General features: G+C 44.9%; 5 protein-coding genes across 7 annotated transcripts; 3 read left to right on the top strand and 2 right to left on the bottom strand.

The window, feature by feature from the left end:
• Window positions 1-2,486: 2,486 nt before the first annotated feature.
• tmed10 (transmembrane p24 trafficking protein 10) lies at window positions 2,487-6,302 on the top strand. The gene is made up of 5 exons (XM_076148718.1): window positions 2,487-2,719; window positions 3,506-3,626; window positions 4,216-4,289; window positions 4,666-4,792; window positions 4,889-6,302. The coding sequence occupies exons 1-5, from the start codon at window positions 2,543-2,545 to the stop codon at window positions 5,008-5,010; spliced, it is 621 nt and encodes a 206-aa protein (XP_076004833.1). The 5' UTR covers window positions 2,487-2,542; the 3' UTR covers window positions 5,011-6,302.
• A 2,697-nt stretch (window positions 6,303-8,999) lies between these two features.
• eif2b2 (eukaryotic translation initiation factor 2B, subunit 2 beta) lies at window positions 9,000-11,454 on the top strand. The gene is made up of 8 exons (XM_076148674.1): window positions 9,000-9,248; window positions 9,708-9,828; window positions 9,938-10,089; window positions 10,220-10,386; window positions 10,537-10,632; window positions 10,821-10,958; window positions 11,043-11,109; window positions 11,242-11,454. Exons 1-8 carry the CDS (start codon window positions 9,077-9,079, stop codon window positions 11,397-11,399), a joined length of 1,071 nt encoding a protein of 356 aa, XP_076004789.1. The 5' UTR covers window positions 9,000-9,076; the 3' UTR covers window positions 11,400-11,454.
• Window positions 11,455-12,978: 1,524 nt separating this feature from the next.
• LOC142999258 (serine/threonine-protein kinase pim-1-like) lies at window positions 12,979-15,967 on the top strand. The gene is made up of 8 exons (XM_076148721.1): window positions 12,979-13,309; window positions 13,445-13,765; window positions 13,874-13,968; window positions 14,103-14,150; window positions 14,243-14,461; window positions 14,595-14,766; window positions 14,890-15,066; window positions 15,187-15,967. Exons 1-8 carry the CDS (start codon window positions 12,979-12,981, stop codon window positions 15,306-15,308), a joined length of 1,485 nt encoding a protein of 494 aa, XP_076004836.1. The 3' UTR covers window positions 15,309-15,967.
• Window positions 15,968-17,335: 1,368 nt separating this feature from the next.
• zc3h14 (zinc finger CCCH-type containing 14) lies at window positions 17,336-21,689 on the bottom strand. Of its 3 annotated transcripts, none has more exons than XM_076148748.1 (17): window positions 21,549-21,689; window positions 21,194-21,236; window positions 20,976-21,090; window positions 20,850-20,890; window positions 20,574-20,745; window positions 20,180-20,483; window positions 19,924-20,096; window positions 19,718-19,818; window positions 19,463-19,624; window positions 19,299-19,376; window positions 19,038-19,191; window positions 18,687-18,901; window positions 18,473-18,611; window positions 18,178-18,317; window positions 17,989-18,068; window positions 17,775-17,881; window positions 17,336-17,660 (listed from the first exon to the last, which is right to left on the bottom strand). In XM_076148748.1, exons 1-17 carry the CDS (start codon window positions 21,582-21,584, stop codon window positions 17,657-17,659), a joined length of 2,064 nt encoding a protein of 687 aa, XP_076004863.1. In that variant the 5' UTR covers window positions 21,585-21,689; the 3' UTR covers window positions 17,336-17,656. The 3 variants fall into 3 exon arrangements, with proteins under 3 accessions (XP_076004863.1, XP_076004865.1, XP_076004864.1); XM_076148750.1 differs by having other exon boundaries at window positions 19,924-20,093; XM_076148749.1 differs by having other exon boundaries at window positions 20,180-20,480.
• Window positions 21,690-47,543: 25,854 nt separating this feature from the next.
• bmf2 (BCL2 modifying factor 2) lies at window positions 47,544-59,998 on the bottom strand. The gene is made up of 5 exons (XM_076148742.1): window positions 59,860-59,998; window positions 59,465-59,666; window positions 56,548-56,781; window positions 54,791-55,032; window positions 47,544-51,797 (listed from the first exon to the last, which is right to left on the bottom strand). The coding sequence occupies exons 3-5, from the start codon at window positions 56,756-56,758 to the stop codon at window positions 51,681-51,683; spliced, it is 570 nt and encodes a 189-aa protein (XP_076004857.1). The 5' UTR covers window positions 56,759-56,781; window positions 59,465-59,666; window positions 59,860-59,998; the 3' UTR covers window positions 47,544-51,680.
• Between the last annotated feature and the right edge of the window lie 950 nt (window positions 59,999-60,948).

Below are 60,948 nucleotides of genomic sequence, written 5' to 3'. Positions count from 1 at the left end.
CTATGGAGCATGTTTAACCTGCCCACCAAGTTGCATTAAATTGCTTCCTAACTATCAACTTATGTCTCTGTGTTACATGTTATCAATCTACCTAACAGGTCTTCTACCTGGCTATATTACAGTCACAAAAAGACCAAATCAGGTGTTTAAACTGTAACTTACTTACAGTATATCTCCATTGGTGAGACCTCGGTCATGACACCCCCCCTGGCCTTCTACTCATCATTCTTTCTAATGGTCATTGGTCACGTCTTCTTGTATTAATATTTCACCAACATAGATTTACGGAAGACCGATTGCTTAATGGCGCCACACAGGAAATGCGTTGTGTGTGTGTGCGTACGGGGTGTGCTGGGTGGAAGACTACTTTCTTACAGTAGTAACTCCCATGCTCTGACGTCCCAACCCTTCCTGTGTGGAAATATCCCTTTGAGCAACATGCAGGATTTCATCATCAATAGATTCATTTAAATTGATTATACTATCAATGCAAATTGCAGAAGTGCACAGCGACATCCTTGGTTCTTGCTTGCCTAGGGTGTTTAAAATGCTCAATCTGAACCCTCTGTGTTGTAAGAAAGCCTCTTTTTTTCTGCCAACACCGCTTTGTTTCGTAAACGCTGAATTCTGAGTACCTATCTCTGTTGCCTGGCACAGCCTCCTTTTCCTCAATAAAAGCCTCCGTGTGCGACCATGCAGCAGCTAATAACTCTGTCTATTAATACCTCTTGGCTGGCCCCAGGGAAATGGGTAGCAACAGAAATAGCAGGTGCCTATTGCTTCTTTTAACATCAGCATCAACAGCAATAAAATTAGACCACTATGACGCCAACCTGCGTCGGTGCTTCAGCCCAGGGGAGGAACCAGGCAGCGTATGCCTGATAGCGAGGAGAAGGGAAGGGAATGTAATGAGTAAGTGAGGTAGAGGAGAGCAGGGAGTGGAGACAGAAACCCTGTCTGGCTGGAATTGTGGACACAGTGATGATGAAACAGCCGAGTTAACCTCACTGCCACGACAACAAAGAGCTTAATTTGACTTCACAGAAATCCATCTTCTGACACTTCTGCTCTCAAAAGAGGACATGCTTTAAAAATCCATGAATATGTCAGTGCCTTCCTTCCCTATGTGGCCATGTTTGTCACACACTGCTGAAATTATCCATCAGTGCATATGTGAGCACATGTCTAGGTGGTTGTGAAAATGCATCCCATTTCTTTGTTCTCAGTCAAAATCATGTCATGTAGAGTGTGAGTGTTACATAAGGTTGATGAATGTGTAACCTTAAATGTCACATAATGTGTCGTTATATGTCAAGTTTCATTTGGATTAGGTGCTGTTGTTTCAGTATCAGTGAGATAAGGAGCACAGCTCAGCAATTTGATAAAGGGAGTGGAGACACGCTCATCACCTTACAAGGTGCATTCAGGGAGTGTTCTTGTCTGTCACCTCTGACTTTCATTGTGAAGTGCAATACTGACACTTTGCCCAGATGCAATAAAAGATTTGTCAATACTGAGACTAGAAATCATGGTGTAATGGCATACAGCATGTTTCTGACACTAGATAATGAACACAACCAGTAGGGGTATAAAGTAAAGGTGTACACACAGATTACACAGATGTGAATTCCATCCTAAAAACAGCCCCAAGGCAGCAAAAACAGCCTAAAGCCCTGCAGCATGTAGGACTGTGTGACTTACTATTCTCAGAGCTTATTCAACCCACCAGAGGGATTCTCTATCCCATGATTACTGCTCACTTGTGCGCAAGACATCCCACTCAGCAGTGTGTCCTCGTCTGGTCTTGTGGGATCTGTAACACAGATGTTTCCCTGGAAACTGAACAGCCCTATTGTGTGTGTAAATATGTAAACACATAGCTGATGGCAGAAAGATAATAGCCTCTGGGAACCAAACCAGTTCTACTGTATGAACATTTACCAGTCACATTTTGATGTGTGGTGATGCAATTCATATTTGAAAAAAAACAAAACCTTTTTGAGTGACATTTTGCAGACAACTACATGTGTAACCGCTAATACTAAAACTACCCTTACAATTTCTCATCTAATAATTGTATCAATCATTTTCTCAGGTTAAATAGAAGAATAATGGAAAGATATCAGTAATCACACAGTCATGTCATGCATACAGCTAGTATCTCTAAGCCTTAACTAGAATTGTGAAGGTCAAGGTCACCTGTACAAAAAGTATACTTCAAGCCATTGAACAAACATGAAGTATACTTTTCACGAACATTTCGTGAAGGATGATTGCAATGATCTTTGTTCACTATTTTTCGATTCATTTGAATGTACTTGCTCGCTTCTTGTGTTTGTATGTAAGTTTAGTATTTTGAAATATTTGAATTCTGCAATAAAAGCTCCGTTTATCAATATCAACTTCGGCCTCGTGTAGTTCTCCATCCACACCGGTAGTAACGCTACAGCCAAACAACAGACCGGTCTCCACCGCGAATGCAGCAGCAGTAGAAGCCGCGGGTTGTAGGTGTCTGGCTCGGGTTGGCTGCTTGCTGGTAGCCATGGCGCGACTCGCTGCTCTCCTGCTGTTACCGGTCCTGTTCGAGTCGGTCTTTTCCATTTCTTTCTTTTTACCGGTCAATACACGGAAATGTTTACGAGAAGAGATCCACAAAGATGTCCTGGTGACCGGGGAGTATGAAATAAGCGAGCAGGCGAACGCCAAAACTAATCTGAAGGTGAGTACAGACCTCCGGCTAGCTGACGTTAGCCATTAGCCGCAGCTTAGTTCCGACTAGAGACGTAATGGCGACAGTCTGTGTCTGTGCGGGTCCATCACTGGTTTATTTTAACAGTCGGTCATAGTTAGAGTGAGCCAGCGCGGTTAAAGATGGCCTCAGCTGTTCCCTGGCAGTTGTTGTTAGCATGACTCCGCCATGTCAGGCCCCGGCACACTCTCTTCCGGTTAGCCACCTAAGCTAACCCGGTGCTTGCTAACTAAACTTGCTATTTGTGCGTCTTTAACCTGAACACAGATTTATAGTCACATATGAATATCGGCTATTTCACAGATTGTTGGGCTTTACAGCTGTTCCATCGCGCGGTTGGTTGTCCGGTCTAACGTCTTCAGCTTCAGCCGCTGTGCTGCGTCGGTCAGTCGGGATGTAACACGTCAGTCTTATCAGCTAGCTGCTACTAGCTTATTAGCCACAGTAGCTAATGATGCATTTACGTGTCAACGAGCCCGAATCACCCGGCAACTAAGCTCTAATGTGTTTCAATCAACACACCAGTCTAAGTATAGTTAGTTTGTCATTATCATCTGTCATTACATAGCGAGTACTGACAGAAGAGGAATGTTTACTGATCCTGACTCCATCTTAATATACAGAATGTGACATCAAACACATTTATCATGAGCTGAGTCCTAAATATGAGATGACATGAATATTGTACAGTATGTAATTCCAGGCACTATGAGGACATGGCTGTGCATTCATTTGATGTGTTTCTCTGGTTGTTAGATCACAGATTCCTCCAGTCACACTCTCTACTCCAAGGAGGACGCAACAAAGGGAAAGTTTGCATTCACCACAGAGGACTATGACATGTTTGAGGTCTGCTTTGAGAGCAAATCGCCAATGGGTGAGTGACGATACGCTCCTTAATCTCCTAATGTGGCCGCTCACAGAGAGACGGGTCAAAGACAAAAGCTGTAGCTCCTCTCACACACTTCTCTCTTTTTCTTTCTCTTTGTTGTTGTGATTGCTGGATCTCTCAGCCCAGCAAGTGTTCACTTTAATCAATCTCACATGTAATCTAATGATATTATGTCATATACACAAAGATAATAAGTGATTAGACGCTGGATGATTGGTTTGACAGCTGTGAGAGGAGACAGGTGTTCCATTCAGTTTGATACACTTAAATAAAGGAATCGTCACACAACCAAAACATTGCAACTCCCAGCAAAGGAGAGAGCATGTAAAGGTGGAGAGAACATGAGTGAAACATGAACCAGTAGACTGTTTCTGTGAGAAAGTGTCCACCTGTGGGGAAACTCAGCACTTGCTCCAAAGTAGATAAGCGTGTGTGTGTGTGTGTGATATGTGTGTACATGCTGTGCACAGGTGAGTTCATGTCCACACAGTGAGTCAACACCACTCACATTTGGCATTCCAGCTCATTCAATATTACTAAGTACTAAATCTGTTCTCTTATTGTCGCCAAACAGGAACTGGGAGGGTTCCTGACCAGCTGGTGATCCTGGACATGAAGCATGGCGTGGAGGCCAAGAACTACGAGGAGGTACGACACCCACAGAGAGCAGTGTTTGCTCATGAACACAGACGCCCCCCTCTGTAGATGTCATAGTGAAGTCAGTTTGCCCCCCAGGACTCAGCAGTGATGCAGTCTGCCCACACACACACACACACTGCACTGTGCACACCTTAGTGAATGTGTGTGTTTGTGTGTGGGTGACTATGCAGGTAGAGCACAGAGTGAAAGCAGGTGTGTCTGTGTGTGGGATGGTGGGCGGAGCTGGAATTACTCCCATCACCTTTTCACCTCCAAATTTGGGCATGTGATGAACAGACAGACTTGGAGAAGAGAGGGACGTTCCTCCGATACACTCCACCGCCATAAGCAATTAGTAAGATGTCTCTCTGTTGTGCCCCTGCAGATTGCCAAGGTGGAGAAGCTGAAGCCTTTGGAGGTCGAGCTGAGGCGATTGGAGGACCTGTCGGAGTCCATCGTCAATGACTTTGCATACATGAAGAAGAGGGAGGAGGAGATGAGGGACACCAATGGTGAGAAAAAAAAACAAGTCAATCAGATGGAGAAAGGGGGAAGCATCATTCGTGTCTCTGACCCCTAACTCACACACTCCTCTGTCTCCCCTCCAGAGTCCACCAACACACGCGTGCTGTACTTCAGCATCTTCTCCATGTGTTGCCTAATCGGCCTGGCTACGTGGCAGGTCTTCTACTTACGGCGCTTCTTCAAGGCAAAGAAGCTGATCGAGTAAAATAACCACCCCCCTCACCCCCACGCTCCTTACATCAGGGGAACACATCCAACACCCCCCCCCCCTCCTTGGACTCCCTTCAGCTAACAACAACAGCAGCAGCAAGCGGCGTTGAGGGGCCTGAATTGTAGTTTCCGGTGCTGCGAGAGAAAGAGTTTGACGAATGATCCGCCTGCTTGTTCAGTGGGTTGAAACATGAAAAGGCGCTGTAGAGAGAAATGCACCGGATGACGCGGGAGGCGTGCGTCAAGGCGACGCGTCACGTTTCTGTGTGCACCGCTTTTTGAATGTTGCAACTTACTGAATAAGAACTTGTTTTCCAAGTTGAGCAGCAATGTTTAATTTAGAGCTCCGTGTGACTGGATGTGCCATGAGAGAATGACCTCCTCCCCGCCCCCCCTTATGTTGATGTACAAATTCTTTGCCATGCCAAGCAAAAGCGAGAGTCAAGTGAAGGTTATTTGAATAGGTGGTCTGTTGTTACTTTAATAAGAAAATTGGCAACCACTGAACTTGTGTTGTGTCACCTAATTTACATTCATGTTTGTAGCAAAATTTGACTTAGTTGTTTTCGTATTGTAAATGCTACTTAGTTGCTTCTGCGGGTATTTGGGTGGGTCGTGAAGTCGTCAAGCAGACTAATATGAATTAGGTCACTTATATGAACCTTTGCACGCTTCTGGTCTTGTTTCCTCTTAAATTCTTTGGCATCATTAATGAGAATTAGATGGGGGGGGGGGGGGAGTCTGGAATGTGACTGAATTCATGGTAATGGCTTAGGAAAGAATTTCAAACATCATTTCTGTGTGTCTCTCAGTTATTTAATCGTATGTTCTGTGATACAGGTCGGCAGAAAATGAATCTACTCCCTCCTGTGTCCATGGCCACAGTCCAGAGGATGTGGGTTTAGAATGAACATGCAAAGTAGCCTGTCCCCCTACATGTATGATTACGTTTCCCCACTCAGCTGATGTAGACGCCCTCTTCTCTTTACACACAGTGCATGGACGTTTTCTTACTGGTTCTAGATCTCACTTCCCCCCCGTTACAGTACTGACTGATCCATCCAGTGTGTTTTTGTTTCTTCAAAGTAATCATAGAGCTTGAATGTGGCTGTTTAGCAGATCAGATTGTGTTTGACAGGGTTTCAGCGGGCCATCTGCCATGGGGACATTTTTAACAGTGAACATGTGCATTGAACGCAATCAGTGATTTTTATGTTAATTGATACATTTTGTAAAAAAAAAAATTGTGTTGGGCTTTTATTCAATAAAATATTGGATGGATTTACATTACTGGTCGTTGCAACATGGTTTGCTTGGTGCCTGTAGAAGCCCAGGGGGACTGATTGTTGGTGTGAAATAGTTCAGTCAGCTGTTCAGAAACGACACGTCCTGTTTGTCCCGTTTTATTTACCCCAATATTTTCATTTCTGCCTGTCCTCATAATTCCTGGCACTTATTCATTGTTCCTACAGTCTGATGATGAACATTTTATTCATTAAGTCAGAATGTATTTATACATTTAATTTGATTTGATTTTAAATTGCCGCACATCAACATTTTATTGGAATGAAACTCGTCAACGTCAACACAATCGAAAGCGTTTCAAAGTTTGGTGCAGTACCTCGTATATTCCAGCAGGAGGCGGTGAAGGAGTTTTTTTCAGCAACAAGAAAACAAACCGAGATTGAGTGACGGTTGCCCTGATGGTCCCCATCTTTTACATTGACGTCACTAATTAAGCCTCCATTTATTCCGCACCCGCCGCCCTTTCGTTGACGTCACACGCTACAAATGATGTGGTCAGCCATCCCTTTATATTTGAACAGATTCTCTGTTTCAGTCAACATTGCCATCAGCAACATGGACAAATCTGCACAAGTATTACAGTTTCAGAGATCACTGGTTTCTGAGAGGCTACAGGGTGAGTGATGAATGTGTGCTCCTGGTAACAATATTAATATATACTGAACAGTTGGTGTGTACTTAATAATGTACAGCTGTCCAATCACGCCATCATATATAATATACAGTACATTATATGTAGTTATGTTTACTTTTAACTGTAGATTCCAGCAACAACACCACAGAAACTCTCAGAGCACCACAGCAATGATCTACGAACACACTTATAAGTTCCCTAACAATCTCCCAGAGCATCATAGCATCCACATGGCAACACCCACGCATTTAGGTTCTCAATGCTGGTTCTTGGATACACAACAGAGCATCATTTCTATGTCTTGCTGCTCTACTTATCCATTTAGCTGGACCTGTATGGTACCAAAGCTTGATCAGGGGAACACACCTGCTGTACAGAGCAGCTGGCACACATACTTATGTTTGGGGTTTGTTTTTCATTTGTACAGCTCACAACAGCAACTCTGTTGTCACTGATGCGTCTTTGAATGAGAGAAAAACAATGAAGAGAAAAGGTCTAGATGATGTCAACAGCCCAGAAAGAGCCACCAAGAAGATGAAGACATACCTCAGCACTAACCAGACCCCTGGACATAAAGAGGAGAGGAGCAACAAAAGAAAGGCAAGACCTGAGGAAGACCACTGGGAAGATAGGAAGAGGAAGAAAACAACTACGAGCCCCTCACAGCACTACATCATCATCTCCAGTGGATCAGAGGAGAACAGCAATACTAAAAAGGACAAGGAGGAGAAGCTGAAGCCTTTAGAGGACGAGCTGAAGCGCTTTGAAGACCTGACAGAGTCCATCATCAATGACTTTGCATACATGAAGATGACAGAGGAGGAGATGTGGAGCACTTATGGTGAGAAAACTACTCAGTTAATCAGATGGATAAATAATAGATGGAGAAAGGATGTTGATGACAGGAAATTATTGTTGTTTGATAGGAAAAGGTATCAAAAAGTTTTTGAGGGTTGGAAAAAAGCCCATTAGTGTCTCTGACTAATAACACAGAAACTAATTTGTCTTCACTCCAGAATCCACCAACATCCGTGGGCTGTACTTCAGCATCTTCTCCATGTGTTGTCTCATTGGTCTGGCTACGTGGCAGGTCTTCTACTTAAGGGCGTCTTCAAGGCAAGGAAGCTGATGGCCCCTGAGATTTCTGTGTGTCTCTCAGTCATTTAATCATATGTTCTGTGATACAGTTGAAGTAGATGGATGAAAACACCTGACGGATCCATCCAGTGTGTTTTGTTTCTTTAGATAGAGAGAGCTTGAAGTGGATAGTTGCTGTTCAGATTGTCTTTGACAGGGTTTCAGTGGGCCATCTGCCCTGGGGACATTTGTGCATTGGACACAATCATTGATTTTTACGTTAATACATTTTGTAACACATTGTTTTGGGCTTTTAATTAATAAAATATTGGCTGGATTTACATTACTGATCATTCAAGATGTATTTTTGCCCACTTGGAGTGCATTGGCTCACGTATGGTTTCTGAAAAGCCTTTAAAATGCAAAGGTGAAGGATATAATGTCAGCTGTGAAGCGTCCCCAAGTCTGTTCCATTAAGCAGCACTGTAGACAAGACTATTCAAAAATATTTTCACACAAAACTCACTCATCATAATAACAACATCCCCCATAATTAAAATATATGATACATAACACTCACATAGTATAAACGACGTACACACGTATTTGGATAAATTGATGCATTATTTCTGACAGCGTTACTTTCTCCCCACCTGAGATTTGACAACAAGCATGTGATTGGTCAATCACTGTCAGGTGGCAAGGATAGTACTTCCCCCGGTTTTGCACATTTGGCCCATATATCTACGTTCAGGCTACAAAACAAACAAAAAAGTACAAACTTTGAGTATAATCCAGACTGGTTCACTTCAGTGTGGACCTTCCCTAAATAAACGTTTTATATACTGTACTACTGTTTATGGACTTTTGGGATGCCCGCCTTGTTGTCGAATTTCGGGTGGAAAAAAACAATAACGCGTTCTCACCAATGACGCAGGCAAACAGTGCTAACCCGGAAACAGTTCCTATGTACTTCCGTATGACGAAATACACCGTCTAGTTGTGTTTACGCTGAAGTCAAGTGGTTTCCACAAGAATAAGAACCATGCCGATCTCAGATAAAGAAACGGAACTGACCGAAAGAGTGGAGAAGTTCCTGTCAGACCTGAAGCGCGGGGGGAGCGGGTCGGGGCCGCTGCGAGGCTCGGCGGAGACAGCGAGAGAGACGACAGCGTTGCTCCGCAGGATCACGTCCCAGGCCCGGTGGAGCAGCGCGGGTGAGTGCAGGACGGCTGGTTGAACACTTTCAATGCAGTTAGAGCTTTGGTAGGTTTGTAGTTTGAATCCAGTAGCTCCTTTCGACCTTGCGGCAGCTGTCAAACATAGTGACAGGAAGTTCATAGAAGGTCTCAACTCAAACTACAGCTCAATAAATTAGAATATCGTGGAAAAGTTCATTTACACTAATACAATTCTAAAAACTCCCATATATTTTAGATTCATGACATACAAAGTGAAATATTTCGAGCCTTTATTTGTTAAATATAATAGTAAAGTCTCGCTTACAGCTCATGAAAACCCCAAATTTAGTATCTCAGAAAATTAGAATATTACCGTGTGTGTGTGTGTGTGTGTGTGTGTGTGTGTGTGTGTGTGTGTGTCCATTCCATAGCACTCTGTCACCAGCTTGTGCAGTCGTTCCTGTCTTAATGAATGACACCATGTTATGTTCTCAGGTGATCTGATGGACATTATCCGTAAAGAAGGAAGGAGAATGACTGCTGCCCAGCCATCAGAGACCACTGTGGGTAACATGATCAGACGCGTGCTGAAGATCATCAGAGAGGAGTATGCCAGGTGGGCCTAAATGACAGAAACAACAACAGAAACACTGCGTATCCCAGGTGATGGGTCAGTTTCTCTGAGTACGCAGGTCTATCATTATTTTGCACCCTTCATTTCTCAGGTCCCAAGGTAGCAGTGAAGAGACGGACCAGCAGGAATCTCTCCACAAGCTGCTGACGTCTGGAGGTCTCAGCGAGGAGAACTTCAGACAGCATTTTGCTCCCCTGAAAGCCAACGTCATCGAGGCCATCAATGAGCTCCTGACTGAGCTAGGTATGATACTGCGTCTGATCTCACCCTTTCATTTCCCCTAACAGAGGGGAAAAGATTAGAGTGGAAGCTGTCAGCCCTGGAGGAAAACTGTAATGTGTGTTGACAAAGTTCCGATGTGTCCATTTGACAGAGGGAACCACTGACAACATTGCCATGCAGGCGCTGGAGCACATCCACTCCAATGAGGTCATCATGACCATCGGTCGCTCGCGCACAGTGGAGGCCTTCCTCAAGGACGCCTCTCAACGGAAACGCAAGTTCCACGTCATTGTGGCAGAATGTGCCCCCTTCTGTCAGGTAACTGGAGCTGCGCAGCAAATCTGTGTTGTTTGTCAAAGGATGGAGAGCAGCTGATCAGAGGAGTTGGCTGTGTTAATCTGATGCTTTTGTTAGTTTCAGCTGATCAAATATTGAACTCTGACCTGATCTTTGTTCTCCTCTTTCCAGGGACACGAAATGGCAACCAGCCTCTCCAAAGCTGGCATTGAAACGACTGTGATTGCGGATGCGGCCATATTTGCAGTGATGTCTCGTGTTAATAAGGTACACACACATACACACACACACACACACACACACACACTCATCGCTGGGCTGTCATGGCGGTTTGGCCCAAATCAAATTCAGTCTTGAATTTGATTGAATTCAGTCTTGAATTTGATTTAGTCGTTATTGTTGATTTCATTCATTGAAAACGTTACTAAAGGGGACGATGTGATTTTCCTCCTCAGGTCATCATCGGCACACAGACGGTGCTTGCCAATGGAGGGCTGAGAGCAGTGAATGGAACACACACTCTGGCCCTGGCAGCCAAACACCACTCCACACCCCTGATTGTTTGCGCTCCCATGTTTAAGCTCTCACCTCAGGTAAGAATACGCTTTGGTGTGGCCGAGTCTGAACATCACATTCATCTGACCGCAGGCCATAAAGGAAGTATTTTGTTTCTGCAGTTCCCAAATGAAGAGGATACCTTCCATAAGTTTGTTTCTCCACACGAGGTGCTCCCGTTCACTGAAGGTAACACCTTTAAACCAACAAAATCCTAATAATCAGACACTTTGACCAACATCCAGCAACAAGTGCAAATGTTAAGCTATGAGCATAAAAGTGTGTTTTTAACAAGAATACTCTTCATCTCTTGCATTTCAGGTGAGATTCTCTCCAAGGTGAATGTCCACTGTCCAGTGTTTGATTACGTCCCACCTGAGCTCATCACACTGTTCATCTCCAACATCGGAGGACACGCACCTTCATACATCTACAGGCTGATGAGTGAACTTTACCACCCGGAAGATCATGAGCTTTAACCCGAGTACACAAATAAAGTTATTTCTGCATCTGATGCTGCTGCTGCTGTTTTGGTCTATTGTTGTTATATACTGGTGATGCATTTATGGATCAAAACTGAATCAAAACACACCTTGCGCAATGGTTATCTCATATTTTTTTGCTAGGAAATTAGCAAGACCTGAATTTATTACTAATAACATTGTTAGGGATGCATATGACTTAGAATTCCATCAAAATACAACACAATTGATGGTGTTGAACAATTTGATACAATGTCTTGTATGTTCCAACAGGGGGCGGTGTGGCGTTTTTTCATTAACTTAGCATTTGGTATATTTTCTTTTATTAAAGCAAACATTTGACATGACATCCGCGCACAGTTATAGGACATGATGTAACTTACCGTCTGAATGATTGATCGTTGCCCCGACGACCCGGTCCCGCCTTTTCGCGACGTGACGTCACTAAGAAGCCTCTCCGGCCTTCCCCGTAAATCCGTAACGTGACGTTAATTTGACGTCACAAATTTCAAATGACGCGTTCGTCCAGCCGTTTATATTCGCACAGATTCCCTCAAAATTTCTGGCGACTTTGCGATCGGAAACATGGACAAATCAGTGCTTCAAGTGTTCCAACTCCGAAATTCTCTGATTTCTCAGTGGCAGCATGGTGAGTTAAGACTATTTACTTCTGGTAACAATATGAATGCACTTTATAACACACAGTTCATGGAGTTCAAACGTTTCCTTCTACTAAACAAAGTCACTATCAGCAACTTTTGACCATAATTGTTTGTTGTTTTGACTTTCTTTTCTCCGGTTAATTTACAGAAAATTCAATGTTCCAAATATTAGCAACATTCAGTTTGAGTTAGCATCCAGGCTACTTCCATACACAAACAACAACATGAACACCCAACGGTTTCTTTTCCGAAGACGTATTAGTGAAGTTTGTTAGTTTGTAAGAGAATTTTAAGTAAAATCAGTAATAATTGGCTTAATAATTGGCTATGACGGAGCTATAAACGGCTTCCAACGGAGCTAAAAACAACTACAAACGGCTGACAGCAACACCGAATCACATTATACAACACTACACAACACCACACACCAATACCACACAAATACTTGAATTTTGGTGAAAACTGTACTTAACAGCCACATTAAACCAGCGATAGTAGTTATTTCAGTTGAAATTGAACTCTTCAGCCTGTATTTGGCACTGTGTGGACATTGTAGTTAGCAGATTGGTGCATTCGAATTAAATTTGAATAAAGCCGTATTTAAACATGTGTTATGATGTTACGTTTATGTGTTTTAATCATATCCTGAACAAGTGTCGTCCATTTTGTGTTGATTATTAATGCAAAAAGAAAGAGAAATAGAATATAGCACAATAACACACTACAGTGAACACATCACGTTCAGTACTATTTATTTCTGGGTAAATGTAAGAACACAGTTAAATGCTCAACTAATATTAACGTCAACCAAGCTCCTCATAGAACCTATATGTTCTTGCATTTGCTGTCCAATTTTTGCAGCTAGCAACAGCAACTCTGTGGTCACTGATGCTTCTTTGAATGAGAGAAAAACAATGAAGAGAAAAGGTCCAGATGATGACAACAGCCCAGAAAGAGCCACCAAGAAGATGAAGACATACCTGAGCACCAACCAGACCCCAGGACATAAAGAGGAGAGGAGCAACAAAAGAAAGGCAAGACCTGAGGAAGACCACGAGGAGGCTAGGAAGAGGAAGAAAACAACTAAGAGCCCCTCACAGCATTACATCATCATCTCTAGTGGATCAGAGGAGAGCAGCAATACTAAAAAGGACAAAGTGGAGAAGCTGAGGAGCTTTGAGTCCATCATCAATGACCTTGCATACATGAAGAAGAAGAAGGAGGAGAAGATGAGGGGCACTAATGGTGAGAAAACTACTCAGTTAATCAGATGGAGAAAGGATGTAAATTATTGTTGTTTGTGTCAAAAGGTTTTTCAGGGTTGTAAAAACAGCACAAGTGTCTCTAACTAACACAGAAACACATTTGTCTCCACTGCAGAGGCCGATATCGCCCGTGCACTGTCCTTCAGCATCCTCGTCTCCAGCGGATCAGAGATGAGCAAGAGGGTCAAAACAAGACGGGCAGGACCTGAGGATGAACAAGAGGAAGCTAGAATGAGGAATCAAACAGCTGCGCTCCCCTCACAGGGCCACATCCTCATCTCCAGCGGATCAGCGGAGAGCAGGAGCGCTACGCCAAGAACAGCATGTTGTGTGACTCGCCGAGCCGGATTCCGCTCTTGCGTCGCGTTCTCCAGCTGCCATCCTTCGCCTGCTGTCTCTTCTTTAGCCAATTCACAAATACCTAGATGCTACAGAGGTAAGACAAAGATAGTTTACTACTGTGTGTACAATTAATACTAAGAATTGATAATTTAGTCAAAATGGGGTTCAAATCTAAATTAAGTGTGATTTAATGTTTTTCTAGAGACCTTTGAAGCAAATTATATAGAGCGGGCAAGTCTGGGCTCTGGAGGCTTTGGTACAGTTTATGCTGGATACCGCAGAGAGGACATGAAACCTGTGAGTCACACACACTACACATCACAACGCACAATCTACCACATAGTGTAAGACTTTAGTTTGACTGCACACCATAAGGATTTACTCCACTATACTCTAAGTAGTGCTGACCTAAGGTGTTTTCTCTCTTGTAGGTAGCCATCAAACACATTGATCAGAGAATCGTGGATCGTTTTCCAGTGGTAAGTGATTTGTCTCAACACCTACAGAAGTCTCAATCATTTCATACTTATATATATATTAATAATTCATTTCCCTCTGGGTGCTTCTCCAGGCTGTGAATGGACAGGTGTACTTCTTCCCTTTGGAGGCGATGCTGATGTGCATGGCAGGGGATCGACGAGACTCAAGTGGCAGCATCGCAACAATCGCCCTGATTGACTATTTTGATCTGGCTGATGAGGTCATCCTGGTGATGGAGCGCCCTGAGCCCAGCATGGATCTGTTCTGCTACATTACAGCCGCTGGACACCTGCATGAGAACAAGGCTAAAGTAAGTGGCTGGTAATGTGGATGTGTGTGTGTGTGTGTGTGTGTGTGTGTGTGTGTGTATATGTGTACATGTCTGTCATTAGTTCACATTTCCATGGAAAGGCTCCCTCGCATTAATTCTGTCTTTCTCTCAGAAAATACAGAAACAGCTGGTGGATGTTGCCGTACATATGCTTTCCAGACAAGTCTTCCACCGGGACCTTAAACCAGCAAACATTCTGCTTCACTTCGCTGATGGCCCACACGTCAAAGTGATCGACTTTGGTTGTGGTGCCATACTGGCAGACGAGTACATAGGCAGAGTAGGTAAGGTGCTTTTCTTAGGATTACTCTCACTTTCATTAAAGACTCTCATTAAAGCGTGTTAGCCTCACTATCTGTGATGTCTCCTTAACTGTGACTTTGTGTTTTGGTGTGATTTGCTGTCAGGAACCACTTTGTACAATCCACCTGAGATGAATCAGGACCGCAGCTACAAAGCTGAGCCGGCCACAGTTTGGCAGCTTGCTGCAGTGCTGTATACAATGCTGCATGGACGCCTACCCTTCAAAGACAGGAACGAGATCTACCACAAGCCACCTACAATCTGTAATACGCTGTCTGCAAGTAAGTCTCTCTCTTCCTCTCTCTTCCTCTCTCTGTCTCTCTCTTTCATACACACACACACACACACACACACAGATTATTATGCACATACTAATGTTGGGTGTGCATCGTTCTCCTCAGACTGCTGTGAGTTTTTGGTGAGCTGTCTGGCCAAGAACTTAGAGGATCGTCCCACTCTGGAAGAACTTCAGAAGCACCCCTGGCTGCAAGGATCCAGACCTGGAACAGTGGCACGTTCATGACCACTGAGACGTCACAGCACTTTAAATGTCTCAGTAAAACACTTAAAGATGCATTATGCGATAGTATTGAAAAAACTTTAAATGCCATTATGGTGAATCAAAACTTTGTCACAGCATTATGCAATCTATTGCGTGTCACCAATCTAGGTTTGGGTTGGTCCCACGTGCATTCTTGAGCTGAGCCTGACCTGACCGACGGGTGCAGGCCGGCCACCAGACATCCTCCAGAATTTATGTATTTCATGTATGCAATCATTTCTCTGCTCTGGCTCATCTGACTAAAACATTAGAACAGATCATCAAGGCTGTAATGTAATGTGTAATGTGAACATTGTTTTAGTCTGGCTCCTCACAGCTCTGAGGTTGAAGCAGGTACTCAAGCCAGATAGATAGATATGTAGATGGATAGAGTTTTTAAAATTATATTTGGTCTCATTCATTTTTATTTCAATGCATTTTTCCACATCTGTTTTCCTGCACTTTGAGCCTGAGTTGCCACGATGACATGAAAAAGGTTTTGTGATACTGATTGAAAATTGTGATGCAATGGCTTGTATGGTCCAGCAGGAGGCGATGTAGGATCGACAGCAAGCGGTGTTTAGTTTCAATAATAAACCGATGCAGCAGCTGAAACTGTTGTATAATGTAAAACGTTTTTGTGTGTTTTGTGCGTAGTTTGTTGTTTCGTTGTGTTTATGTGTTAAAAAGACTGGGTCCCGCTGTATTACTCAGGCTGCACTACAGCGTCTATTCACAGGCGCGATCCCACTACTGAGCGGCACGGGGGCTTTGGCCTGCTCCGTTTCCGACCTTGGCCGGTGCACCCCTCCTTAGACGACCTGGTGGTCCCGGGCTCCCCTAGGAGCACCATATCGATACCGAACTTAGTGCGGACACCCGATCGGCATAGTCCGCTGCAGCTCAGAACTCCTGAGCTCAAACGCTTCGCCAGCCTCAGCCTCCCAGTAGCTTGGATTACAGGCGCGCGCCACCGCACCCGGCGAGAAAGAGAGAGACTCATAGGACTTTTAGCCTTGACAAAAGTGACGTCACTGAGAGGGGAAAGGGCGACATCGGGTGGCGGAAAGGAAAACTACAGCTAAGGACTCTAGAACTGGTTGTCTTCGTCACTCTACACAAAACACAGTGTCCTGCCTTCATTCACGTATTTCAATAAGTACTGGTAGTATTAATAATAATATAATATATAACGAATTTATATATATATATATAATTTTTATTATTTATTTTGTAAAAGAAATCCGAAGTGTTTATAGTATAAACACTTCGGATTTCTTCGGATAATGCTGAGTGTTTATAGTATAAACACTTCGGATTTCTGTATAGTATATATATTTCTATATATGTATTTCTGTATAGTATAAACTTTATACTATACAGGTGCAGCTCAATAAATTAGAATCTGGTATCTTCCCCATGTTGTGACACCTACTGAACCAGACTGAGAGACAATGGAAAGGCTCAGGAAACCTCAGCAGGTGATTTGAGTTAGAGATACTGAACTTGGGGTTTTCATGGACTTTAAGCCATAATCATCAAAAATAAAACAAAAACAAGGCTTGAAATATTTCCCTTCCTGTGTAGTTAATCGATATATAGGAGTTTTGCTTTTTGAATTGAATTACTGAAATAAATGAACTTTTCCACAATATTGTAGTTCATTGAGCTGCACCTGTATATCTGCCTGAGAACACTGTACTACCAGTGAACTTATTGCTGAAATACCTGTGTAATCCTCTCAAGATAAGATGTAATGAAAAGAAAATAAGTTATTTATCCCGAGGGAAATATATTATATATATATATTGGAAAAGGTTTGAAGTTTACTCTTGATCATCTGTATGTGGAGCCAGTGACGGCTTACTAAAATGTTTATTTCCCCTGATATGTGGAAGAAGGCCGGCGTCCATTTGTGAAATTCCTATGGGTAAAATTGACCATTTACAGTAAACAACACAGTTTCATCTGATCTAATAAATAAGTAAAGAACAGAAGCAACACACTGGCAGGATACATCCAAATTTATGGATTTTGTCACAATATATCAAAGCAACTTTCATCATGATCCATCAGTCATGCACATACCAATGAACAGGTGTTGGAGCCACGTCAGCCAATCATGTGAAACTATTTGGATTTCCACAACTGGATTAATTCCCTCAGAACATTATCAGAATCTGACAGATAAACTTACAAAAACATTCTTAAAAGTGAGCCCAAAGCAATAAAAGTAAACTGAATTAAAAACAAAGTCAAGCTTCAACAACATGGTTTCAGAACGTTTCATGGCTTCACATGTTGACCATCTTCAGAAATCTAGGACGTCATTAGCTGGAAGACACAGAGAGAAAGGAAGAAAGCATTAGTACCAACATACAAGTACATATATGTTTAGTATTTTGGAGTGGTGATGAATAATTGTAGGACATTTGTGTTTGTGTTCACCTGCTCTGAGCTTTGGTCCACTTCAGAGCGTGTCTGGGAGGCACAGATGTGGTTGGGTGGTAGAAGGTGCATCCGGACCGTTTACACTTGGCAGCAAAGCGACAGGGCTGTGGGTGAGAGAGAGACACACAACACACAGGGTCAGAATGCTATTTCTTCTTAAGAGCAGGCTTGCAAAACCCCTCTCCATAATCAAAACCATTTCAGTTTTTACCTTGGGATGATAAAATGCACAGTCCATCTTCTTACAATCTGGGAAGAAGCGACACACACTGCTGCTCTGTGATGCTGGCACTGTAGTGAAACACAGAAGAGTCCAGTTAGAGTAAACAGTAACACTCGTCATCTTTATTCTCTATCCGAACTCTTAAGTGTGGCTGTGAAAGCGAGAAGGAAGCGGCACCTGGTCTGGGTGGAGGAGCGGCCGTGCCTCTCCGGATGACGTGTGTGAAGGGACAGTCTGGTTTGGTGCACCGGGCGTCGTATTTACAGTTGGGATGGACGAAAAGGCATTTATCCCCAAATTTACAGCTGGGAAAAGTCCTTCAGCGAACAACAACAACGGGAAATATGATTCATTTACTCTCGTCAGCCATTCTACCACATTCCACGCCGTTAATGTACACAATTTGTCATCTCTAGTAAACCAGAAGTAAATCCACTAATGTGATCTGTGTGTAGTTGTGCAGATGACTCACTTGCATTGTGTTGTGGGGTGATGATACAAACACTCATCCCCACTTTTACAGACGGGCCAGAACTTGCAGCGCTCCATAACTTTCTGTTTCTTGAGGGGAGCGCCGTCTTCGCCCTCCACCTCCATGTCCATCACTTCCTCTGGAAAAAGAAGACCAGGGGTGTAAAGACCAGGACATGTGCGATCACAGTAAAGTACCACTGTTGGCTTCGTACCTTCTGGTGACCGGACGACTCCTTGCAGCCTGTGAAGGATGCTGACTTTGGGCTCCTTGTTTGAATGGATGGTTGCCTCGGTGACCCTTGTGGGAGGTCTTACATCATCTAGCTCCATGTCGCAGTCTGTCACGATTCCCAGCGGGCTCGGAACGCCGTCCAGTGTCACGATGAACTTAGGGCTGGCAGAGTCGGCCGTGTCTCCCTTCTCCTTGCTAGAAGAAGAGACAATCCACGCATCTTTAAAGGCTCAACGCTATACCGACACGTCAACCACCTGAGAAAGGTACATCTGGTGTGTGTGTGTGTGTGTGTGTGTGTGTGTGTGTGTGTGTGTGTGTGTGTGTGTACCTGGCTTGGACCATCCGTTGCACAGCAGACAGGACGTCTTCTTTGGCCTGAGGACGCTGCTGACCTCTGCCGGGTTCTTCCAGCAGAGGGCGACTCACGATGAAGGAGCGAGTGTCGTAGGTCTTGGTGTCGCTGCCCGTGGCGACCTCCACACCTGAGGCACAACACAGGGCTGTGAACATTCGCACGCCAGTTTGCTTCCCGAGATTAAAATGACAGGCGGTGTGGAATATTGTGGCGCAAGAGTCGACAAAGCCTCACCGTAGTCACGCTGCTCTCTGCCAACGTTGATCTCTGCTGAGTCCAGCTGGAGACGGGAGGCTAGAGATCTGGCCGGAGCTGTGAGGAAACAGAAACCACACATCTGAATCAGTCACAGCTTCAGATTCTCAGCTGTGGTGGATCAGTTAAGACTTGGCATGTACCAAGTGATTTGGAGGGGGGGAGTTCTCCAGGGGCGTAGGAGGCCTGGACTCTTGGGGCCAGGGAGTGGAGGTGATCCTGGACCAGCTGGATGGCCCCGCTCATCTCCTCACTGCTGGACAGGCGAGTCCGTGGAGCGACGGGAACGGTCTGCCTCTGTGGGACTACAGGGAGAGAAAAGGTCAGAGAGAGAGCGACGGACGGCAACAAACAAGATGGACGGCCTTTCAGAATAAGAGCGTCAGTGGGGAACATACTTGTTGGGTAAGCTGTAGTTTTGGTGATGGAGTCCTGGGCCTCAGAGATGGCCTTCAGGATCAGGTTTCTGTTGGCTTGTTTGGCCGGCGGGAGCGTAGGTCTGGAAAACATCAACCAACTTCTTAGATTCATCTCAAACACACACACACACACACACCACGTACAGATAACCTGAACCTGAACAACACCAGGTGCTGCTGCTGACCTGCGCTCCGGCTTCAAAGGCAGGGACACGCGACTGGACACGCCTCTGCCTCCGTATCCTTCGTCCTCCTCCTCCTCCTCTTCCAGATCGTCACTGTCCTCTTCCGCTGTCCGGCTCACTCTCACCACCGAGCTCGCGACCGGCGCTTTACGCTTGCGTGAGAAGTCGTCCTGCTACACAAAAGATACCAAAACCTTTATAAAAAGCTCCACACACACATTACCAACCAGATGGGAGTGTGGTCTGATGGTTTTACCTTATTGGATCCGTTCCTGGAGGTCCTGCTGCTTCTGCTCTCCTGCGGTCTGGGGTGAGAGGAACCTTCTAAGGCGCTTAGTGATGAGAACCTGCTCTGAGCCGGCCTGTAGATCTGGGCTGTGGGTCTCCCGGCAGAGCCACGCACACGCCCCGAGCTGCTCCGCATGTCCACGGGCTCCTCGGCAATGAGGTCATCGTCCAGCTCCGGTTTGATGTCGATGACGGCCTCGGAGGGGAACGGCTCCATGAGAGGCTTCACAGTGGAGGTGAGACGAGATGAGCCTTTCTCTGACGCAGACCTTCTGAGCACACACGCATAGAAATGAGCTTTCTTTTTACTTTCCTGAGCACTAATCTGGTGTGTGTGTGGGTGTGTGGTGACCTTTCCCCACCTGCTTTCATGTGCCGAGCTGGAGACTCGAGCTTCCGTCCTATCAGAGCGCGAGCTGGACACGGTCAGACCCTTAGAGTCGTCTGCTCTGCTGTCCTCGAACACAGGGGAGACGCTCTTCACTGTGGCTGTGCTGCTGTCAGACTGGAGCTGATGACTGCCAGACCCAGGCTCTAAAAAAAACACAACAATGGAGACACGACGTCCATCAATGACACAATCAGTTCTCCTTCAGGTCGTTGTTGAAAGCGCTGATGTATTCAAAAGTTTAACTCACCGACTGCAACAGATCTTAACTTTTCCAGGACGCCATGTAGCCTAGAAGTATTCAAACGTGTGTTATAACAAAACAACCTCCTGTATCTGTCTATAACTGATATGAACACATTGTTATTGATCCTACCAGGCTGTGAACTTTATTGTGTTGTTTCCCAGAAAGAGGGAGAGATCGTCGCCCATCTGCTGAGAGGTCTTCTTGTTCGCCACCATTACCATAATGTAATCAGGAAGCTCCTCGTCTACAATGGCAAAGACAATACCGACAATATCGAATTGACTGTTAAGCTCCAAACAGTCAGACGCAGAAGAAGAAGACGTGCAGCCAGCGGGATGTTTACTTACCGATATAAGCGCCGAGCTCCTGCAGTTTGCCCTTGATAGCAGCCTGAGGGTTCACATGTTCATTGTTTAGATATTAGAGTACAAACTATGGACAACGCGCTTACACTGATACTGTAGGCTGACGTCTACCTGCACACTGGAGAAGTCAACGAGCAACACACGTTACATGTACAACAAACGACAACCGAGCAGCTGTTGGCGCGCAGCTCGGCCTTGTAAATAAAAACCTCGTTCCCATTCTGCGGAACCGGAATATTAGCATGTAGCAAGCTGCTAATAGCAACGTCAGTCTCACACCGGCGCACAAATGGCCCCGTACTAACTGAAAACTTTTGGACCGAATGCATTTACTCACCCTTATTTTCTTGCTGATTTCTGCCCCAATCTCCATGCTTGGTTGTGTGTATAAACAAAAAGCCTAGCCGAATAAAAGCGTAGTTTCCCAGAGCTAACCTATCTAGCTTCGCCGCCTCTTGACCCTCTTCTTCGTCTTCTTCCAAACAGCGTGCGTATGGCAAGCGGCGTTACTGGCGCATTACCGCCGCCCTCAGGCTCGGATGTGAAGTGCAGGATACATTCGGCATTATCAAAGACATTGAACTATCGTCTTCATGTTAAAATCATTTCGCCTAGCAGAATGATATAAATTGGAACGACGCCGTTTAATGTGAGATTTCCACTCCACTATTTTATCATATCGCCTTACTACTTTAATTGGGGAGTGTTGAGTTGAAATGAGCAACAGTCCTTCATTCCTCCATTTGTCTCCAAACTTGCCATAGACAGTGTTCAGGGGTCTTATATTTGCATAGGGTGCTTTTCCATGTCATTTACATAAACTGAGCAGTTTATTTTTTTATTTGCATTACCAAATCAAAAAAGTGGGAAGCATGAATGGAAGCACCCTAGCACCCCCTCACAATGATATCATTATGTCATAATGGTTATTGACATCGTGTATAATGTCACAGTTGAGTTTTGTTGTGTATTTGTAAAGGGGCAGAAAGGAAAATGAAGAATTAAACCCGAATCCTGCATCCACCAGATGGCAGAATAGACCATCAAACACTGACACCCACACCACTGTGCTCTTTACCCCTACCGCCAATCTGTTTGTCTTTGAGATCAGAAGATAAAGATAAAGAATGACATATATCACAGCTGATTCAGAAACACAACTGTGGAATATGTGACTAAACATTCAAGTTATGAATTCAAGCATAGTCTGGTAGGAAAAAACATAAACCTGGAAAGTATCACAACCCATAGTTACCTTTCTATTCTGTATATTAACTGCACTGCTTCTGATAACTGGACACATTATTGCAAATTGATTTAAGAAAAGTTTGATTTTGCCGTTACATTTGTCCTGCCTGTCTACACTGCAATACGCTTTTTGCTGTGTGTGTTTTCCTTCAAAGAATATTTCCTGTTTTGCAGCCGCTCAATGCCAACCAACAATGACGGGAAGGATCTTGCTCGCCGTCTAGACAAGCGTCTAACACACTTTCAGTCAGAGCTGCTTTCTGCTCCATTTCTGTGTCTGCTTTGTTCTCCCTCTATGCGTTAATCAAAGCTGACACACAAATGTACCTTCTTATTAATGAGAGGCACAGACTTTATCTTATTTCACAAATATTATGACATTGAATGCTGTGCCTCAGTTGTTGTCAAACTGCCCCTGATTCTTTTTGACATCCATAAGGATCCAAATGGAGTCCCTGCTTTTCCTGTTTTGGATTTCAGTCTAAAAGTGAACAATCCTGAGTCCCTGATCAAACCAGAGGATGCAGAGGTCAAATGAGTGCCTTGCTGCTCTAAAGCCTTTATACACAGCAGCATCACACTACCATAATGTAGGTGAAAATATGACATAAACAACCTCCGATATTAGAGAAGTGGGGTTATTTCTATTCTTTTATGTTTATTGTTCCCACAGGCGTATGTGGACCTGCAACCATATTTCTAAATCTCAGCATTAGCTCAAGACTAAACTCTTTCAACTGTGTATGTGCAAGGAAACATCATGTGCATCACTGTAAAAGGACGTGAGAAAGACGTCAGAGTACGTATGTTTGTTAATAACTGTGTTCACATCAACATCTGTAACCGCAAATCTGTTCCGGTGCACAATGACGGTCGGCCCTCTGTGTACACTGTTTGCACTTCCCCTTTCTTTGAAATGTCGTCATACACCGAGACGGTTCACTTTCTGAATCAGTTGACAAATTTCTGTGAAATCTCAAGCCAGGCGTGGAGAAATGACGCTAGCTCTTCCTGCCAGCCGCCTCACCTGTGCCTGACCCAAAGGCACAATGAGGCACTTTTGTCATCTCTCTCTCTAAAACTTGTCAAGTAAATGAATCCTCCTTTAGTGTCACCTTGCAGATTAGATAAGTCACGGTTCTGCCTCAGGGCTCTAGTGAGGGAAAAGAGCCAAAGGAGGGAAAAGTAGAAGGTTAGAGATCAGACAAAAGGCTTTTACAAAGAGGAGCACTGGCAGATAATTCACTGCACCTGCTCTGACAATGTCCAGAAACTTAATACAGCCTTTCCTGGATGAGATGACACCTGTAGGAACGAAGCTGCTGCAGCTGGGTGTCAGAGCACAATCACTCATTCATACACACACACACACACCTCACACACATTCTCGCGCGCATACACACTCAGGAACACACAGAGAGGAACGAGACAAGAGCTGCAGGTCCAATGTGGTCTCACTGGTTGCTGCAGAGACCAAATATCAAAGTAAAAGTTACAACAGAGTGTTATCAGTGTTTCTTTGCAGCAGCTGAGTCCATAACAACATTAGATCTTGAATTGTCACCAAAGACCTTGTTCCCTTTTCTATAAAACAGCTCATCCACGACTTCACAGAGGTTGATTGAGGACATGGCTGAGCTGCACCTAGATAACAAAGGGTTTACCCACATTTGAGCGGTGAAGCTTTTACTTATTATTAGCTTGGCGAGGACACGAAGGGCCATTGAGTTTTGCAGCCTCCGCTGCTTCACTGCTGCCAAAGCTGCTGCACATTCAGGAGATGAACTTGTTGGGTGATTGCAGCGTTTCCAGCACAATGTCTGGATGACTCAGGGTTGCACAGCTGGAACGGCTTTGTGCTGATTAAGGTTGGAGTGTGTGTGAGTGTGTGTCCTTAGTCAGAGCAAAACATATTAGAGTAAATGGGTGCTGCACCTTTTTTGGGTGGGAAATGTTTCAGATATCCCAAAATGTTGTTCATCCCCAACATGAAACATAAATCCAAGAGCAGAAATGACATCATGATGCAAAATTCAATGCACATTTTTAAGATGCTGATGATATAATCAATAACAATCGATCAAATATCCAATGGACGAATTCTGGCATGATTTCTTTTCACATGAACTGCAGTTGAGGGCGTATTTACATGACATGAAGTCATATAAGCATCAAAATGCTCTATGTGGAACTGAATAGCCCAAAAAGTAAAATATAAACAAGATGCACTTGAATATTTTTAATGACAGCCGATATCAGATCCAATTACTAGAAAACATCAGGCACATCTGTTCTGTTTATGTGGAGAATCCGGTGTGAAAAGTCTGCACATGTTCAGTACATGATAATAAGTGTGACAGGTAACCAGGCAGTGGAGGCAACATCACAGTTTTACGTGTGTTTGGTGTGTTTGGTGTGTTTGGTGTGTTTTTCTGCGGCTGCTGTCTAATTAAAAGGAAAAAGAATTAAAAAAAAGAATATTTCCAAAATATGCAGATGCAGGAGATCACAGCTGGTGAGCAGCGTTGTTAAATTGTGCCCCCTCCCCACACACACACACACACACACACACACACACACACACACACACACACACCTGCTGCACCCACAGAGAACAACATGAAACGTGACAGACAGCTGATGTAGTGATGCCCCCTGTGGGGAATGGTGGTATTTCTCTAGGCTCACATGTTTTCCCCCTCGGCTCTCTCTATCTGCAGCACCAATGTGCACATGGAGTGAGAAAAAAAAAAAGCTCCATTACAGTGACAGTGATGTTTTTGAAAGGTTTTGGTTATTTCTTGGCTGCAATTCATTGTAAATAAGATCCTAAGAATCGGCTTTGTGCAAACACGACCTGTTGAACACGTCGCCCCGAATCAACAGGTCCTCCGCAGACTTTCAGCCGTAATCGAAGCCCGTTATAAAGCTCACATCTTGGCAAGCCTACCCGAGTCTTGTAACAAGCTTCACTGATTGCATTTGCAGCTGGTTGGCTTCCACGAGTGCATTCTCCCAGGTGAATAGACAACATATGCTGAGTCTTTGTTTGCAAAGACTTTCAACCTCTCACAGTCATTTCTCCTCTAACTGTTGCATTCAGTAACATTTGTATTTCTCTGAGGGCCCTAAAACTGACTAATAGATCAAATGAGAAAACGAGGATCGGGAAAAAACATTATACTCCAATATCATCATCATACTTTTGAAGATAGAAGCTTTGATTTTCTCTTTCTTTGACCTTTTGGAACAAAGATCCCCCTTCCCAGATTTGCGGCACATCACGTTCAGGCTATTTCATTTGAATTTCTTACTAATAACCTTCTTATAAAGGCAGAATAAAGGAGGTAAAGCATGCTATTGTGATGGTGAATCCAGTTGAAGGGGTAGCTGATTATGTGGCGGGGCACGCTGTGTGCCTGTTTGGCTTTAATTACAGTATTAGCAGGATGCCGAGCCAATGCTTTCCATCAGTAGACCAAAGGAGGGAGAAGTTTCACAGTGAGACACCCTGCAGAGCTGCTTTATCATTGATGCTGTTAAGACTAATCTCCTCTATGAAGGGTGAGATATGATATTCACTTGCAAATGTTCTAATAATTAACATGTTTCTTAAGAATAAATTTGGAGATGGAGTTACGCGGAGAGACGGAGCGTTATTTTAGTGAGTGTGTGATTTTGGGTTTTTCTTGGCTGTTGGTTTACCGGCTGTCATCAAAGTTCACCATGACCCTTATTTTCTTGTTTGGCAAAAGATTCTCCACAATTCTTCTCCCTTGGATCCCCTGACAGTTTTATTATTTCCTTCAATTTATCCACAGATGAAAAGTTTTATTTGCAGATAAGCCTGATCATCCTGACCTGTAACACTCTGCTCCCTGCGTATAATAGAACACAGTGAATCCTTTAGAGAGGTGCACTCACACCAACACAAAGGACGTTTCCCTGCAGCGGGAAACATTCATTTACAAAGGCTGTGGGTGTGAATTCTCTCACTATGACATTTCCTCTAACTTTCAGAACCAGCAAGTAGGTGTAGGTGTTGGTAACTGTATGAAAATCTGTTAAGGTTTAGGTGAGAATGAGTTCAATCATACAAAGTGTTGTGTAATCTGTTGTTGCCGCGGCTGCCTAACACTAATTATCTGCACACAGCAAATATTACAGAGATTAAAGCCGATTTGGAATCTCGCAGATGTCAGCGACGGTCCAAACAACCTTCCCTTAGTTAAAACGGAGATGCTGTGGTTCAGGCTTCCAGGTTTGAACTATGACCTCGTCCTCTCAACTCATCTATCAGCATCATCATTAACTCCACAGCCGCACCACCCTTAACCTCCTGCCGTGCCACTTCGGCTGACTGAGGTTGAAAGGTTAGACTGACTCTCCTCTGTGTAAAAAAAAAATTGCAATTGCTTTTGTGAATTTGAAGAAATGAGTATAAATGCGAATTAACAGCGATCACAATTCACCGCTGCAGATCGTTATATTAGCAAAAGAAGTCCAGGAGAGAGAAACAAAAACTTGGAATAGAACTTTTCGCATGTCCCTCAACGCTTTCATTGGCCTCGTACCCCCGAAAGCCTGTAGCTATAATTATCTCTATGGCACACGGTGAATGGGGGGCGGCCTTAGGTTTCCACATTAATTACCTTTGCGTGGACGCCACCGCTGGCGTGACTGCATGAATAAAGCTGTCAGACACACTACACCTGACGGCTGGCAGAAGGGAGGCCAACGCAGAGGAATTAGACTTATCTCAGAGGGTTAGACAAGCCGCGTGAGATTACGGGTGCTAAATGATGAAGAACAGTGGAGGCGGATGACATTTAGTCTTCTCCCACACGCTACACGTGCAGAGCTGCTAAAGTCTGTAAAGTGGATGCTGTTTATTCTTCTTCATCCGGGTGCGATTTGAAGGGAAAGTATGTTTGTTTGCAGGCGAATACACGTTTTAACTCCTTCTACAGCTTTGAATAATTTCCCACGTCTCTGTTTTTTGAGGGATCGCTGCATGTTGTCCTCAAACTGACACACATAACTGTCATTTCTGAGTTATTTTGGGCCCGACGTATCTCATGGTCCGAGGGAGATTCCCCCTCCGGCTCCGGGACGACGCCCCCCTCCCCCAAGAGCCTCTACGTTTACTTAATTAGAACAGACTTTAGAGGGGAATTCCTTCATGATGATGGCACATGTCATTCCTGCCACACCTGATTACACTGAACACAGACAACATGGGATGAAATGCTCTTATTGTGTTAAGGCGAGGAAGTCAAAGCCGCCCATTAGGAAAATGACGAACTGCAAAGTCATTTCTGGATAATAACTGATCTTAGGTATTGAATGCAAAGCAACACAATTTCTCCTTCCTCACTGCGGCCTTCAGATGAATATAATCTGTTTTCTCCGGCCAAAACACTCCTCATGCAGTTAAGACGACATCCAGACCACTGCAGGAAAACGATGTAATCACACACGAGGGCACATTAAAGATGAGAAACGCAAGAAGAAACAGACCACTATTGCAATTTCAACACTTGGTTATGATCAGCATGTTTCCATATACGCATGAGCTCGCTGCGTTTACCACTTTATTTTCAGTATTAACTACTTATTTACATCATTTATTTAAACATATATGGAGAGATAAAGCTCTGCTCTCGGCCTGTGAATGAAACCAGGGGAATCATCAGAATATGAACGCAGCTGGAATCGCCTCACTTCTGTCTGATCGGTCCCTGCTGTTACCTGCTACATGAGCATATAAGCCAGCACATAAATGCACAGCACTTACCAGCTCACCGCCTTTCAATGTTTACATTAGCTCACCCATTGTCGTCTATATCTGTCGAAAAACTAATTACGTTAAAAGATCCCAACTATCCCTTTATGTCTTTTCTGCCATCATTAAGCTAATTACACTGGATGTTGTTGTGAGTCTTTGAACACTCCCTTGTTTGTGTGTGTGTGTGTGTGTGTGTGTGTGTGTGTGCGCGTGCATGCCTGCGGCTATTATCCTCTGTTGCCGATGTGAATGCAGTGTGAGAATCCTTCAGGCGTTCTCTGGGGATTCTAGCAGCCACGGGGTCACAGCTCTGTCTAATGCTGTGACGCATTAGCAGGTAATTACAGAGCTGGTACGCTCTGCAGCTGGATGAAACCAGCCCGTGCACGTTCAGCGCAAAAATACACCCTGAAACACACAATGACAAATGCATCTATCATACCGCTGGTGGATAGTGTACATACACATCTGCACAATAACAAATCCACCTGTCCAAAGAGTATGTGGAGACATTTGTCATGTTTGAAATGAAACTCTTTCCTCAGTAGTGAACAGTTGTGCTCTCAGGTCTTATCATGTTTATCTTGTCTGCCAAATCAGCATGGGATCACTTGTTACGCCGTATGACCAGATCATGGGCTCTCTGCTGGCCGTCTTTGCCTTTGTCTTCACACTGTGTTTTACCCACAGTGTGTAAAGCAAACGATTCGGAACGACACACAAGCAATCAGTTCTTCCTCTTCTTTCATTTAAGACAATTAATTCCTCATGCATGTCATCTCTTAATTTACGTTCCTTGTTATTCTTGGACTGAAATGAAATTGCACAATGAGTGTAAAAACATGAGTCAATGCACACATGTCATCACCCCCAGTGTGGGAGGGTGGTGTGTGTGTGTGTGTTTTTCCTCTTTTCTCTTGATCTGCCCTGATGTCCGCGCAGCATCTGGATCAACACAAAGTGGATCCGTGATGCAGACAAACGTGAGTCAGAGGAGTCATAGGAAGTCATCACCTCGATCTGGACCCCGTCTGGAAACAACAAATCAGTGGAGTCATTGTACGTCTCCTTCCTATGGAGGAAACAACTGTCAGAGCTTATTCACTGTATTTCAACCTCATCTTTCAACACGGTGCCACAGGGCAAGAACAGAGGAGGATGTGATGATTAATAAAGCGACTGCAGCCGGAGTCATCGGCACTTTCCCACCCGACCTTCAGTTAATTAAATTCCATTCTGTGCACTATTTTAAGTGGATTACTCTGCATAAATGCAAAAAAACGTCATTTTACGTTATCTGGATCTATTGGTTCATGATTTCAAACCGTTGGTAGAAGGAAACATGAAATATGAATTATGAATTGAACCCATTGCCCTTCATCCAGCCTCAGAATGTGTCACATGAGAGAAATGGAAAAAAAAAAGAAAATCAGCTTTGAGCCCGCGGTGTAAATCTACACTGACAGGACTGCTGAGATAGCTCTGCGTCCACGGCAACGCTGAGAGAACTGCCTTCCTCGCCGTCCACACGGCAACAAAGCACACACGGTGGGCCTCGACCAATCAGGACGCTCCAAAGGTGACAGGCCCGGGCCAGGTCTTCCTTTTGCTCTCTGTCGCTATGGCTGCTGCGGTTTTTTTTGTCTTCCTCTGAGAAAAACCTGGAGACGGAGCATGAGACAGTGACGGAGAGACACAGAGAGAGAGAGAGAGAGCGAGAGAGAGGATGTAACACACTCCTGCTTACGTGCACAAGTTATGCGTCTAAATAATACCAGCTGAAGTGCATCCTGTCACATTTGAGGACGCAGTGTTGATTAAAGTGTTTCTGTGGGAGGGACATTTTGATTGAGGTGGCATTGAGTGTGCATGTACACAGCCATATAGCTTTGTCTGTGTGTGTCATCTTTGGTCTAGACATCACTACCAAAAGCAAATATTGTAGGAGACATTAGTGCAACTGTACAATCCTTCAAAGATTAGGCTCATGTTGCCTGTGTGTCACCTGAGTAAACACATCTTGTTACCAGGTGCCAGAATGGAGCGCGTGCAGGGCGACTTAAGGTCTCCACGGCGACTCTTTTGAAACAAATTACACACTAGGATTCATCTAAATTCAGAGTGTCTGTCACCGTTGGAAAAATCCAGCTTGAGTAAAAGCAATGAAAGATGATCAGCCTACTTTGAAATTTGAATTATTCATGATTTTGCACATCAGCTCATTTCAATCTCACCATTCTAATTTCTGGGAAGTGGAGGCGGCCGTAGCTCAGCTTGGGAACCAGAGGGTCGTCGGTTCGAGTCCCGTCTGTACCAAGAAAGTGGACTAGCAGCTGGAGAGTTGCCAGTTTGCCTCCAGGGCCCTTCCGAGGTGCCCTTGAGCAAGGCACCCAGCCCCCAAAACTGTTTCTAATGTGTGTGTGTGTGTAAGAGGGGCACGCACGACAAATGTCCGATTGACGTGTTTGCAAAGTGATACAACAAAGTTTCTTCTTCTTCTTCTAACCTCTGACATTTTTTCATTTTCTAAACCTCCACTTCATGTCTGCCTCAAATGTAGCGGAGTAGATATATGAAGACAACAAGAAGGAGCCGAGCACACATGCGAGCTTGTATGTCCTTGAAAGAACTAGAAAGTGTTTCCTAAAGTCCTGCACATTGATGCATGGAGCTCATTGTGCAGCGTGAAGCCTCCACTTATGAGAGCGATTGTTCACAAAGTCGTTCTCCTCTGTGCTGAGGTAGATAAGGTCTGCGAGCTGGGAAAAATCATCGCAAAGAGGCAGCCAGTCACAAAGGATTTATTGTGTGTGTATCCCGAGGTGACCCCCCTATTCTCTCTCTCCGCGTGTGTTTTTGCTGGAGCTAGCTGGAGTCCATCTGGGTGCTTGGATTTGGTCGCTCCGGTCCGAGCCAAGAACAATATTCCTTCCTCTCGTGGCCTGGCTATTCTGCTGGCACCGCCGTCTCTTCTTCACTCTCACAGATCATGTTGGCGCCGAGCCTTGTGACCAATTAGGAGAATTCAGACTGATAACTTTCTGTTCTGATCCTTAAGGTTACAAACATGGGAAACATGGGAAACATGGTAATGGAGCGAATCCTCACCTGTCTTTGCTAAAAACTGATTAGACAACATTTCAGGATTTGTGATAATGAAACAGATTGTTGTTTGACCTGCACAGAATATTGGAAATGCAGAGTAATAAGACATATATACATGGAATTAATGAGGACTCTGAGGTTCTGCTGTGTTTATGAGTCATTGCTTGGCTGCTTTATGAGAGAAACACGGTGAAAACATGAAACATTGATGATTTATTCCATTTTACATGACCTTTGAGAAAAATAATACGTTCACTGACGTAACTGTAATATTCTTGCATTTTGGTGCAGGTGGTTATTGTTGCAGAAAGTCAGCATGTAACCTGAAGACCTGGAAAGCAGATTCATTGTCACACATTTGTTGTGCGTCTGTCACTTTCCAACTGCAAAGACACACTACACCCCGTTCTGTTTCTTCAGGCTGGGAAGTGAAAGCGTTCTGGAATCCCTCACACGACAAACCACTGCGAAGATGCAAACGTTTCACTGAGCCCGTGAATCATGTCTCAGAACCAGCTGATGGGCCACGTGCAGCGCATTGTGAGTCTACAGGTTCACATCCCTCCCCCGCAGACGGCGTGGGTGATGTGTGAGACGCGACGTTCCAAAACAAATCCAGCTCTGCTCGAACCACAGCAAAGACAATGCGTCTCATCAACATGGAACATTCACAATTGGCTGTTTAGATGAGATCTATGAGTCACGCTTCAACTACAAATGATTCATTAAGACTGAGATGTGTCTGTTCACCGAGTTTAAAAAAAGTGCGGGTCGTCTTTGAGACAACAAATCTATGAAAATAAATCTATTAACCCCTCAGTTCCAGTGGTGACAGACTGGTGGACTCTAACATACAAAGTCTCTGTCTGAACCCAGCTCCTCTGTTTGTTAAATTAGTTTCTCTTCAAATATTTGCTGTAGGTCAGAATATAAATCTTGCTGATCTTTGCCACATAAATAAGCTGTGACACTTTTGGCAGGACAAGTGCTTCACACCGGCCTGTATATTTAGCTCCGATCCCTCAGCTGGCAAACCGTCTCTTGACTCCCGACCATCACGGTCACGGCGCTCTCTGATTTTTCCCACGACCGCCTGTCCTCCACAGTTGGCCCTGACAGTTAGCGAGACAGGTGCACGTCTTTCACTAGCCGCCGTGCAGTCAGATGTCATTATTCAGCCGTAATGACCTTGACTCATAGAGCGAGCGGGGCGTTAAACATTAGATGTGGAATTACAGGGTTCCATATAATCCGAGGGACATTTGTGTGTTTGCACGGCATCTGTGTGTGGACGCCGTCACTCCCTGCGTCGTTGTGTGTTTAGTGTAACAGATCTTTGCTCTCATTATGCAGGACAAGATCAACATGTCAGACAGATTATGTTCCTCAAATCCACAGATACATAGAGAGTTATGGGATATGAATAATATTTAATTTGGAAAGAATTCCAGTATGGTAATGCTACAAAGTGTGCCCAACCCAAGTCAGAAGGTGAGTGAAAAGCCTTTTGCGTGTGTGTGTGTGTGTGTGTGTGCGTGTCTTTGTATCAACACAACTAATCCGGCAAACAGTGAAAGTAAGACAAACCTCATCTTCAGCAGAGGGACTTCTTCTCCGTGTGTTAATGTCTCTACAAATGAGTAAACCCGGGGAATATAAATGGGAATTACAGGTACACACTTTCAGTTTCACTTCTCTTACACGTCTTTAGACCCCCTGATTGACCGTAAAAAGGGAGTTTCCACAGCCTTCTGACTTTACAACAGATATGTTGAATGAAGCTGGTAGATATCAGTTTGAAGTTCCAACATTGTTTCATGTCTCATTAAAAACTTTGGCACAAGGAGCACAAACCCACACACACACACACACACACACACACACACTCACGTAGGCATCATCACCTTGGCAGCAAACACATTCAGCTAAGATAGTGAAGAATTGAAGCCGACAGCGTCCCAAACCTTCTGACCAAACCTCACCCTGGAGCTGAAACGCTGTGACCTTACCGACTCCCTGACCTGCCTGAAGTTTGCCTTGACCCCTGCACAAGTGCACCCTGCCCCCGGGCTCGGGACTGGATCACATGCCGCAAATACCCGGAGCGTGGGTTTACTTATGGAGTAAGGCGTGCCAGCGGCGCACACATGAGCCGAGCGGCAGCTGCTGTGTAAAGCTGGTTGTTATGCAGCTCGTGATACTTGCACATTCCCGACTATCAGCAAGTGGATATGAGAAGTGGCACACTCAGGGGAAGGAAACAGATATGGGTGGAACTGATGTGTGAACGTGTCTGTGTGTGTCTGTGTTTACGATGCTTAACCCGTATCCCAGTGTAAGCGACGCTGCGTGTGTACGGATGCATGGGATTCTTCCTGGGATACGAGCGTCACAGCTGGAATACACAGGCTACCAAGTGTTTAGAGAATGTGCAACCTTATTGTGTTAAACGTGCCACCGCCTCAGTATTGAGATCGTGTTTTATGTGTGTGTGCAGAATCTTACAAATACGCCCTCGTCCACATACCCCCGCAGGGAGGGGGGCGAGAGGGGAGGGGGGGGGGGGGGGTGTAACATTATCTGAAGATGCTGATGGAGATATGCGGTTTTAATGAGGTGGGCAGCGCAGGAAGGGAATGACAGTGACCCCTCTGTACCCCTCTGGACCCTTCTGGACTCCTCTGGACCCCTCCGGACCCCTGTGGGCCAACTCGGCCACTTGTCTGAAAGGAAGCCTGCGAGAAAACAATAAGGGATGTTTCCTCGCGGCGCAGGCCGTTATAATGTGGGGCGAGATAAGAGCGATAACAACCTCCCTGCCATGCTACGCTATTCTGGGAGGAGTGGGCTCTGGAAAAACAGGATATCCCCCTTTGTTTTGGTTGGTGTTAGTTGTTGTGTGTGTGTGTGCGTGTGTGTGTGTGTGTGTGTGTGCATGGAGAAAGAGGGAGAGTGAGAGAATGTTGAGCAGAGATCACATTTGTCAAAGAAAACCCCTCTTCGTATCTGTCTGTTATTCTTCTTCATTGGTAGTTTGCTTAGCGATCCCAGCACGCCATTGTTTACCTCGTCCTGTCAGGTTGTCAGGACGTGGATGGCAGAGGTCACAGGGGTCACGTGCGGGGGTGCAGCTGGTGCACTTGTAATGGACACAAAAAACAAAATGAGCCAAGAGAGACTCGTTTTGAGAATGGGAGCACGTTTTACAAAAAGACCAACATAAATGAAAAAGACTCTATTGTTCTTCTTTCTCCTCTTTGCTGATGTCATGGAGTCATGCTGTAGGATTCAGTCTATCTTGTTTCTGCAGCTAAAACCTGCATTTCCCTCGATAGTGCGACAGCCAATAAATAATGTCATGAAAACTAAACGGTCTTGGCTTCCGCACGCTTCCATCATAACATTGTCATTATCCGACATCGCATCAGATATTTTCTTTCATTCCCGTTCGGGGGTTTGGTCCCTGCACAACCTGTTATTATGGGTTTAAATCTCTCTGATGTCGTTCTCCTCAGTGTGTCACTATGTGTTGCTCTCCTCTCTCTGTAAGTCACTTCCCTCCTCCTCCTCTTTTGTCTCTGTCAGTGTGAGCGTGGAGTTATCTATCACAGAGGGGGGAGGGGGGGGGATGCTCCAGCTCCAACCCCCCCACTGCTCTAATCCATCCCTCTCTCTTTAACACACGCTGGCAGCGTCGGAGGGGGGTTTGTTATTCCGAGTCCCCTCTCCATCTCAGGTTTCAGTGTCTCTCTGTGTTTTACTGTCAGCTTTGTATAAAAACCTCGTTCCCACTGAGACCTGAGCCTGACCAGGGGAGACCCAGCTGGTGCCCCCAAACCCCAGATTGATCCCCCTACTTTCTCTCAGCTCTCCGCTCAAAATTATAACCTGCCACAAACTCTTTATTTAAGCTGCCGTATCAAGGTTGCAGCGCTTTGTGAGTCTGAATGGAGCTGCAGCGTCGCAGGATTTCACACTTGACAGCAGATTCCTCATGACTTACACTCGCAACTCTTCCCTGTATTTTATGTAAACAACAAAACCATCTTTGTGGCTTGCCTAACCCTCTTTTATAATGATGTACAGCATGTTGTTTTATACGGTCATAAATTATGACACACTACAAGAAAGTAGAATACAAGGAGAAGCAGACCAAAGAAAACGATGTGAGATAGTATCTCAATATTATAACTATTATAAATAATCACTTCCTCATTTCGAGTTTTGAAAACAATCCCAGAACTCTAACCCGAGTCTCATTTGGTTGATTTTCGGCTCAAACTGAATGATCAACCGGTATAAGCTGTATACAAAGTTACAATCATTAAAATAATTAAAGTCATAATGAAGATGAGGCATGTGATGAAGCATAAATACAGACAGTAGATGCTCTGATGGTCAGACCACCAACCAGCCGACCACACAAGAGCATTACACACCATGACACACAAACCTCATCACACACAACTGCCAACACAAGACACAGATAGTGGCATTTATGAATGTGCTTTTATGTGTGTTTGCTATATTCTGCACCAAACTAGAGGCTTAAATCCTCGTATTTTGTCACACAATCACAAAAGAGACAAATAAAGGAAACAAAATCAAGTTGTCCGAAAATGCACATCGGCAAATCGTGACACCGCTGAGTCTCGAATCCACTTTACTGAATTGACTTATGGGCTCCTGGACTGTATTGTGACACCACCATTGTGTGTGAGCATGAGTGTGTGTGTGTGTTTGTGTGTGTGTGTGTGTGCCAGCAGCTGGATATCATTACTCCTGTGTGTGTGTGTGTGTGTGTGTGTGTGTGTGCGCTGCTCAAACCCTTTGGCCCTTTGTGAGTGTCTCTGGAGCCAAACTGCTGCACTGCTGAGTAACCCGAGGTTTAATGTTCTCCACACAAAATTAAACCGGTGCCAAGATGGACAAACTCTCCATCACTCAGCGGCGTGACAGGCCGTGTAGTTTTTCTATAATGAAACCTCTCGAATCAGGAGTTCATTTTTCGACAAAAGCAGCCATGAAGCACTTATTAAATAAAATATTGAGGGTCAGATGTTCAATCTTTGATAAGGCACATCTGACAGCGGAGAACCTTGTAATCATACTCCCCGTTTAACACGTCCTACAGTCCCCTAAGATAAAGGCTCCATCGGCTGATATTGCGATTTCAAGCAACGCAGCCAATCAGCCAAATTCATACATAACATCACACGGGAGTCAGGCCAAAAAAGCCCTGTTAAAAATAATTTGTGTTGTTTTTTGGCTCCTGTGTGGACACAATGAGTCAGCCAGAACAGAAAAGCAACAAACCACATGTTCACTTAATATCTTTAGTTATGATAACAATATATTCTGTCAAGAGGTTGGAGACATGGACAGCCTAATGGTTTGCAAATGTGCATGTGAGAGTCCAGAGGCCGACATCGTGCAAACAAATGCTTCATCTTAGTTTCAAATTATATTCTGCTGGTGACATAACTGCGTTGTGTCTCCAGGGAGATGAGCGGAGGTGTGAGGTGACACGCTGTTGTCGTGCTTGTGTCTGGGTGTCCCTCTGCCATTGTCTGCCTGATAAGATGGTTGTACGTGAAACTACATGAGAGACGCCGGTTCCAAATAGAGACCTTTCACCCCCCCAGAGAGACATTCAAACCACTTAGAAGCCGTTTGGTGATGTTGAAATTACCCGAGAGTGTTTCAAAGGGGTCTTATTTACACAACGTATGATATATTCACATCACAAAATGAAGTAAAAGCTGAGAATGAGCTGTGAATGCCAACACCACTCAAATGTGTTACAAGATGACAAAACAAACACCGGCCAAATGCTATCACTCAAGTTTAATGCAAACAAAATTGAGCATTATTTTCAGTTTTATCTTGAAGCTCCACTGTCATCATTGTTGATGTGCGCTGGGTTGAGCTTTAGTTTTCGGTGGAGACACAGTCCATCACACTCTGTGCTTTTACCATTTAGCAAAGTCCATTAAGAGCAAAACTCCAGATGTTGTTTCCCCTGGAGGAAAGCCAGACTACTGTGTCTCTCCTCTGAAACAAAGCAGAACCCAGCACAAGCAATGTGGACTGTGGACTTCGGGGCCCTGAGCTCGGCCCAAGCTGAGTTCAGACATAAGGGGTCTGAGTTCCCTGGTCTGCACTGGACAAGGCTTCAATTTGGGCTCAAGTCACAAATTTACCTAAACTTGAAATGATTAAACCAAGGTTGAACCTCAACTTTGACGCCAGTGACTCGAGACGTTTCCTTGGACCTGAGCCGTTGGACTCCATACCTTCCCCAAAGCAGACATGAAAAATGATACAAGCATAAAACACACAGAGGAGCAACGATTTTACCAGAGTAGATCAGCTCTTCCTCTCCTCTCCTCCTCTCCTCTGATTATGTCATGTATAGACCATAAAGCTCTTGAAAGTGACATAAGTAAACATAGGATTAAACCCAAAACAACAGATGAGATTAAATGATTAGAACTCCATTTATTCAGGCATGTAACCATGATAAACCCAGGATGACCTCCGCCTCCACCTCTGCATGCATTTCATCAACGACAGCCATGATGCAATACTTCATATGTACTCCATCCATTTGCATTCTTGCCTTAATTGCGCTATGAGAGCATCAGACAATGATATGACCCAGCTGTGACAACCAATCAGGAGCTTTGTCACTGGTGTAACTGTAAGCCAGCAGGTGTAATTACCGCACGTACATTCTCTTCATGCTGTGAACAACCTGCCATCATTGTTGTTTCCATATGGTCAATGTCTATAATCATAACATAGATATTCTCTCCGCATATGGCCATTAGCAGCAAAGTCTCACATGGTGCGTTCATGTGCAGACTATAGAATAAAGGGATGAAGCTAATACTAATGTGTCAGGATAGACTGCAGCTCAGTGGAAGGTCCTCTAACAATGGGCTGTCTCACGAGTATTATTAACATGCTTATCACTGACAACCTAAATCAAATGATCCTGCTTTTAATTCCATGGTGTTCCCGGGCTTGAGATACTGTCAGAAACATGTAATTCCACTTGGCGGCTCGCTCCTGAAAGTCACATTACACATCCGAAGCAATGTCATAGAAGAACAGATAAGAGGAAACTTTGGGAACGAGACGTCTCTCATGTTTGCGGATTGTGAATAGGGTTTCCAAAATTCTAGTTTTAATTTAGGATTTATCTTTCAACACATTTGCAATGATATGACAAGAGTGAAAAAATCTGCTGCTATGGTCCCTCGCTGGGCAGACTGAGTGAAAACATGCCAATATACACAATATTCCAGCTCTATATTTATTTATTTATTATTATCATTTCTTCATTTATGCCTATTTCGGATGTTTGAAAACTTCCTGGATGCGTTGAAGCACATACAGGCATTTAACCTATGTCATGTTCTCCTATTCCACAGTATGCCTCTGCACTCAAACACCTTTCTACGCACCCGGCGTTATCACAGGAAGTGTGACCCATGACCATTCTATGACCGCTTCCTTCCTCGCTTTCACGCAGCAGCAGCCAAGTGGCCTTTTCCTCCCGATAGAGAAAGGATCGCTCAGCTGCAGCTCACATGCCACCGCGCGACAAAGGCCACAGGCAGCAGCAGGCGGCATCAGGTAGCACGATGAGCGTGAACAATAAGCCCAGTGTGGCGGCGGAGGCGGCGGTGGTGATGAGTCCTGCTTCATCGCCTCTTTTCCTCTCCTTCCGCTCTCTCTTTCATCTAGTGGCACTGGACACAGCTGTAGGAACAAGCTCACTTTGCTCTTTTAACAGGTTAGAAGCTCACCCTTATAGAATACTGATGTGATGTTATTGTATATGTAAGAAAGGACCTGAGGCTGGATTATGGGTTGATGGGTTCACCAGTACCTTTGAATAGAAGCAGCCGCCATACAGACAGATGGAAGCGCTGCATGAAAAGAAACATTACACTTTAGACATCTATAATGGCTGTAATGAAAGAAAACTGCGCTCCTTGTTGTCCGGCCGTTCTGGCAGCAGCGCAGCAGACATTACAAGCGCGCGGGAATAAAACAGGATCACGTGCGCAGCGATTTGATCCGCTGCCATGTCAGTGAGCGCCAGTTCCAGGTCACAGTATGTTAAGTCTGGTTGGAACGGGCGAGTCCAAAACGTGATGTGAGAGCCATTGTCAGACGGTCTCTGGAGGTGGTGTTGGTTTCTCTCTCGCCAAAGCTGCTGATTGAGATGGAAAGTCAGCATTGCAGTGTTTGGGGCCGTTGAAGTGTCTGCTGAAGTCTAGAGAACGACAAGGCAATCGTCAGATGAACATAAAGATTCTGGATGCATAACTTGGATCCATCTTTTGTTTAGCTGGATATCACTTTCTAGCCGTAAATAAAGGTTTTGTTCTGGCAAAGAATAGTGGGACTATCAGACAGATCACAAGGAAAACAATATGAAACACTTACTTTCCATCAACTAGGACAGTATAGGGAATATATCATCGGGATCGTCCTTATCTCATGATAGCTTGGCTCTCTGACAACACAAACTCCTCCAGTTTCACACTTTAGTTCAGGTCACCGTACTCCTGTTGACGACCTTGATCACCACCCAAAAAATCCTCTCAAACCAGGTCAAAACAAGAGAAGGGAGTCCAAAATAAAGACAGGGATTCCTCGGTCACATCAATCTTAGAAAATCGCCAAAAGAAAAGTGTGATTCCTATACCAGAGCTGGGATTGGGAAGAAGAAACAAAGAGTCAACCTGATCTCGATTCATCAACAAGTCTGGGTTCTCAGACTGACAGAAGGGTCGTTGCTCAGAGCTGGCGCCTCTCGTTGCCAGGCTGGATGATTGTCCCTGGGAGGTCGAGAGCCGCAGCAGATCAACAGCGTCTGAGGCGGCGTCCTTAAACTGCGATGACTGAGACGACTAACGCGGCGCAGTCGGATCTTCTGAGTCAGATGCTTTTCTCGTGTTCAAAACAAGGAGGACGTGGTGAACATCTGTCGTCTTCAGCGGGGACATGTATCAGTATACAGGCCAGAGGGAAGTTCATTGGTTGGGGAACATGACAGATTTGACAACATGTTTAGATATCGCACCACACGGAACCAAAGCCAAGGCAGACAGAGGGGGAGAGAGAAGGAGAGAGACCTTTCCTTCAGCCCTCAAATCAAAGTTAAAGTTCCTTGTCAGAGCCATAAAGAAGTGGGTGAACTCTGTGAACTTGCCCTTACTTCATTTTAAGAGGCAGGTTCTTCATCATCTATAAATCTGAGCCTCCCGTTGAGTGTCTTGAGTTGAGATTACAAGCAGGCACTTATGCCCTCTCAAGTGTCCTCATAAAGCACATGGTTTCCAGTTCTTTCTCTGCTCTCCCTGGAGTCTGCCAATGCCAAAAGTTCCCCTCGCAGGCTCGTCCTACTGGGCTTGTTTAGGGACATCTGCTGCCATGTCCAAATATTGTTTTTGGCTGAGCACATCGCTGGCTCTGCAGCGGGAGAATAGAGTTGGGAACTATTTTTACCTCAGTGGGATCGACTGTGTTAACATACAAAACAATGCCTCCATCCCTCACTCGTCCAGCTGCGGAGCCCAGCAGCAACTGCAGGGGTGAGGGATCGCACAACAACACCGCCGCTTGTTCCTTTGGATCAGGGGTGAGCCACTGGTTATGACAGAATATGTGACCTTTTGACCTCTTTAGCACTCTAACTCTCTCTCTCTCTTTCTGGCTCTCTGGTTTCCCGCAAACTCCATGTTACGTCTGCAGATATCTCTCCTAATAATGGAATAGAATGATCTAAATCTGACAGATACTAAGCTTTTGGCGTTTGTTAGTGAATTAAAGTTGCAGTTTGAAGTTTGAAGTCTCGGCTCAACAAATAGTAGTGTGTTCTGGATTACACGCTTGTATTTGTGTGTATTGTTAAAGGGAGAATACAAAGTCACGTTCCCTCCTGCGGGGCCTCGATCACGCCGACAAAAGCCAGAAGCACGTGGAGATTCTTCCTCTTCTTCTTCGTCTTCTTCTCCTTGCCTTCACCATCCATCTTATTATGTGGTTTTGTTTTCCAAATTGATTGACGACTTGATTGTTGTTTCTTACTGTATAGCTCTTTTCCCAGTTCCAGCTGGAACACAAGAGGTCTATTAATGCTGTAATATGATGTGATGGGCAAACAGAGTGAGCCGTCATTAAGTCTTCCCTTTAAAACACACATCCTCTCCCCTCCTAACGTGTTTTCATTTCACTTTCTCAGGCCCGGGGATAATTTCCACCGAGTGCCCTGAAAAATCGGAGGTCCCTGCATTAGCAGTGACCTTTGGAAGTCCATTGTAAACTTAAAACACAATGAATTGGACAGACTCCTCCTTCAGCTCAATAAACGGATATGAAATATGACTTTTGGCGGCAGGGGAATGTTTTGAAGAATCTGTGTTGCTTTAGCTGAGGAGCTCATTCCACCTATTATAAGGTTACTGGGATGTATTAATGTGACGGAAGCTCTGCATTCATCAAGAGTTCATTTGGAAAAACACACAACTACAACTTTAATGACATTTTTAAGTCTATTAAGTCATATTCTTCATTCCAGCGCATATCAATTCAACTTTATGTTACTTGTGTGTGTGTTTCAAATAAGCCCATATGACATCAGCTCAGTCTGCCCGACCTGTGTGTGTGTGTGTCTGTGTGTGTTGCTTCCACAACAGTGAGCTGAGGCTGTAAGCTCTCTGCTACACTCAGCAATGACATTTAAAGGTGTTTCCCCACCGATGCGGTTTGGACTTTGTTGAGTCAGGCTCAGTTGCGTTTCGCCTTCGGTGCGATTTGCTTTTGGCACTTCTGAACACAGAAATCCAGTGTGAACCCAAACAAGCGTGACCCGTCTGAGTAAGCGGTCTCGGGTCAGTCCCAAACACACTCTGCAGTTGTTTAAGCGAACCTCATGCCTGATCACCCAGAGCAAATCTGTGTAAATGATTGTAACATGCCAAGCTAACAGGCCAAGCTAACAGGCCTTTGTATTAGCTGAGCATGTGGCACTGATGGCAGAGTTTTGCTTTTTGTGGCACGGAACCCAACAAGAGTCAAAGTCTCTCATTCAGAACCAAGCAAACAGGCTGCAGATGTGGAAACAAACTTCAGTTGTTTTAATAGAAACGGAACTAATCTGAATCAATCTAACTTAGATTTAGTCCAGAATGTTCCAGATGAAGGTTTCTCGTCTGGGTGATATCTCGCCTTCGACTGCAGCGAGTCACACATAGATAAGAACGAGACTCCAGTAGATAGGAAGCGGAGCCCCGTCCTGCCTGGTCTGCAGTCTGCAGGGTCCACGCTCCTCACACACAGCATGTTCTTCTGTTTATCCTGCAGTAAGTCACCTCGCCGCCCGCTGCTTTCATCCCCTCCCCCCCACTACATCACTTTATGTAACGCTCGTGTTTTCTATAAATATCTCGTCATGCCATGTTAGAAAACATATGGTGTTTACAGTGCCTGGAGATAATGAATCACTGAACACACACACACACACACATACACACACACACACACACACACACACACACACACACACACACACACACACACACACACACACACAGGCACAAATGCTTTTTCTTATTTAATGAAGCTTATTCATCATTATCATGTTGAAATGCCACCAACAGGCTGGATGTTGTAACTGCACTGTTCATTCCAACTCTCAGGTAAACTGAACATGCGTCGTCACAGATTCACGATGTCACTGCGTTCACCGATACTGCCGCCAACTCCAGTTTCTGGACGTAATCGTGCGTATTTGCAGAGTCAACAAACAGGATCATCAGGGTTTGACCCTCATCCAACAGGCAGACGCTCATAAACAAATCCTTCCAGGAAGAAACACACCAGTGATCCTCTATAAACGTCATGGAGACCACAGATGCAAATGTTGTTCTGGACACATGGAGGCCTGTGTGTGTGTGTGTGTGTGTGTGTGTGTGTAGATGCAGTGATGACTGAAGTGTGTATTTGAATGAATTAAGCCTGAACTCTGGGATATTTCTGTGTTATTCGTTCATTGTGCAGTTTGTCTTCACAGATCACAGAAACCCAAACCCCCCATTTATGTTTTGTAGCAAACACTGTAGTTTAAGAGAAGAGTTAAGAACCCAAATTAAGATCATTTATGGGGTTTAAAGCCTCAAACCTTAATTTTGACCACAACATTTGTACATGAGACCTGCATGCAAAACAAAATAACATGAAATAACAGAAAATATGGACTTTTCTCAAACATTAGTAATGTAAACAAACCTTATAAAACGTAAATAAATACACATCTTCATTGTTACATCAATAATTTCTTGTGTTTGTTGTGATTTTTGGTGGTTCAAGTCACAAATGTGCCATCAAAACCTTATATTTGTGTATTTCTTCTTAAATTTGATTCATTTTTATCTATTAAACCATTGCAGTGGTCAGCTGGCTCATCTGCTGCTTCAAAATGAAAACACACTTTCTTGAGCAACATGCTTTCAGCTGTCACTTACATCAGCATCATCCACCATCTGCTCAGACCCCTGCCAAGTCTGAAGAGATGAATGTGAGTTTTTATGTGACTACAACGACACAGTACAGAATATTGAATCTACTATATTTTTTCTTCTTCTTGTACTACTCACTTATTCAAGGCAGACAAATGTAAACAGAGGGAGAATGAGGCGATCCTGGCGTCCCCAGAGTCTGTTTGGCTATCTGCTGCCGCCCTTTACCACTCATCTGTCTTGAATTAGACAGCAGTCACCACCATATAAATACCCACTTATCATCCCAGCAGTTTATCCTCCACGATACGAGACCGTAAGATGATGGAGACAACAGTGGACGCCCATCGCACCACGTCCCCCCCCTGAGGCACGTCTCCACTCACAGGCTACATTTAACTTTTATTACCCCAGGAGATGGATTGGCTGCTCCCCACTCTTATTTGGTGGATTGTGTGTGTGTGTGTGTGTGTGTGTGTGTGTGTGTGAGAGAGGGGCTGTGGTTGTAGAGAGAGCATGGCTCAGTCAGAGCGGAGCCAGGTAACCGTGGAATCCTGATGCCAATTTGCGCCAGCCGCTCTGTGAGAAACAGTGAGTCATGGTTATTTTCGATTACAGCGCGTCTATGGAGGTTCTCAGGAGAGTCGGTGACCTGTATGTGACTCCCATGTGACCCGAGGAGTCACTCGTCACAAAGTGAGAACAAGTCTCAGATGATAAACACAAGCTAGCTGCCCAACACTGACTCAGCCGTGAAGAAGCCACTTGGATGTGTGACAGAATGTCTCCAAGGCTCAACAGCTAATCTGCTACATTAGGCAACAGAGGGACTGAGTTGAGAGATAAACCCACATGCCACCCTCAGAAACAGCGCTGAAGTGTCCTTGAGCAACAAATGAGTCCTCATTTTCGCTGTTATGTTTGCAATAAGAATCAGAGCAAATATTATGTTAAGATTTACTTGATTTCACCTCATTTTCAGGACAAGGAAACTAATCCAGTGTCTGTGTGTGTGTGTGTGTGTGTGTGTGTGTGTGTGTGTGTTTGTGTGCAGGATGACATACACTGAAGCACAGGTAGGTGGAGGTTCTAACAAAGGGCAGAAACTGATCTATGAATGGAGTCACGCTATTCCCTGGAGCTGCTCCTCAGCTGCAGCTGCAGCTGCAGCGGCTTGTTTTGACCCAACGCCTCAGGAAAGTGCTACACCTGACATGTGTGCTCTTTCAGGCAACTAGGGTCTATTCTCTATTGACAGGAAGTCAATTTCCTCTGTGGATGGCGGCACGCCTTCTGTATCTGTAACATCATGTCAGTATTTAAGCCTACATGGACTACTGTTTATGTTTTAAATGTATAATATGCTTACAAGATACACGACACAATGAGCTTACTGTCTAACCCCAGTCTGCATTAATCAGGTTCTTTTACAGAGACATACTGAATATCTGCTCTATACTGTTGTCCAGTGACAGAAAGCTGATTTAAAACACTGTGCAGCTTTGTAGGTGTTGACAGCAGTTGCAGATGGGTGATTTCTTATTTGCCTGACAGCAAGTGTAAGACGCAGAGAGCTGTGAGAAGGTGCTAATTGAAATGTCATCACTCTGCAGTGTGTCTGCTGAGGGTCACACTGTGGCTGCACAAACCAGGCGGAGACGGTAAATACATTCTTGTCCTCTCTTTGTCTAAGTTTGCCAAGCGAAACAGAGAAAGACGAGAAAAGTAGAAGGAAACTGGGCTATTTTCCCTACTAAATGCTTTTGAAATGTAGCAGTAAAATAGATCTTATGGAACATTAATCTGCATCTAAAGACAACAAATGTATAAATAGGTTTCTAACTTGTAGTCCAACACCAACCCTTGTTGTCCAAAGCACTAACAGGAAATCCCCTCTGTGATGTCATGGAGGTCAGTTTGCCCTTAAATTTGTGTTCACATGCTGAGTGTGAGTGTGTCCAATTGTCCCAAGCTGGAGATGTTGGATGTCACGTGTAGGATTTGATGGTGGAGGCGTTATTTGCACAGACGTACACCCCTGAGCCAAACACTGAGCCTCATTGTTCAAGCGCTGACTGGCAGCGAAGGGTTAAAACTGTGGATCTTCCAGTGGGCCAGATGTAAACAAAAAGAGCCAAAGGACTGGAGCTCTCTCCTCTGCTGGAGTTGAGGCGTGACCCTCGGAGACTCGGAGATAGGAGCGGGGCTATCATGAGGGCGTCTCCCTGAGTGACGGGTCTGGAGAACAGAGAGGCTCTTTGTCAGGGTTATTTGCAAAAAGTGCTGAGCCAAGCAAACACCCTCAACCCCCAGCAACCCCCCCCCCCCCCCCCTTCCCCTCCCCTTTTCTCCCCTGAGGGACACACACACAACACGGGAAAGTACACACGCATACACACACACTTGTCTGTATTTACCAGCAGTCCCCGGGGACGAGGCTTTCACTTCAGCAGGCAGGAGGTCGAAGAGAAACTGGAACGCCACTTTAAAGGGCCATACCACTGTTTTCTGCTCATTTTACCTCCATACCCACAAATGTTGAATACTTTACATGACTGTTGAATACTTTTTTATCACATTCTTTCATGTTTTTTCCTCGTTTCCTCCCTTCCAAGCTGCCATTGGTTTCCATTCATTTCTACCCAATATTAAACTGCATCAGCCCACTGGTGAAGCCTTCTTCTGTGTTTGCTATACAAATTAAGCTGCTTTGCCTAACCAGCATCAATCCTAATATACTTTGATTAACAAACCTAGATTATGTAATAGTAAATAGATTAATTCAGGCATGTAAATGGGCGTTTGATCTCAGACCGCTCTTTGGTGTCGTGCTTGATTCAAACAAAGAGCAGGCAGTCAGTGATGTGAGTTCAGATGTTTAACTCACTTAACTACATAAAGTGCTTCCTCAGGACACAAACTGACACCTTACAGTGTGTGTGTCAAGAAAACCAGAAAGCCCCAAAGGTGACAAATGCATGTCTTAGTGAAACGTTAACCCACATCACCTGCGATGTGCTAATGTTTTTATGAGCTCTGAGGAATCCTACACTTTCCTGAGGCCATGTGTGTCTACAGCCCGCCCCGCCCACCCCACACACACACTCGTGTGTACACTCCCATAATCCCTGAACCATCTTTGTTGCCCTCGTCTGTACTCAGCAGCTGCCTGAGGCCTGATGGCTTCAACAAACTCAGTGACAGAAAAGTGAATCACAGTTTATATAAGGTCGAGCTTTTGCTCCCTGAGGGGGAAACACATGTAAAGTAACGCTCGTCTCCTCGCTCGGCTCCTGACTTTATGAAACACTTCTATTGTTCATGTTCAATTACTTTTAGGGACTTCCAGGGGCCTCAGTCACTGCTGTCTGTTCAGAACAGCTTTCTTTGAATGACATTTGTACTGGAACTCACATTATTTTTGTTAGAACTCGCTCTCTTTCATCTGTCTGGAGACACTCGGCTTCATTGTGCTATGTGTGTGTTATTTCTTGGCCCACACGTCTTGAGTCAAACAAGTTTGATCATATTTAACACAATTTATAGCAGCACAGGTGCATATCATTTGTCTTTGTACAGTCATTGATTGTTAGAACTGTTCCACCGCTGTGTTTTATTATTATGTAGCAGAAACAACACAAGGAGTCACATAATCTGTCCATAAAATTTTAATGAAAAAAAACAGCAATGTACCCATTTAACAACAAAAAAATGAAGAGAAATTGTAAGATTTGGAGAGCCAAGCTCTTATGTACAGCATATTGCACTAGAAAAAGAACAAACATCCCCCGTTCTCCTTCCCTCCGTCCCCCCCGTGTCCTCCTGCGCTGTCTGCAGTAGAAACAGAGCAGTCCCAAAGATAACACAGCCAATGCTTTAACAAAACTGCTACATCTGGACTGGGTCTCACTTCAAAACACATGAATGTGAAATCCTCGAGACCACTCTGAGTGTAAAGAAAGCAAAGTAAAGACCAAACCAACTCCTCCTCCTCCTCTTATGCAGAACACAGGAGTCTGAAATCAGGTCTATTGTTCGGTTCAGTTCAGTTCATGTATTCAAAGAGATATCGTGGTTTTCACTCCATTAAATTACATTCAAATCCTTAAGATACAGAATTTTTCAGGAATGTTGGACATGCATTTTTACTCCATTTACATATATATCGAAAAAAGCCCTTGAACTGAGAGTGACACAGCAGACTTGGCAAAATATAAAATTAAAAATGCCACAACATTGAAAAAAGCCATTTATAGAAAACCAAGTCGTGTTGTTGTAGATCTTTTTTGTCGTCTTCTTACAAAATGTATGGAAAATCTTTTTGCTATAAAGTTTCTTATAAAGATAGCAATAATCGCTGTGGCAAAAAATTCATGTTTAATGTATCAAAAAACACCAAATCACAGCACTTGACAGTAAAGATGCACTCCTTCTCAGATACTCAAAAGACTGAGTCAAGAAATTTGATATTAAAGACACTGAAGGTCGAACGTATAACAAATGTTTCACCGCAGTTTTTCGGGGGCGGCGACAGCGTCCGGCGCCGGGCTCGGATCGACGACCGGCCCCCGCCGAGACGCTGTTCAACTCCGCCTCACACACAAATAATACTGGGCACCGTGGTGGCTCATTCCTCCTGTGAGTGTAAACCCGCAGCCCTGCTAGCTTGAAGATAATAAAGCACTCCAGCATTCCAGCATATCACAGATCTTAAAAAGGCTCAAGAATCTAGTTAGGGGGAAGTTCAGCACAGGAGTAGAAAGAGAGAGGCGCAAAATATACAAGTATAAAACTGTTTTGTTTTTTTGTTTTTACAGTGCACATTGATTGCAAACAGTCGTTGGTGCTTTTTTGAGAGGTGGTCAATCTGCCGTGCGTGTTCAAAGTCAAGCCTGTGCCTCGCGAGCTGATCTGAGGAAACAGAAGGATGGATTTGTTTGGGTTTTGTTTTGAAGTATCAAGGCAAAACACGTAGTACTGCTTGTGCCCGAGTCAATGAAAGGCCTCAGTACGCTTCAAAAGTACAAGATCATATATGTATATAGTCATATTTCGAGGGAACTGGACTGATCTGGGTAGATAATCGCTATCGCTCGCCTGTGACTCACATGTGAGGGTTGGTAGAGTCACACGGTAGCCAAGGGCAGAGGCATTGTAACGACAACACTGAAGAAGAAGCTTAATAATGGGGGAGAAGGGCACACACTTTCACTCTCTCTCCTCCAAAGTGTCGGTGGCACACACACACACGCATGACGCGGGCGTGAACGTCCACAAGAGGGTTTCAGACGCTATCAGACAGGCACTTAGTTTGAAGCATACTGAGGCCGTAAAGCTGTGACTGCAGACTTTCAGGACGATGCCGAGTGTGGATGATGATGTGCTAGGTCTGTAGCTCACAAGGCACATGTTCTACATTTTGATTGTCTGGTTGTTCATGTGATTTGTAAAGACACATACAGCTCCTGCCAGAACGCACGAGGCACATGGCTTTGGTCCAACCTCCCCCCCCTCCCCACATGCACACACACACACAGGCGTGATACACACACACGCAACTGAATGCACATCAACAATGAGGAGAAAATGACTGTACACACGGCGATAGCCTCTATACAGTAGCACTGAGCAAATATACACAAAATAAATTAGAATAAATTACTTCAAAAGGAAACAAATCAAATGAAACTTGTTCTTATTAAAGGAGGACAGGGAGTAGTTCCATACGTGAGAGTGAGGAGATGAAGCTTTGGACTGCAGAGCACAGTGAGTGACAACTATTTCAATTGGCTCAGCGTTCAGTTTTGCAGGAAACAAACATTTGGTGCAGCAACTTGTGAATCTGTAACATAGTTTGTGTTTAGGAGGAGGAGGGGTAACATGGAGAGGAGAAGCTCAGGGAATTGCACATAATCCAAGACGGCGGCTTGCTCTGCCTGATCTACAGCACGGCTTTAAGAAACAGCTTCACCCAGTCAACAAGTGATGGATAACTACTCCCTGAAGAAAACAAAAGAGCAAAAGATAAACCATCAGTGTCTTCAAAAAGGTCACGATACCAATCTACAACCAAGCCCAACATCTTTAACGTCGTGTTTAAAGTCCTACCAGACCTTTTTTTCCTTTTGCGTTTTTTAAAATCAGTGGCTGTGTCGTTGCTAAATGCTGCAGTCACTCGGGCCGTTGTCACACACACACACACACACATACACACGCACACACATGCACGCGCACAGATGTGTTCACTTTGTGCAATGTCCAGATGGGGTCTCTTGTGTGGGTTTGTCAGCGATACAAAAGCTTTCGTTTCAACGGGGATCCAGTGAAGCGAGAGAGCGAGAAAGAGCTGGACACACACACACACACACACACACATCCACTCACACACACACATCAGCATGTCATGCTTGAGTCAGTGCTTTAGACCCGCTGGTGTTAAATAAACTGAGATTAAAACTCAAAAATGCATGAACTGTGTTGTAATCTGAATCTGAAACCCAAAACGATCCTGTAACAAAGTAGTAAGAAGTAAAATGACTTTGTATTTTCACTGAGAACACGTTGTCTTTACATAGACACACATCTATAGAAATGTCCCTCCATGTCAATTGATTGCAAATGCAGCTGATCCCTAAGACGTTGCTCCTTCCCCTGGCTTGATTATTGCCAAAAAATGCTGATAAAAATGGAGCTGGAGCTTCACGATTGTCAATCCAGCCAGAGGAAGAAACCCTGAAAAGCTTCAAAACAGTGATGAGACGCATCCCAAAGCTTTTCAGCGCTCTGATTGTTTCCAGTTCCCTGATCGCGATCCCAACGAGTGAGATTCTCCTTACACTTTGAGACATTTGTGCTTATTTGGTCTGAAAATCACTTAAATTTTAGGCTCAGAAATCTACAAAACACCTGATTAGGAATTGAAAGTTTAACGCTCGGACACTAACTCATCACGATTAACGACGCCACGACTCGGCGAGTGAAAGCAGATCGATCTTAACATCTTCAGAAATTCAAGTATGCGTGCATTTATCCTTTGAATGTGCAAAGTGGGTCACTGATCCACTTTGAATAACATGAGTGGTACTGGAAACAGCTGATGGATGACACAGGTTCATAAAACATCCCTATAGGTCGAACAGTGGAGGCCAACAAATCGTCGTGACAACCATTTTTAAAAGCAGAGAGTAATGCTTGAGTCAGGGTTTTTTCTGTTGTTACTCTGAGAATAAATTAGAAATGTGCCTGGAGTCCTCAAGGTTTCATGTCGATAACGTGTCGGCACAGAAACGTCCACGTCCACAGTTTGTCACCAGAAAAGTGTCCTCCAATCTCTAAACGGTCTCTGTCTTATAGTTTCATTGATGCAGGAGAGAATAAGGCATATTCCCTGGACTGATGAAGGTCTTCCAAGACTTGAAATAGCAAATAAAAAGAGCAATTTACTGTACAAAATAGGTAATCTTACAAATATTTAGAAAATATCTCTTCAAACACAATGGCTTCTTCTTGGAGAGGCGAAAAACCCAAATGCAAAAAAGGAAAAAAAAAAAAAAAAAAAAAAAAAGGAAAAAATGGGTGATTCAGTCTCCGTCCAGCGGCGACCAGTGTTGTCTTCATCTTCATCCTCGTCTTCATCTTTATCTTCATCTTCGCGCTTATTTACGACGCGAAAAACAGGAGAAAAAAATCCAAAACCCGTGTTTTCATCTTACAGTGCCATCTCAAAAAAGTCCGGTGTGCGGGGTCAAAGGGGGTGAGGGGGGCGGGGACAGAGCGACGCCAGGTCCCTTCATCTGTGCTCCGCCCTCAGAAGCGGCGCGAACGCCTCTCGGTGAAACAGGAAGCCAAACAGGGCCATGGTCAGACGCATCCAGGCGGGGAGGTTTTCCCTCTGATGCCTCCTGAACTGCAACGACAAGGAAAGACAAACAAACGTGGAATTATTAGTCATGTTTGCACTTGAATCACCTCGTTTCATCCTGGGTTTCATCACGGGAGCGAGGCTTTTCCAGGTTAAGCCACACCGGCGTGTTTGCACAACCTTTGCGTGTGTTTTCTAGCAAACATCCTCACCACGCGTGTGTCTTAATCGCTCGGGAAAAGCTTCAGAATGAGCACAAGAGCTCATTTCAGGACACAATGACAAAACAAGATGGCCGATCAGAATGAGGAATAAATATATGAATGATTAGATAGAAGAATGTGAAATAAAATACCTATGGGAGGTTTTGACTTTTGAGTTCTTTGGTTACACACTGTCATCTCTTTACTGCCAGCCTTTGAGCTGTAGAAATGATCAAAGCGTCAGACGGTTTGAGAGGGAATCGTACCAAAGTGTGTACGAGGAGTGTGTGAAGTTTTTTAAAAGAAGTCGACACATTTGACACTTTGCCAGAGCTGCCAGTCGACTCGCTCGTGTCGCCGTCATGTCGCCCTCGGGCCTCAGACAGCCTCGCTTATGAAGCTCTGCGTGTGTGTGTGTGTGTCTGTGTGTGTGTGTGTGTGTGTGTGTGTTGACTTCTAAACAAGAAACCCCTCAAAGCCCTGAAATACTTTTTTTGCGAAGCTTTTGCCTCCTATTTCATCACGACTCTTGTAATCGTTCAGTCAGATGAATAATTATCCAAACAAAGCAGAAGGAAACCGACTCGGCTCCCTCGTCTTCTATCGTCTTACGGAGCCCTGTGGACCAGAGACAGATGAAGGAGCTAAAACTCTCTCTCTCTCTCTCTCTCTCCCTCTATCTCTCTCTAGTCCCCCCCCACAACTCAGCTCCCTCTGGCTTTTCCGCACAGCAGCGCTCCGATATTGCTGCTAGTTGCATAAGCATTCTACTTGTTGCGATCTCTCTCTCTCTCTCTCTCCCTCCCTCTCTCTCTCTCTCTCTCCCCCCCCCCCCCCCCCCCCCCCCCCCCAACCCCCCCGCCCCCCGTCTCCATCGAGGCCTCCACCAGCCCAGCAATCACAGTCTGCCACAGGCTATTTGATGCACAGCGAGCAGACCGAGCTGAATTGAACCAGCGCAGCTAAACGTAACCCTAATTGTCTTTAATTGCCTTAATTCTACACTGCAGTGCTTATTTAAACAGCACCCTGGTTTGTTCCACGTGGGGATCATCTTTCTGCGCTCGTTTGTGCGGTTGCTGGAGGATGGGGTGTGTGTGTGTGTGCGCGCGCGTGTGTTTTGTTTTTAAGGTTAAAGCACGGCGGAGAGGAAGATCTACAGCTGATGAGGCGCGCGCTTTCTCCACAGATTATGTTAGAAGTGGAGTTTTTCTGCTCGAGGCTGACAATCGACATAACACACACACACTTTGGCACACACACATTCTGTCACAGGCACACTTGGGTGTAATCACTTCTCTCCTTTTTTTGCAAAGTAATATCAGAAGATGCAGGAGGTAGATTCTCACTCATACCTCTTTGTCTGCCTGTCTCTCTCACTTTCACACACACACACACACACACAAACAAACACACGCACGTAACGCACGCACGCAGAGACAGTCAAGCGAGACAACTGAGGCATTGTGGGTAGCTGTCATGTTACTGGCTGCGTCTATAAGTGCGTGAGTCAGGCTCTATTTTTAGACCAGCGTATAAACAGCAGGCCAACGCTACCCAGACACACACACACACACACACTCCCTGCTGCCTGTGACAGTCACACACTCTTTTCTGTTCTTTAACTACTAACCGCCCTCCTTTCGGCGCCTCACACAGTTTATCAGCCGCACCTTGTCGCCTGCACAGACCCCCGCGGCAAAACACACGCACACACACACACACACACACACACAGCGGCAGATAAGCAGCCCCGTCCCACCAGAGTGTGTGTGTACTCATTAACAAAGCTCATGACGTGATTAATGCTACCTCTCAGGCAGACCAGTGAAGAAGCGACCTTTGACCTATTATCAAAAACAACGCAATACCAAACCTCACCACAAGGAGAAAAGAAGAGAAGAGTTTATAACCTACATAAGAGAGATTTAAAAGTACAGATTTAACCCTGAAGTCTCTCCAGTTTGTCTCTAAGCAGCAAAGGGAGACATGAGGACAGGGACGGACCAGAGAGGAGAGGACAAACGTGTTCAACATGTCCTCAGAAGTGAACTAGCAGGGTGAGCGGCTCTCTCTTCCTCTCTTTCTCCTCCTCTCTTTCATCTTTCTCTCTTCTTCTGCTTTTGCCGGCAGTGAAACTCAATCCTGACTATTCCTATAGACAGCGAAGGCACCGCGGGAGTGCTGCAGTGACACAGTATTGGCAGGACGGACCGTACCATCTGCTCAGACTGGAGGGATTCTGTTTCACCGGCTTATTGAACAAAGACGGGGCCAAACGAAGAATCAATATGAAAACACTATATGGATATCGACGGCGAGGAGCGATACGTTTCTCACGACGGTCTCATCTGTCACGTTGTGTTCCAGCCGGTGACGCTGCTAGTAAACACAACACATGAAGTCACACGGAATCATTCAGTATTAGTGATTTATGATTTTCCGCCCATCTGTTCAAACCATAAAAACAGTTTAAATCACTACGCAGACTATTTCTTTATCCTGTGTAGCCGATCCAACTGGCAGAAAAGTGAGCCTTGCCTCATTCTGTGAAATAAAAAACTGCAAAAAACAAAGTTGAAGTTGTGCACCCCCCCTCTGAGAGTCCGAGCGTCCCTCGCCTGCTGTCGGGGTTGTTGTGTCCTTTGAGCAGCTGACTTGTCTATTTTAATTGCAGGAGCTGGGAAAAAATCAGCTGTTCGACAGACAAACAGAGCATTTGGTTGGGGAATATCCAGGCAATAACGCCCAGCTTGTGTTTAACACTTTAACACAAACTCTACGTCCGGAGGGTTTGAGCTTTGAGACCTTTCAGGGATCCGGCGCTCGGCTTACCAGCTCGACGTGGTCCTGGTGGAACCTGTCCCCGATCTCCCGAAGTTTGCGGCCAATTTGCACCTCCACGCTCACTCCTGCCTGCTCCTCGGGCCTCTCCGCCGCCCTGTCGTCTTCCTCCACCCCTCCTCTCCGCCCTTCGTCGCCGCCGTCCTCCTCCTCCTCCTCCTCGATCTGCCTCTCTCCCCGGTCCTCCATCGGCTCGAACTGAGCGGGGAAATGCGAGCGGAATCCAGCGTTGTCTGACGGGAAAGCAGAGATACTGTGTGTCAGGTTTGTTGTCGCCATGTTTGCACACACACACGGATGCACCAACAGGATTCTGTCATTTGCCAAACATACATGAAACATTGCTTGATGGGTTTACGAGGGAGAGTAGGCCGACGATGAAACAAAACACCAATTATAAGCTAAAGAGTCCACACATCACACACATAAAGTAGGTATTTGACACCCGCTGTCTGAAACACAAACAGGTTCTATCAGATCTGGCCCCGCATGGACAAATGACAAGGTACACAGGAAGTAAAACACGAGGTGGAAAATTCAAACAGCTTGTTAAATCAACATTTGCACTCAGTGAACCCGCCGCCTTTTCTGTGTCCCTGAGTTTATCCGCCACCCCGAGCATGTGCCTCTGCCGTCATGCCGTTTGGAGAGGAAACTATCATGGCAAAGAATGCACCAGTATCTCTACGGAACAGGGGCGCTGTGAAAGTCGCCACCGGTCTATGTTTGGGACAAGGGAGACCAAATGGCACAGAGCCAAGTGCATGACATCCATTACTGCCTCCATTACAATGAGCGACGAGGTACTCACAGGCAGCGGTGTTTGGGTATCAATGCTTTTAAACCGCCGCACAATACACACCTCTCACCCACTGACACTGAGTCAACAGAACACACAACGCCCGGCTCACTCCTTCAATTCAATTACAGTGATGTCACACTGATTTGATTAGACGCTGGAGAACAATATTGAATTAAATCTGACGAGCGTATCAGTGCAGCTATGCGCCTTTAAGTGTGTATGGAATTATTCTTTGTTTTCTGTTTTGGGCTTTTTCTGTCAAATGCATACAGATCAAATTACACCACACACAGCAGAGGGAGAGTGTGATGAGCATTTAGCAGATTTAGAACAAGGAGATTATGCTGTAATGACGATTTACGTCATTTTACGCTGTCCACAAAACATTTCAGTACGCAAAAGATGTTTTTTCTTAGAATGGCATGTGCCTGAACCTCCAGGCAGCCTTGGGATTCTTCTGTGCGGCTTTAGATAACCAGTACAAACAGCAACACTGTGACTCCTTATTAATGTTTGTTGATGGCTTTGTAGCTGTTAAATTGGGGAAAATATAGAAAATCTACAGCATACAAAAAGAAAATCACATATTTACTTTGGCGCTGGTGGTGATTTTTTAAAATACTTCAGTTGGTACCAAGAAAGTTTGGCTGCATGTTATTCCTCTAATCCCGGCCTTATTAATTTTCAAACAAAGAATGTTTTGGCGGAAGGATTCAAAATGAAATTCAATCCTCAATTTCCTCAAAATCTGTTAGAAGTATTTGTCCAACCTAACATCTATCGCTGATACAGACAGATTTCTTTATCTAAGTCTTTGTGGACGGCTCACTACAAAGAACCACTGACAGTTATGACTCAGAGGTGAAACTGGGCGTATCCGCGCTTTCGGTTTCGGACACTGCCTGCACACGAGCGGCATCACGCGCGTCTCCTCCCTCCTGCTTACCGTGAAACAGCATGCGAGTGCAGGGCAGCGCGTTGATGCTGATGCTGTTGTTGTTGTGGCTGTGCGTCGCGGGCACGGCGGCGGCGGTGACGACAGCGAGGGCCTGTCCGGTCGCGGTCTGCGTGGCTCGGTCTTCGTACTTGACGTCCCTAAAGGGAGCTCCCCAGAGTTGCGAGATGGGCCGTGACATGTCCTCCTCCTCATCATCCATCCGACACCTCAGCGGTAATCTCCCTGGAGAGAGGAAGGAGACATAGGATGGAAAGTTTAGAATAAGATGGACGTGTAAAAGTGTGAGTTTGTGTTTGTGTTTTGGATCTGTGGGGACCTACGTTATCTTATATAAGGACTTTTGTCTTCTACCTGCCTGTGTGGCTTTGAACTTTGCTTAACAGGTCATTTGGGTGTGATTTGTTTCAAGAGCAAACACAGAGTGACAGATATCTTCATGTAATCACTAGAAGCTTTGCCCTCTGCCTACATTATGGGCAATAAATCACGAGTCATCATAATACCCGGTAAGAGGCTTATGTGTGTGTGTGTGTGTGTGTGTGTGTGAGGTCATACTTAAAACAAACAGACCGACGTCTGCGTGCATTCATCGCTTCAAAAAAAAGGGAATTGTTGAAACATTATAACTTAATGAGGCAATAATCATACGGCTGGTTTTTGTGGTGGTTAAGTGATCAGAGGAGCCAAACGTATGGAAAGAGCCTGTGGAGGGAAACCCTGTGGGCGGCTCAAAACGCTACGCCAGATCTGCCGCCCTCCCACTGCAGGTTTTGTCAAGCTGTTCCTGATAACGTGCCAAATTGTAATTGAGTGCCAAAAGAGCTGCACGAGAGGCTTCTTTTCCCCCATTAGAATTACCTTAATCTGGAACAGTGTGCCACAGAGAACAGCACAGTCAGGGGATTATGTTCCTCCTGCAAGATTCTGCTGCTCAACATTAAGACCCATGGCTGTTGTAGTCTCTCTCTCTCTCTCTCTCACTCTCTCTCTCTCTCTCTCACTCTCTCTCTCAGTCACACAGCGGCGTGCGGTGTGAGAGTGAAACCGTCAGTGAAACCAAAGTTCTGCCCGACGTCGTCACGTGCTGCCGGTTTATGAGGACAGGGGGAGAGATAACAAGTTTCACTGCGTCCTCACCTGTGCCTACTGAGTGTAAACACTGCGCTCTTCCTCCTTGGCCTCACGCCACGGTGTGAACTATTGTTTCATCTGTTTTCAAGGGTGCCTGACTTTCCCCTTTGTTGTGTGAGTGGAAACAAATGGGCAGGATTGACTCGCAAATGCAAAAGTTGAAACTGGATACACTGGTATTATGTTTACTGACAGAGGCGGCCCCAGTCATACAGCCGTCTGTGAACGGGTCTCTTTACATGACGTCATGTCCTATTGAGTACAAGGGGGAGATAATGATCTGTAATAATATTAATGATAATAACAAACAACAGGCCTACAGGCGGCCATTGTTCTCAGATCATTACATTGTGATGAAAACAGCCCGTGTCACCAATGAAAACTAATTAGTTGGCTATTATGTGCAATCTGTTTGTTTTCACTTCTAATAAAACTATTTTGATAATTGCTACCCAACCAATGATCTTGCAACTGTGCAGCCAGTGTTACTGGGATCTAATGCACATTTGTGTTTGGTGTCAATCACAGCACTGCAAGCCCGGTCTTGAATTTCTACTGGCAGCCAACAGAGGACTGGCAACATTACCAGTGTCAGACACATAAAAAACAAAGTGAGTGAGACACCGATGAGATTGTACACACACATACACAGAGAGCGAGAGAGAGAGAGAGGAGAGAGGGAGAGAGAGAGAGAGAGAGAGAGAGAGAGAGAGACATGAACACAAAGCCGGGGGCAGCAGGCCGGCCTGGCAGCCAGCAGCACAGTGTTGGTCAGAGGCTGAGAGCTGCAGGAGAAAGTGGCTCCCTCTGCTGCACCATCTGTGCACCGGGCTCTCCTCCATGCACATCACCAGGATGCACACAGGGTGAAAACTCTGTTCATACTGAGTTCACATTATTATCCTGTGGACATCAGCAGAGATGCACCAACACAACCTTCAACTCTATTTTCTTTAGTACATAAATCCTATTGACTTCAAATATGTTGCAACATTAATGTTTATTTACTGGAATTTCAACTTCTGCAACACAAAAGTGCTCGAATTACACTGTTTGATCAAATGACTAACTGACAATATAGTGGATCAAAGATCCAGTAGACCGGGAGGAGCACCGGGGACAGCTCGACAGCTCTCCCGCCCCAGCAGCACAATGCCCGGCGTACCTCGGCGCGTAAACACGCCCTGCCAAGTCCCACCGCTCATCACTGTAAACCCAACATTCCGAACCTGACACACCGATAAGACACTATACTTGTCTAAACATGATGCCAAGGCTGCTTAAAGTGTAAGATTAATCATTTTAACAGAGTTGTGACTTTTCAGAGACATAGAGAATAACAACAAAGACGCGGATCAATCGAAAAGGCGATTAATACGAAAGAATACGTTTCGATTAACCTGATCGAATAACAACTGTTTCGTGGTAGAATCTGCTTATTCCAATGTTGTTGTGCAGTGGGCTGAAACTACAGATCAGCTGGCGGGTGAGACGCCGGGAGGGGGGACGCGGAGTGACCGATGAGGTGACGGACTAAAGCCGCTATTTACTCACCTGCCGCCCGGGAAGAAGAGCGACAAAAACAAACGTGGATCGCAGCGTGAAAGTGAAGGAGTAAACGCTTTGCTGTGAGCCCGGAGAGTCCGTCCCTCCTCAGCTCTGCCCGGGCATGTTCACCGATCCCGCACATTTGTTGACAAACTCCCACATGCTTGATAAAAAACAACACGAATCCTCCCTGCAGAACGAGGAGACAAATCTGAGGGAAACTCACCGCCTGTAAACTCGCTCTCGGCTACGATCGCTGGTATCTTGATAATTTTGCTGTTTTCTCGTCTCCTCCAGGCTGTAATGATGTGACTTGTATCCTTCTTTGCATTACACACACTTAGATGGATGTTTGCTGACTAGAGTGGGCAGTTGTGTTTTCTCCCCCATGTCAAATCGGTCCGCCCAGAGGAGAACTAGACCCGCCCCTTGAAATAAAGGAAACAAGGAGGCAGATGAGCGCGATGTTGTGCTGATGAATCACACTGAATAGAATTAAATACAATTTTAAATATAGGTTATTTTTTTATTGTTTAGCCTAAATAGACAATTCCACACCATCGCGATTGCTTGTTTACGTTCCATTTGCGTGTCATATATGTTATATTCTATGTATATTACCTGACAAACATGATTCCCTCCATTGACAGCATTGGAATGATCCGTCATATAAGACAGAAAGCAGTTAAATCACATGTATATCCGCTGTGTAATATAGAATTGATCATTTTGTTCAAGTGAGAATCCACGTGTCTGGCCCTTTAAGAGGACAGCGCCGCTTTGGAGCTTTAGCTGGTGACACGCAGCGGACCAATCAGGTGGTTTGTTTTGGTCCCGCCTCCTGCTCCGTGTATCCTGACACGTGGAGGGGGAAAAACAAACCCAGAGAAGACATGTGACTTTCTCAGCGTCAGCTCAGCTGATTGGGAGCTGCTGCCGCTGCTGCTGCTGCATAGACTGAATGTACGCACCCAGTTACCGGGGCTGGGCTAATGCAAGGACGAGCAGGTTACTGTAAAGGAAACGATGAGGTGTTTTGCAACTGTTTATTGCTGAACAACATGTACAGATTATTAGTGATCCATTTAGCAGAAGGAGAAATCTGCAGATCTAGTGTTGTCTCATCGATGTAATGGACAAGCATACATCAAAATTACTATGTAAAACAACAGAATTATATGATATAACTTTAGTGTTGATTATAATTTTAGTCTGTCTTTAGACAGCCAATGACACAACACAATATGAAAACAATCTTATCACCTGACATGTCAGAGGAGTATAGAAGGTCGGTCATGTGTGTGAGTAAATTGACAGATTTTAAAATGTTCTACAACAAAACAACACATAAGCTTGACGTTGAGTTTGTAAATATCAGCATCATTTCCTTACAACACAAAAGTTTCAAGTTTATATGTAGTTTCTTTACCGTGCTGGTGGCGTTAAATGAGCACTGGCAAAGGTTGACCTTTATGCTGACATTGAGCTCTTTCATGCCCATTTCAGTTTGTAACCAAAGCCTTGATAGTAGCTGTATATAATATATTGATGTAAACATCGGGCCATTTTCAGCCCAGGCCCTGAGGCTGCTCATCATTGAACATGGTCTTCTCTGATAAATGCACACTGACAGTGGAGTAAACAGCTGCCGTGGCTGGTGACCCTGAATGCAGGGTGGGGGGTTGAGCTTATGCGTGATATTACTCTGGA

This window comes from Genypterus blacodes, unplaced genomic scaffold (genome assembly GCF_046128005.1).
Source record: "Genypterus blacodes isolate CSIRO-AG114 ecotype Tasmania unplaced genomic scaffold, CSIRO-AGI_Gbla_v1 ptg000042l_1, whole genome shotgun sequence".
Taxonomy (NCBI): domain Eukaryota; kingdom Metazoa; phylum Chordata; class Actinopteri; order Ophidiiformes; family Ophidiidae; genus Genypterus; species Genypterus blacodes.
The sequence above is the reverse complement of the archived record's forward strand: the minus strand, read 5'-3'. Positions and strand labels throughout refer to the sequence as shown.

Bases quoted from the DNA above. Each gene is read 5' to 3' on its own strand.
- tmed10 (XM_076148718.1), top strand. From the start codon at position 2,543: ATGGCGCGACTCGCTGCTCTCCTGCTGTTACCGGTCCTGTTCGAGTCG. The intron at 4,290-4,665 runs GTACGACACCCA...GTGCCCCTGCAG, and splicing joins AGGCCAAGAACTACGAGGAG to ATTGCCAAGGTGGAGAAGCT. The intron at 4,793-4,888 runs GTGAGAAAAAAA...TCTCCCCTCCAG, and splicing joins GGAGATGAGGGACACCAATG to AGTCCACCAACACACGCGTG.
- eif2b2 (XM_076148674.1), top strand. From the start codon at position 9,077: ATGCCGATCTCAGATAAAGAAACGGAACTGACCGAAAGAGTGGAGAAG. The intron at 9,829-9,937 runs GTGGGCCTAAAT...TTCATTTCTCAG, and splicing joins ATCAGAGAGGAGTATGCCAG to GTCCCAAGGTAGCAGTGAAG. The intron at 11,110-11,241 runs GTAACACCTTTA...CTTGCATTTCAG, and splicing joins GGTGCTCCCGTTCACTGAAG to GTGAGATTCTCTCCAAGGTG.
- LOC142999258 (XM_076148721.1), top strand. From the start codon at position 12,979: ATGAAGAGAAAAGGTCCAGATGATGACAACAGCCCAGAAAGAGCCACC. The intron at 13,766-13,873 runs GTAAGACAAAGA...ATGTTTTTCTAG, and splicing joins AATACCTAGATGCTACAGAG to AGACCTTTGAAGCAAATTAT. The intron at 14,462-14,594 runs GTAAGTGGCTGG...TCTTTCTCTCAG, and splicing joins TGCATGAGAACAAGGCTAAA to AAAATACAGAAACAGCTGGT.
- zc3h14 (XM_076148748.1), bottom strand. From the start codon at position 21,584: ATGGAGATTGGGGCAGAAATCAGCAAGAAAATAAGG. The intron at 21,237-21,548 runs GTGAGTAAATGC...GTGAACCCTCAG, and splicing joins AAATCAGCAAGAAAATAAGG to GCTGCTATCAAGGGCAAACT. The intron at 20,484-20,573 runs GTGGGGAAAGGT...GTGTGTGCTCAG, and splicing joins AGCTCGGCACATGAAAGCAG to AAGGTCTGCGTCAGAGAAAG.
- bmf2 (XM_076148742.1), bottom strand. From the start codon at position 56,758: ATGGATGATGAGGAGGAGGACATGTCACGGCCCATCTCGCAACTCTGG. The intron at 55,033-56,547 runs GTAAGCAGGAGG...CTTTCCCGTCAG, and splicing joins CACTCGCATGCTGTTTCACG to ACAACGCTGGATTCCGCTCG. The intron at 51,798-54,790 runs GTAAGCCGAGCG...TTGTCGTTGCAG, and splicing joins ACCAGGACCACGTCGAGCTG to TTCAGGAGGCATCAGAGGGA.